This window comes from Pinus tabuliformis, chromosome 4_2 (assembly GCF_031772625.1).
Source record: "Pinus tabuliformis cultivar Carrire ecotype Pingquan chromosome 4_2, CPIR1, whole genome shotgun sequence".
NCBI classification, from domain to species: Eukaryota; Viridiplantae; Streptophyta; class Pinopsida; order Pinales; family Pinaceae; genus Pinus; species Pinus tabuliformis.
Genome location: NC_142304.1, coordinates 87,690,168 through 87,762,256, shown reverse-complemented (window position 1 = coordinate 87,762,256; position 72,089 = coordinate 87,690,168). Strand labels below are relative to the sequence as shown.

General features: G+C 44.6%; 2 non-coding genes and 1 pseudogene across 2 annotated transcripts; all 3 read left to right on the top strand.

Annotated features, from left to right (window-relative positions):
• Positions 1 to 35,659: 35,659 nt before the first annotated feature.
• LOC149168367 (18S ribosomal RNA) lies at positions 35,660 to 37,411 on the top strand (annotated as a pseudogene).
• A 2,703-nt stretch (positions 37,412 to 40,114) lies between these two features.
• LOC149168366 (5.8S ribosomal RNA) lies at positions 40,115 to 40,268 on the top strand. Its single transcript, XR_016260031.1, has one exon. It is a non-coding gene; the product is annotated as a 5.8S ribosomal RNA (ribosomal RNA).
• Positions 40,269 to 40,515: 247 nt separating this feature from the next.
• LOC149168365 (25S ribosomal RNA) lies at positions 40,516 to 43,930 on the top strand. Its single transcript, XR_016260005.1, has one exon. It is a non-coding gene; the product is annotated as a 25S ribosomal RNA (ribosomal RNA).
• Positions 43,931 to 72,089: the final 28,159 nt, after the last annotated feature.

Genomic DNA, 72,089 nt, shown 5'->3' with positions numbered 1-72,089 from the left:
CGGGAAGGTCATTTAGTGCGAGGGCACGCCCGGGCACATGAGCCCATATCAAAAATGGTAATTTGTGACCTAGGGTAGGCTTTGTGCATGTTCATGCAGCTTGTTTTCCCGGCTCTCCCTTATGCCTTCGTTTCTATCATGTGGGTGCTTATGTAAACTCATTCGGGTGGGTCATTTGAGGGCATCCATGTCAACTCTTTTGGGTGGGTCATTTTAGGGCATTCATGTAAACTCGTTCGGGTGGGTAGTTTAAGGGCGTCTGTGTAAAGTCCTTCGGGTTGGTCGGGAGAGGGCGTCCATGTAAACTCATTCAGGTGGGTCAGTTGAGGGCATCCATGTAAAATCATTCAGGCGGGTTGGGTGGGGGCATCTGCGTAAACTCATTCAGTTGAGTTGTTTAGTGTGAGGGCACACCCGGGCACATGAGCCCGTATAAAAAAATGCTAAATTGTGACTGGGGGTGAGCTTTGTGCACGTTCGTGCAGGTCATTTTCCCGGCTCTCCCTTGTGCCTTCGTTCCTGTAACACCCACGAGCTGCGGTTGGCAGATGAGTGAGGGCGCACCAGGTGAGGGTGCAGATGAGCGAGTCAAGCCACAAGTTGCACCAAGAAAAACAGAGGAAATGCGAAGTGTTTGGGCATTAGCATGGTTATACCGTGTGGGTGGTCCCGGGTGAGCCAACGAGTGGGCAAACTAATGGGCGAACCACCACATGGGTGGCAGCCCTGGGCGAGCCAACAGGTGGACCGATGGGTGAATTGGTGAACAGGCCAATGGACGAGTGATGTGGGTGGTAGGTTGGCCGAACACCCAAATGATGGTTGGGCAAGTATGTATAACCAACGACAAGTTCATGAGGAGGCATTCATTCGATCAACGAATTTGGACGAGTTAGAAGTGAGAGCTAAGTCTGCGGTGGAGGTGCAGTTCGGCATGCAGATGTGCCCGCACGACGGGTAGGTCAAACCACAATGTTTCGTGCAAGGCTGAATGACGGGCTAACCGGATAGGGTTTTTGTGCAGGGCTGAACGACGGGCGAATCGAATAGGGCGTTCGTGCAGGGCTAAATGACATGCGTGCCAGGCGACTCGATGAGGGTGTCTACTAGATGAAGGATGGTTGAACTGAAGGTTGTGAATGGGATTTTTGGTAGGCGGTACTATGTGTGGCCCACCAAATGAAGGAAGGTCAAAACTGTGAATGGGAGTTCAGGCGAGAGGCGACATAGGTGCGTATGCACCTACCGAACAAAGGAATAGTTGGGCTGAATGATAATGTTGGGCAGGGTAACATGGTGAGGGCTTTTGCTAAACGAACGGTGAATGAGCTGGGTCAAGAATTGCGACGGGTTGTGAATGAAGGCAACCAATGTGCAGACGTGCCAGGTAGGCGTGCATGGTGACTCAAGTGGGTGCCCAAGTTGGGAAAACAACATGACGAGCTAAAAAAATGCGTTCAAGGGTGAACTAAGAGTTGGGCATACAAGCGGCGATCGTTTAGAGGTGTCGACGATTTGGGAAACTGAGTTTTCCAAAAGTTGAAAATTTGGCTAAGTGTAAATTTGGGGTTTCCTCAAGATTTAACTTGTATATATATTGATTATTCAAGAAGACTCATTATATGGAGTTTCCCCTCCCTTTATATTGTTGTGCATTTGTGTGTTAATGTTGTTTATGGTGAATGTTAATGGTTTCACTATTTATAAAGGAAACATAATACTTGGTAAAGAAGAAAATAAACTAAGTATCGAAAGTTAGGCATGGTCCATGATCGCAAGTATTGGTGAAAAGAAAGTGGTTGTTGGTGCTGCACCTCGCTATTGTGCGGTTGGAAGATTACCGATAGTGTATGTGTGTGATAGTTTTGGTCATCTGGGTGCCCATGTAAATTCATTCGGGTGGGTTGTTTGAGGGCATCCGTATCAACTCGTTCGGGCGGGGTTTTTCAGGCGGGTCGTTTAAGGGCATCCATGTAAACTCATTTGGGCGGGTCGGGTGAGGGCATCTGGGTAAAATCGTTTGGGAAATTTGGGCGAGGGCTTCATGTAAACTCATTCGGTCGGATCGTTCAGTGTGAGGGTGCACTTTGGCACACGAGCACGTATCAAAAATGCTAAGTTGTGACCCGAGGTGGGCATTGTGCACGTTCATGCAGCTAGTTTTCCTGGCTCTCCCTTGTGCCTTCGTTTCGGCCATGTGGGCACCCATGTAAACACATTCAGTTGGGTCATTTGAGGGCCTCGTGTCAACTCATTCACGTGGGTTGTTTGAGGGTGTTCGTGTAAACTCGTTCAAGCAGGTCAGGTGAGGGCATCCATGTAAACTTGTTCAGTCGGGTCGTTCAGTGTGAGCACATGCCTAGGCACACGAGCCCATATCAAAAATTCTAAGTTGTGACCCAAGGTGGGCTTTGTGCATGTTCGTGCAACTTGTTTGCCCATCTGTCACTTGTGCCTTCATTTCAGTCGTGTGGGCGCCCATGTAAACTTGTTCGGGCGGGTCGTTTGAGGGCATCCATGTCAACTCATTTAGGTGGGTCATTGGAGGGCGTTCAGGTAAACCCATTCGGGTGGATTGTTTGAGGGTGTCCTTGTAAACTTGTTTGGGTGGGTCATTCGAGTGTGTCGAGCAAGGGCATCTGTGTAAACTTGTTCGGGCGGGCCAGGCGAGTCGGGTGAGGGCGCGCGTGTAAACTCATTTAGTTGGGTCGTTTAGTGTGAGGGCACACCTGGGCATACGAGCCCTTATAAAAAATGTTAAGTTGTGACCCGAGGTGGGATTTGTGCATGTTCGTGTAGCTCGTTTGCCCAGTTCTCCCCTGTGTGTTCATTTCGGTCGTGTGTGTGCCCATGTAAACTCATTCATGCGGGTCATTTGAGGGTGTCTGTGTAAACTCATTTGGGCGAGTCATTTGAGTGCATTCTTGTAAACTCGTTCGGGTGGGTTGTTTGAGGGTGCTCGTGTAAACTCGTTCAGGTGGGTCATTTGAGGGTGTTCGTTTAAACTCATTCGGTTGGGTCATTCATTGTGAGGGGGCACCCGGGCACATGAACCCGTATTAAAAATGCTAAGTTGTGACCTGGTGTGGTATTTGTGTACGTTCGTGTAGCTCATTTTCCTAGCTCTCCCTTGTGCCTTTGTTTCAGTCATGTGGGCACCCATGTAATCTCGTTCGGGCCAGTCATTTGAGGGCATCCATGTAAACTCATTTGGGCTAGTCGTTTGAGGGCATTGGTGTAAATTTGTTCGGGCAGGTCATTCAAGGGTGCCTGTGTAAACTCATTCGGGTGGGTCATTTGAGGGTGTTCATGTGAACTCGTTCAGTTGGGTCATTCAGTGTGAGGGAAAACACGAGCACACGAGCCTATATCAAAAATGCTAAGTTGTGACCCAGGGTGGTCTTTGTGCACATTCGGGAAGGTTGTTTGCCATGTAAACTCGTTCGGGTTGTTCATTTGAGGGTGGCCGTTTAAACTCATTTGGGTGGGTCATTTAACGGTGGCTATCTATACTCTTTTGGGTGGGTTGTTTGAGGGTGTTCGTGTAAACTAATTTAGGCGGGTCGTTTGAGGGTAGCCGTGTAAACGCGTTCGGGCTGGTTGTTTGAGGGCAACCATGTAAACTCATTGAGGCAAGGCATTTGCCATGTAAACTCATTCAGGCGAGTCATTTGCCATGTAAAATTGTACGGGTTGGTCATTTGAGGGCGCCTGCGGTAAACTCGTTTGGTTGTGCCATTCAGTGTGAGGGCACACTCGGGCACACGAGCCTGTATCAAAAATGCTAAGTTGTGACCTCGGGTGGGCTTTTGTGCATGTTCATGCATATCATTTGCCCAACTCTCCCTTATGCTTTCGTTTCGGTAGTGTGGGTGCCCATGTAAACTCATTCGGGCAGGTCATTTGAGGGTTTCCGTTTAAACTCATTTGGGTAGGTCATCGAGGGTGTCCGTGTAAACTCGTTTGGGTGGGTCGTTCAAGGGCATCCATGTAAACTCGTTCAGGCGGGTCATTTGAGGGCATCTGTGTAAACTCATTTGGACGTGTCATTCAAGTGGGTCATTTCACGACATCCGTGTAAACTCGTTTTGGTGGGTTGTTTGAGGGCGTCTGTGTAAACTCATTTGGGTGGGTCGTTTAAGGGCATCTGTGTAAACTCGTTCGGGCAGGTCGTTTGAGGGCGTTCATGTAAACTCGTTCGGTCGGGTTGTTTGAGGGTCTTCATGTAAACTCATCCAGTCGGGTCGTTCAGTGTGAGGGCATGCCTGGGCACATGAGCCCATATCAAAAGTGCTAAGTTATGACCTGTGGTGGGCTTTGTGCACGTTCATGTAGATCATTTGCCCGCTCTCCCTTGTGACTTCGTTTTGGTCGTGTGGGCACCCATGTAAACTTGTTCAGGCAAGTTGTTTGAGGGCGTCCGTGTAAACGTGTTCGAGTGGGTCATTTGAGGGCATCCATGTAAAATCATTCGGGTGGGGCATTTGAGGGTGTCAGTGTAAACTCATTCGGGCAAGTCGGGTGAGGGCGTCCATGTAAACTTGTTCGAGCGGGTCAGGCGAGGGCGCTCATGTAAACTCGTTTGTGCGGGTCGTTTAGTGTGAGGGCAAGCCCAGGCACATGAGCCCGTATCAAAAATGCTAAGCTGTTACCCAGAGTGGGCTTTGTGTACATTCATGTAGCTTGTTTGCCTGACTCTCCCTTGTGCCTTCATTTCGGTTTTGTGGGAACCCATGTAAACTTGTTCAGGCGGGTCATTTAAGTGCATTCATATAAACTCGTTGAGGCGGGTCGTTTGAGGGCGTCCGTCTAAACTCATTTAGGTGATTCGGGAGAGGGCATCCGTGTAAACTCATTTGGGCAAGTCGGGCGGGGGCATCCATGTAAACTCATTCAGGTGGGTCAAGTGAGGGCGTCTGTGTAAACACGTTCGGTTGGGTTGTTTAGTGTGAGGGCGCGCTAGAGCACACAAGCCCATATCAAAAATGCTAATTTGTGACCCGGGCTGAGCTTTGTGCATGTTCGTGTAGCTCATTTATCCGGATCTCCCTTGTGCCTTCATTTCCAGTCGTGTGGGTGCCCATGTAAACTCATTTGGGCAGGTCGTTTGAGGGCATCCATGTCAACTCGTTCGGGCAGGTCATTTGGGCAGGTCGTTTGAGAGCATCTATGTAAACTTGTTCAGGTGGGTCATTTGGGCTGGTCATTTGAGGGCGTCCATGTAAACTCATTTCGATGGGTCGAGAAAGGGGATCTGTGTAAACTCGTTCGGGAGGGTCAAGCGAGGGAATCCATGTAAACTCGATCAGGCGGGTTGGGTGTGGGCATCTGTGTAAACTCGTTCAGTCGGGTTGTTCAGTGTGAGGGTGTGCCTGAGCACACTAGCCTATATCAAAAATCCTAATTTGTGACCTGGGGTGGGATTTGTGCACGTTCGTGCAGCTCGTTTTCCCTTCTCTCCCTCGTGCCATCATTTTGGTCGTGTGGGGGCCCATGTAAACTTGTTCGGGTAGGTTGTTTGAGGGTGTCCATGTAAACTCGATCAGGCAGGTCATTCAGGCAAGTCATTTGATGACATCCATGTAAACTTGTTTGGGTGGGTCATTTGAGGGTTTTCGTGTAAACTTTTTCGAGCAGGTCGGGCGAGGGTGTCCATGTAAACTCGTTCGGGCGAGTTGGGTGAGGGCGTTCATGTAAACTCATTCAAGCAGGTCGTTTAGTGTGAGGGCATGCCCGGGAACACGAGCCCATATCAAAAATGCTAATTTGTGACCCAGGGTGGGCTTTGTGCACGTTCATGCAGCTCGTTTTCTCGGCTTTCCCTTGTGCCTTCATTTCTGTCATGTGGGTGCTTATGTAAACTCATTCGGGCGGTTCGTTTGAGGGCATCCGTATTAACTCTTTTGGCGGGTCATTTGAGGGAATCCATGTAAACTCGTTCAGGCAGGTCATTTAAGGGCATCTGTGTAAACTCGTTTGGGCAGGTTGGGCGAGGGCATCCATGTAAACTAATTCACGCGGGTCAGGTGAGGGCATCCGTGTAAAATCATTGAGGCGTGTTGGGTGAGGGCGTCTCTGTAAAATCGTTCGGTTGAGTTGTTTAGTGTGAGGGCGTACCCGGGCACACTAGCCCATATCAAAAATGCTAAGTTGTGACTGCGGGTGAGCTTTGTGCACGTTCATGAAACTCGTTTGCCCAGCTCTCCCTTGGGCCTTCATTTCTGTAACACCCACAAGATGCAGTTGGTAGATGAGCGAGGGCGCACCAAGTGAGTGCGCAGATGAGTGAGTCAAGCCACAGGTTGCACCAAGAAAAACATAGTAAATGCGAAGTGTTTGGGCATTGGCATGGTTATACTGTGTGGGTGGTCCCGGGTGACCCAACGAGTGGGTGACCCGATGGGTGAAACACCACATGGGTGGGCAGCCCCGGGCGAGCCAACGGGTGGGCCGATGGGTGAATTGGTGAATGGGATGACGGACGAGTCATGTTGGCGATAGGTTGGCTGAACACCCAAATGATGGTTGGGCGGGTATGTATAATCAATGACGAGTTGGTAAGGAGGCATTCATTCAATCAATGAACTTGGATGAGTTAGAAGTGCGAGCTAAGTCTGCGGTGGAGGTGCAGTTCGGAGTTGCAGATGTGCCCGCATGATGGGTAGGTCAAACCGCAGTGTTTCGTGTAGGGTTGAATGACGGGCAAACCAGATAGGGTGTTTGTGCAAGGCTGAACGACAGGCTAACCGAATAAGGCATTCATGCAGGGCTAAATGACGAGCATGCCAAGCGACTCGATGAGGGTGTCTACCGAATGAAGTGTGGTTGAACTGGAGGTTGTGAATGGGATTTTTTGTAGGCGGTACTATGTGTGGCCCACCGAACGAAGGGAGGTCAAAACTGTGAATGGGAGTTCGGGCGAGAGGCAACACATGTGCGTATGCACCTACCGAACAAAGGAATGGTTGGGTTGAATGATAATGTTGGGCAGGGTAAGATGGTGAGGGCGTTTGCTGAATGAACGGTGAACGAGCTGGGTGAAGAAGTGCGACGGGTTGTGAATGAAGGCAACTGATGTGTGGACATGCTGGGTAGGCATGCATGGTGACTCGAGTGGGTGCCCAAGTTTGGCAAATAACACAACGAGCTGAAAAAACACGTTCAAGGGTGAACTTAGAGTTGGGTAGAACATGTGGTGATCGTTCGGAGGTGTGGACGATCTGGGCAACTGAGTTTGCCAAAAGTTGAAAATTTGGCTAAGTGTAAATTTGGGGTTTCCTCAATATTTAACTTGTATATATATTGATTATTCAGGCAGACTCATTATAGGGAGTTGCCCCTCCCTTTATACTGTTGTGCATTTATGTGTTAATGTTGTTTATGGTGAATGTTAATGGTTTAACTGTGTATAAAGGAAACATAATACTTGGTAAAGAATAAAATAAACTAAGTATCGAAAGTTAGGCGTAGTCGACGATTGCGAGTATTGGTGAAAAGAAAGTTGTCAGTGGCGCTGCACCTCGCTATAGTGTGGTTGGAAGATTACTGATAGTGTAGGGGTGTGACAGTTTCGGTCATGTGGTCGCCCATGTAAATTCATTCGGGTGGGTTTTTTGAGGGCATCTGTGTCAACTCATTCGGGTGGGTTGTTCAGGCGGGTCGTTTAAGGGCATCCGCGTAAACTCATTTAGGCGGTGTTAACACCTAGGTTGTTCCCTATGACTCCCAAGGGAATACGGCCGGGGTAACCACTAACCAATCTTTGGATCACAGCTTCTAGCCAAACTGTAATCAGAGAGGGCTCTCTCTTTATGATTTGTCTCTGTTATGATGGTGTTTTAGGCTAGCTATTATGCTCAGGTTTTGGTTTATGTTTTGGTTGAAGGATTTCTTTCAGGCCTCAAGATGTAGTGTTTAGAGAGTAAAATATCATTGGGCAATGGAGTCTGGAGTTGTGAAATGCTTTGATATGCAGGATTGGTGGTGTTTCAAACTGCAGGGCCAATTTTGTATTTCAGACAAACAAATTTAGCTTGAATGGTGAGGCATGTCAGCCAACAGAAAGCAATTAAGAATTTTCTATTAAGCTGGTGAGGTGAAAGTGAAACACGTTGCACAGGAGCAAACTTGAATTCCTGTGACAAAGGCCACTGTGAAAGATGTATTCTGAAAGTGCAGCAATTAAGAATTACACTTATCAAGATTACAGCTGAAGAAAACATTCATTAACAACACAGATTGAACTCAGGGTATTCATTGAATAAATCCTGAAAGTTATTCTTTTTCCTTGTTGCTAAATATTCAAAGTTAGATAACATATGGATTTTAACAAAACAAAATACATAACAGAGAGAGTTACATAGACTTATTGTATGGTGAAATACACAGGAATCCAACAGTTTTCAACAGACACCAGAACGCATTCAACACTTCAGAAATCCGAGAAATTCCATCACTTTCTTTATTAAACTTCTGAAAGGATTACAGCATAAGAACTTCTTCAGGAGAAATCAACAACAACCCTTGCAAGCTCATGCGAAGGGGACTTTATAGGAATGCTTATACAAAATATCTCAGGCATTGAGTCATCTGAGAGAGAAAATATCTTCATAAATTCATACAGAAAGTTGAAAAGAAGTTATTACAACTTTGAATGCAGCATAAATGCTCTTTAAGTCTGTCAGAGGATAATTTGACCTTTGGAGGTCATTGAGTCGGTTGAACCGCTTTGCTTTAACGCTGAATAATGTGTCTTTACTTTTTGTTGCGCTGTATTTTCTCGGCTCTGCCAGCTGTGTTTTCCTATTCTTGCTGTGTTGGCCAAAATCTTTGCTGAGTTGGCTCAGCTTTAATCTTTGATGCATGCTAATTTTGTTTAAACTGTACTTTGCATCACAACTGATATTTTTAAAAAACAAAATTTGGTGAGTGGTTCACTGTCTATAAAATTTTCTGTATTGTATTTGCCCACCAGTCTTGCGTAGGGAGTTGATGCCTGAGAATTGCATCCATAGTCTCCTCTGCCTCTGTATACTTGTAAAAATTGGGTGCCACATCAAACAGGTGATTGATCTCATTCATTATAAAAAAAAGATTTTCTACCTTGTTGTAGACAGTCTGTCCTGTAGCTGGCCCTGTTTCTTCTGAGCTGCTGGGCTTCTCATTAATTTCATTTGTGGCAAATGCATTCACTCTTTTGGCATACTGCTCATGAATGAGCAGTCTCCCTGCGCTGTTCAGTAAGCTAGGGAGTCCTCTGTTTTGCAGCACCAGGAATTTATCCATGAATCTTTTTACTTCGGTCTGCATGTCTTGGGTTCTTCTCTCCAGTGTCTGCACCAAATTTCTTAATGTGAGAACCCTTTTGATCAGCTGAATGGCCTCAGTCCTATTGGGAATTCCCATGTTTGCCAGCTGAGTACTTGTTTTATTATTTAGCACATTGATCATTCTGGTGGCAATTTCAGGCATGTTGCCTAGAGCAGCCCTTGACTTGTGAATTTAAGCTTGTGCTTTTGGGATGAGCTCTACTTGCTCATGGATTGTCTCTATATACTGCCATTGGTCAGTAATAGACTGGCCAATGTTGGCCCATAGCATTGCCTTAAGCCCAGCTATAACCTTATCTAATTTGAGCTCATTTTCTAGCTCTTTTATACTGTCTTTGAGGGCTTTCACCTCCCTGCCCTTCTCTGCCACTGCTTGCTTGGATTTGTCATACCTGTCATTCACCTTGGCTAGTTTATCCCTGGTCTCATTTAACTCAGACATTTGAGCTTCCAGGATTTGAATTTCATTCTTCAGCTTTTGCATATCCAGGCTTTGGGCCTGCTCTGTGGTTGTTGGTGCTGCTGAAGTAGATGTTGCTGTCTGCTCAGTCTGTTGAGGAGGAGGAGCAGTGATAGGAGCAGTTTCCTCAAGATTGATGACCAGAGGGGGCTGAGAGGTCTGACCCTCTTCTCTTTGTTTCAGTGCTGTTTGCAATGCTGCTTGTGCGGCCTCTGATTCTCCCAACTTTTCTTGTGCTTGAATCAGCTGCTTATAAAGGGAAATCATCAAGGTTGTGGCATCCTGCTCATGTCTTTGCTGAGCTACTTCATCTGTTTGAGGGTGAATGGTAGCTGGGAGTTTGATCTTTTTCCTTAAGGCAGCCATGTCAGCATCCCTCAACTTTAATATCTCTTGTATTCCTTTGATGTCTTTGGGATCATGCCCAATCTCAATGATTATGTCTTCCAAGGACCTTATTCTGTTGTCCTTTGCCTGGGATGATGCCCTCTCCAACTCCAGTTGAGAGGCTGTATTATTGAGGCTGCTTTCTAGCTTATAATTTTCTAATGTTTTGTCTGCCAAGGCGGCATACACCATCTCACCAGTCTGTTTGTGCAGTTCAATTTTATCCATTGGGTGTATGTCCTTGGCCAGGACCTCCAGATTGGTTTTGAGGTAATCTGAGGTAGATTGGGGCTGCAGTGCTGTTGGCATAAAATGGCTCATGATCATTTTGCCTTCCTGTACATCAAATGCAGACATCAGTCTTTCTTGATTGGTAGGAGCCATTTTCAGTAAATGGTTGTACAACTGTATCTTGATAGGGTCACTCCTCCTTTTGATGTCTATAAACTGCTGCTTGATGCTCCTTTCTCCTTCTCTTTGCTGGCTGGAGGAGCTGACCTCTCCTCCCATAGTTCTGTCCTGTTCCTGCTGGAAGGAACTGGCTGAAGCTTCTCTGCTGGGTGGGCCCATGCCCATTGCTTGCCTTATTGCTATGTCATCCTCAGAAAAGTCATTCAACCTTTGCCTTTTCTCACCCTGGTTTATAGATGATGTCAGGGGAGTTTCTCTATCCCTTTTTCTGTTTATGTCCTCTTTCTGTGGAGTTTGGAGGACCGAGGCATCTAAGGTAGTTTCTGGCCTAGGAGGCACTATGTTTTGAGCCTGTTGCTCAGTGGAAGTTGGAGTATCAACTACTCTTTCTTGCTGTAAGGGCTGTTGTCCCTCATGTGTCCCTTCTCCTTGATGCAGTTCATGTTTTTGTTGTTGTTGCTCTGCCTGCTGCTGCATTTCTTTATCTACCTGCTGCTGAGTCACTGGAGGTGGCTGCTCCTTGCCATGGAGAGATTGTTCTATCTCCATTTCCTTTTCTTTGCCTTTGCTGGATATATTTTCAGTGGCCTTGGTAGTTTGCTGTTTGGCAGTTGAGGAGGATGCAGCTGCTCCCACTTGCGTGCTCGGAAGTGTGAATACCTGTGAACAAAGTTCAAGGTCAGCCATCTTCCTTAGATTCCTTATCGCCCTCTGATTTAGCTCTTCTTGTGACATGGGCTCTTCTAAGGTCCCTCTCCTCCATTTGTCTTGGTTAGCATATTTTTCAATGTGAGGGATACTATAATGATCATAGGCAGACAACTTATATTTGAGCCTCCTCATAGTTATAAAATGATTAGGGTCATAGGGTGTCCATAGGAAACTGGTTTGAAGGCCAAGGGACTCAAGCATTCTATCTGCTTCCTTCCATCCTTGCTCCCTCTCATTATAGACCAAATGGCCAAGTTGGTTTTTCACCTTCAACTGTGCTTTTTTGCCTTTTCCTGAAAAGTGAAGCACATCAACCCTGCCAAATTGCCTAAAGTACTCTAGGGAAAATAGCCTCATAGGCACATACTTAGGTAATCTGAATGGAGGCAAATCACACCCATATATCCTGATGACGGTGTGGTTTTGGTAGAAGTACCAATCCCCAATGCTGTAAGCTTTGGATAGCTGAAGAATTCTCTGCATGTCATCAGTGAGTCTCGGAGGAGGTGAGCTCATCAGCATTGCCATAGCTGGATGGATGAACAGATCTATGAATTCACAGTAAGTGTATGGAGACTCAGGTGTAGTGTGGAAGACAGAAGACCAATAGACCACTGATCTGGGATTGCCTTGGGCATCCACTCTTTTGATTGGAAAATGAAATCTCTCATGTTGATGGTATAAGATCATATGGTAAATGTAGGAGGTGTATCTGAACATCTTTTCTCTGGATAAATTCATTAGCAGCTCATGCATTTTGTCGGAGATGTAGGTGGCATAATCATAGCAAACTGGAAGTCTGCCCGGAGCGAACATCAGCATCATTACCAGCACAGTTTGGTCTACCAATTCTATTGAGCTATAGCCCAAAATCGGACTAATCATATCTACCAAGTCCCTGCCCAACTGGTTAAGGTATACTTGATTCAGAGGAGGATATTGCACAGAATCAGAGTCAATGTATAACTGATTTAGCTTGGTGATTTGGGCATCTGTCAATCTATTCCCTTGTTTTATCAAGTCTACTAGTGACAAGGGGACCAATTTTTCCTGAGTTTTGAAGCAGAGCATGTTCCTGATGGCTTCAGGAGTGATGTAAAAGAGGGCAGAACCAGAAGGATCCAACACAGACCTATGGGTAGGGTCATAGTATTCAGCACAAAGATGGATCAAATCAGGGAATTGATTGACTTGAGGCAACTTAAAAATAGGAAGAAAAGAATCCCATATACCCAACACATCTGCTCCAGTTTCATGTTTGGCCTTAAGTTCATTGAGCAGGTGGATATGGAACTTGGTTCTCATCAACATCTCTTCTGAAATCTGATAATCCATATCTGCCAAGGCTTGCCATTCCAAGTTCCTTTGAGGGGCATTCAGAGGCTGAAAATTTAGTACTACAGGTGTCTCCATTGCCAAATAGGATTCTGAATTAGGTGTAAAGTGGTTTCAATTAAGCAGGACAGTATAGAGGAGTGTCTCTTTACCAGGGAGGTGAATTTATAAGGAGCAGAGAGTAGTTCTGATAAACAGCAATTGAAATACTGTTTGAGGTTTAAATAAGACCAATGCCTGGCCTCACTCTGTCTTTCTCAGCAGGTAAATTCAGTTTAAATGAGTCTTTCGCGAATGCGCGAACAGAGTATGGTTTTTGGTGAAAATGCGGGCAAACAAGGCTCAGCTAGTGTTTTTCGAGTTCACAATTGTAAATGGGGCCAGGCGCAAGTGTTTCTGCCGGTCAATTATATGTTTTTTCACAATTTTAATTGTCCATGGCAATTTACAGACAAAACCAGGTGAAGGAAGGATTTTCAAGGATAAATACCTGGCTTTCAGAGAGCAATGGAGAGGAATGCAGGTGAAAATGGTGCGCGGCGGTCTCCTGGTCGAGTTCTGCAGGTTGGTACACTGTTGGACGTGGAAAAAACATGCAGGAGCAACAAACGTATTTGCAGAAAAGAACCAAAAAACGTGAATTTTGGCTATAATATTGATTTTTTCGGACTTTTGGCGCGCTTTTCTGGTGACGTCAGCATGACGTCATCAAGTGAGGTGGCAGGCTCTGAGTGGTCCACAGGGATGATGAAATGGCAAGACATATTGGCAGAAGGTCGGGCGCAGTGGTTGACGCGATGGCCGGGTGGCGGTGACGTGGGATGACGTGGGAGTGACGATGGACAAGCGGGGTGACCAAAACCGGAAGCGGTTAGCGGTTTTATATCGCACCGCTTATGATACGGACGAGGTATTTGTCAGGCGTACCTCCGATGCGCTGTGGGGAAGACGCGTGGCGACCGCATGACGTAACCCTTCTGACAGATATCGGGAGGTATCTGTCCGCCATCAAAGCCGCTCCGATATCAACGAGGGTCGTCGGATCTCGTGGGCCCGATCCGACGGTTGACGGGGGGGGAAAAAGTGCTCGACCGGTACGGGGTAACTGGCGGACGTTGGAGCCGCTCCGACATGGATGAGAGCCGTTGGATTAGAGGTTCTCAATCGGACGGCTGTCGGATCAATGAAATGATCGGCCGATACGGAAGGGGCGGGGTTATTTTAATATTTATTTCGGGATCTGTGCTTGGCGGAAAACCTTAGGGTATGGCTTTTGTAAGGTTTTGCGGTGTATTTGGAAAATCCTATTTATGCGCCCGAACCATTGGATAATCACAAAAATGGGTTTTTGTGTATTTTTTGGCAATTTAGAGCGGGTAAGGGTAAAGCAAGGTCTTTTACAAGATTTATGTTTGCAAATGGGGTGCAATGGGTTAAAAAATGGATTCAGAAAGGGGGAGGAGGGTTAGAGTTAGGTTTATCAACATGACCAGGTGTCATTTGATCCCTGATATGGAACTTATTGGCTATAATGCCAAGGGGAGGGGATATTTATACAAAATTTGGGGTTTATACACCATGGTGTTTATACTAGTAGGGGAAAGGTGATATAGGGAATTTATATAGTAAAGTTAGAGTTAATATGGATGAGGGGGGTGAATGAAGAGAGAAAATACTGAGCTTATTTGTGAAACACTTAGCTTAAAGAGTAGATCAAAATGAAAAGATTTTTACACAAGAAATGTGGCTTTTGAAGGAACAAGAACCACCATGAAACCATAATCTTCTTCCATGAATCTCAGCTGATGAGGGAGTGTTAGTAATGAAATGGAAAGGGGAAGAAGGGAGGTTTGTCATGCTTTCTGTTTGCTGCAACTTGATGAAGAAGAACACCTTCTCAATTGATTGACTTTGCTTTGGTAAACAAAGTTAACACACCTGCAATGGTAAAGATAACCTTTCTGCAACCCCAACTACTTACCCAGCTACTTGCCTAGCATTTTTTATTTCTTCTTGAAGGGTGCACTTGGACTTGCAGACCCTTACCTGCCTTTTCTTTTCTTTGGCTTTTCTTTTGTTTTTTCTATCTACTTCTACCCTTATTTCTTCCAAGGTCCCAGATTAAGCTGTTGGGAGCCTTTTCTTCTCTACCTGAACTACTTGTCTGCCAAGATTAAACAGTTTGGACAGACTTCCTTCTCTAATCTACAACTGCAAATTTAAACGATGGAATGATCCAGATTAGACTGTTGGACCTTCCATCAAAATTTTAAGTACATACCAAGCTATAAGCACAGATTGGATTCTCTTGGAAATATGTGATCTTTGAATCATCAAAGCAGAGCATATTTGGACCTTTCATAGCCAATCATGAAATATGAAACCTATTGGTATAGGTAGCTAACAGTGGCTCCACATGGGGATGGTGTTTCATTTGAAAGGCCAAGAACAGCAGGTCAGATTGCCTTGCTCCTTGATTGCTCTTGCCCATCTTGTGGTTTGCTGCTTTGAAGTGCCCAAATTGTGTGCTTTTCTTCTTGGTAGACCTCTGATTCTATTTACCTTTTGCTGGCAATCAATAAACTTGAAGAAACTGCATTTTTACAATCTAAACAGAAAATAATATATACATCTGCATATATACAAGGGAACCCCGAACTGCACTCATGTGTAATATTCAAAGTAGTGCTTGAGCATCCTGCCATTCACAGGACCTTCATCCAAGTCAGTTTCAGTTAGACTTTTAAGGAAATAGGTATTGTTACCTTGTACTGCTTGGACAGCAAATGGTCCTCTCCAAAGGGAGTCAAATTTTCCATGCTTTCCTTTGTCTTCTCTTCTTGCATCCCACTTGAGGACTTTGTCTCCCATACTGAAATCTTCTGCCTTAGTTCTTCTATCAAAGGCCTTCTTTAATTTCTCTTGTAGAACTTGCACTCTGCTGAAAACTTGATCTCTGGTTTGCTGCAGACATATGATTTGATTGATTCTTCTTTGCATATCATTTGGTTCAGCTTGGCTTTCTTGAAGAAGCTTCATCACAGGCACTCCTAATGATGAGGGGAACTTGGCCTCTAATCCATAAACCAACTCATATGGGCTGGTCCCAATTGATCTTTTGGTTGTTAGTCTATCTGCCCATAGGGCATTCACAAGCTTCTTATGCCAATTCTTTTTGTTCTCTTCCAGTACTTTCTTTATAATGTTTACAAGGCTTTTGTTTGATGATTCAGCAAGGCCATTTCCTTGGGGATAGTATGCAGTAGAATGGCCCAAAGTAATGTGAAATTTATGGCAGAAGTTCACCATTTTCTTGGATCTGAAAGCAGCAGCATTGTCTGTTATTATTTTGTCAGGACAGCCAAATCTAGCCAATATATTGTTCTCCAAGAACTGAATAATTATTGAGTCATTTGCTTGTCTGCATGGGGCAGCTTCAATCCACTTAGTGAAGTAGTCTGTTTTTGTTAAAATCCATCTATGTTGGCCTGAAGATGAGGGATGAATTTCCCCAATGAAGTCCAATCCCCATTGTTGAAAAGGTCTCTCTGTTGCAATGGGCCTTAAAGGAAGTGGCAGCAACTGTCTCTTTCCCTCAAACACTTGACATTTATGACATGAGGTGATGAATTTCTTGACATCAGAGAACATGGTGGGCCAGTAGTATCCAGCCCTTAGTATCTTGTCCACAGTGGACTTCCAGTACAAGTGTCCACCACAGTCACCTGCATGAAATTCTTTTATGATATTGTCAGTTTCATTTTCAATTAAACAGTGCAGCAATATACCTTCATGGTTTTTCCAAAGCAGATTGCCATCCATCACACAAAATCTTGAGGTTTTCATTTTTAAGAATCTACACTTAGTTCTGGACAGTCCTGGGGGAGCACACAGGTTTTGTAACACATAACAGATATCAGAATACCAGGGGGATTGTTCAAAGGCTACATTGATCTTTGGAGTCGCCAGCTCCGATTCACTGTCCAGCTGGTTAATGTCTAAGGCTTGAAAATTTGTATCTGTCATTAATTTAGCCAAGCCTTGCCCTTTTATTAGTTTTGTAGGTTTTATCTCAATGTCAAACTCCAAGATGCTGGCAATCCATTTTCCTCTTCTGCCCTCTAAATTCTCTTGGGTGAGAATGTCTTTGACAATAGGACTTGGCACATATGCTTTAACATGGGAATAAAGGATATAAATCCTAAAGTCTTTAATTGCTTTGACTAAAGCATAAGCTTGCTTTTCCATGATTTGATACTTTAAAGGTGCATCTCTAAGAGCTTTGCTAAAGAAAGCAATTGGCTTCTCATTTCCTTGGTCATCTTTTTGTAATAGAACAGCAGCAATAGTATGCTGGGAGGCAAAAGAGAAAATGATAAATTCTCTGTCAAACTGAGGATTGGTCAACACTGGGGTTTGGGTAAGGGCCATTTTTATACCTTCAAAGGCTTGATTGGCTTCAACAGTCCATTTTACTTTTGAATCTTTCTTCAGCATGTTATTTAATAATCTGATTAGCTCTGCTAAGTTTGGGATAAACCTTCTCAAGAAATTGATTTTTCCCAAGAATCCTTGCAATTCTTTGACATTCCGTGGGTGGGGCATTTGTAGGATAGCCTGTATCCTATCTGGGTCAATTCTTATGCCATCTTTAGAAATGATGTGGCCCAATAGATTGCCTTCCTCTAAACCAAAGAGGGATTTCTTGGGATTCAAGGAGATTCCATATTTTCTGCATTTTAGGAAGATCTGTCTCAAATGTTTTATATGTTCTTGGTCTGATTTTGAGAAAGGTTTAAGGTCATCTAGGTAAATGACTAGAAAGTCATGAATCTCCTTGGCAAAGGCAATATCCATGGCTCTTTGAAAAGTTGCCCCTGCGTTTTTCAATCCAAAAGGCATCTTTACATATTTGAAAGTTCCCCATGGGGTTGTAAATGCTGTTTTGTCCTGATCATCAGGGTGAACTAAGATCTGGTTGAAACCTGAGAATCCATCAAGTAGAGAAATTCTGGAAGCCCCCACTACTCTTTGCAAAATGTGATCCATCTTGGGTAAGGGGTAATTGTCTTTAAGGGATACTTGGTTCAGATTCCTCAAATCCACACACAGCCTAATTTCACCAGTCTTCTTTCTTGTAGGGACTAAGTTGGAGATCCATTCAGAGAATCTGATTGGTGCTATGATGCCTGCCTTGAACATTTTTTGTACCTCTTGTTCCATTGCTGGGAGAAGCATAGGATTGATTCTCCTCAGTTTTTGTTTAAAGGGCTTTTGATCAGGTTTGAGAGGGATAGTGTGCTGGATTACAGAGGTGTCATAGGACTTTAGGTCCTCATAACTCCATGCAAAGACATCCTGGAACTCTTTAAAGAGGTCAATGTATTTAGGCTTTTGGTCAGGAGGTAAAGAAGCAGACAATTTGATTATTTTGGGTTTATCAATTGTACCTATGTTGCATTCTTCAATGGCTGTATTTAAGGGTTGCATTTTTGGTTTTCTGAGGATATCATTTGAGTCAAAAATGTCTTCTAATGGGGTTAGACCTGTTGGTAGAAAATTGTCTTTCAGCTCAATGATTTCAGTTTCAGCATTGGCCACCTCTTCATAGTTAGGTTGTTGAATTTGCTGAATGTTTTCCTTGTTGAAAATGGTTGGACTCAGCATTAGTTTTGCAGTTCTAGGTGATATTGGGTGAGCAATATGTTGAAACTGTATTTGTGATGGACTTGCTCCATCAAATATTTGTGATTGACTTGCTGTCTCAAGTATTTGTGATTGACTTGCTGTCTCAAGTATTTTTGATTGACTTGCTGTCTCAGTGTCAATATTTAGTCCTGCAAATTCTTGCTGCATAGTTAAAAAATGATTTAATTGCTTGTCATCCTCAAATACTTGCCAATCATTGATATTGTTTGGAATGGAGGGTCTGTGTTTTACCTCAGCTGTAAAACAATGGTGGGGCTCAAAGGGCAGCTTGCAGGTACTTGCAAAAGTGGCTAAACTATGAGCATGTAGATTGTGGGTTCTGGGAATTTTAGTAATTTGGAATTCAGAGAAATAGTTTAGCACCTCAGCAACAGCAGACCTATAAGTCCTTAGTCTTTTGTCATTGGTGACAAAGTTTCCCTTCACTTGTTGGATAACTAAATCTGAATCACCCATGATTGAAACCCTGGCAGCTTGTAAGAATTTTACTAACTTGAGGCCTAGTAATAGAGCTTCATATTCTGCCATGTTGTTAGTACATCTGAAATTCAATCTATAGGCTCTGCCTTCTGCATGACTATTTTCTTTATTGTGTACCCAAACTCCAGCTCCTGCCCCTAATTTGTTGACTGAGCCATCAAATTCAAGGAACCATAGAATATCCTGTTGGGAAGGAGATTTGATGATCTGTTCATGGGCTGGCCATGTGAGCAACAGTTGTGGTTTTTTCTCTAGCTTGTCTTCTAGGGCAGTCTCATCGTTTGATTGGATGTTCTTGACAACTAGGGCAGCAGCAACATCTAGTGTTTGATTGACTGTTGTTTCATGGGTGGTAATACTTTCATTTGAATCTTCCTCTTGTATGAATATCTTGGTTTCAACCTCACCTTTTGAGGGAATTGCGGTGTCATTGAAGAGAATGTATGAGTCTATGTCTGAATGGATAGCATATATGGGAAAATTTTGAGGCTTTTCTTCACTGCTGACCATGTATTTCATTAGTGTTTCTCTGTACAGTCTTTTTGGTTGCCCAAAAACAGAGATGGTGGCATATGACATGTCTAATTGTAGGGAACCTTGGAGTTTAGCTCCCCATGATCTTGATAACAGCATCCCATACTTAGGTGGGATATCAGTAACTACCACATCCATTAGGATTGTCTTGTTTGGGTATTGAACCAAAGACACGCATAAATCTTTTATGAGACCTAGACACTTGACTTGGCTGGAGTCAAAGGAAAACAGATCCTTATATGGTCTTGTTATGTCTAAATTCAATCTCTCCATGACTGCTTTTGGCATGAGATTGTGAGAGGCACCTGAGTCAAACATTGCATTATGTAATATTTTATCATGAATATGTAAACTGACATAGAAAGGCAGTACCCCTGTGACTACTGTTTTTCCATCCACTTCTGGGCCAAACAGGAGTTCTGGGGTGTCATCCATCACATTGACATCATCTTTGTTACTAGTGAGTTGAAGGGACCTTTTGATCTGTAGTTTATAGATGTCATGCTTGGCTAGTTCCAAGAGAGGAATAGCTATCTTTAATTTGCCAATTTCTGTTTCTAGATCAAAAGGTTTTTTAGATTGGGTCTTGGGGTTATAGGTGACAGTTCTTTCCTTGTTCATTACATCTTCTTCTTGATTTTTGTCTTGACTTTGGGACTTATCCTTTTTACTCATCTCTTGAGGAGAAAGAGTTGAATAAGGATGAGCAGGGGGAGTGACCATAGGCTGCTGTTTTGAGGACAGTGGTTCAGTGATCTCTTCAACAATCACTTCTTCTGTATGTGAAGTCATTTTGTCATTAGGTTCTATGACTATAACTCTTTCAGGCTGCTGATTATCCTTTTTCTTTTCAGGCTGGTTAACATTCACAGTCCTGCTCCTCAGCTTGTATTGCTTATGGACTTCATAGACAGCAGTGTCGTAGCCTTGTTTGAAGTCAAAGGATTCACCTGACTTGGTTTGGAACAGTTTGATTTCATCATCCTCATGATCTTCTTGTGTTAGGAAAACTTGGCTTTCCCCATCTAGACCCATTAAATTAATCTCAGGACCTTCATTGAGCTCTGCTGATGTGGAAGTTTCTGCATAATTTTCTTGGAAAGGGGGTCTTATATCCTGATCAGCACTGGTTTTGCCAATACCTGGGTTTTGAGTTCTCCTAAAATTTGGATTCCTAGGAGGGTTGTTTTGTGGTGCTTCCCATGATGATTTTCTTTCAACCGATTCCACTCTATCACCTAATCTTTTCATTCCATTTAGTATGGCATCAAGCTTTTGATCAAAGGCAGAGGGTTCCTCTTTGAAAACAGTCCTCTTTTCCAACCTTGCCCTGTTTCTTTTGGCAATCAGGTTGGCTTCCACTGTGACAGCAATCCTTTGGGCCTCTTCAAGGGATTGACAGTCTCTTTCCTTCAACTGATAGGCCATGTCAGGGTCAAAACCATCAGGGAATTTGTACAAGGCTAAATCAGGCGGAGGCCTTAAATTTTGTGGAATTGAGTTATATACATTGTTAAATCTTGCACAATACTCCAAAACAGTCTCCTGGGGACCTCTTTTGATAGTGTCATATTCCCCAAGTATGTGCAGAGGATCTTTCTTCTTCTCCCATCTACTAGTAAAGGCTTGATACAGTTCAGCAGGAGTTGTAATGGAGTTTGCATTCAGGGATCTAAACCAAGTTCTTACATCCCCAGTTAGGCTTTGAACAAACATCCTCATTCTGACACTGTCATCATCTATTTCATAGGTCTCAAAATGGTCTTGCATCCTCTTGGCATGCTGGGCAGCTGTCAGAGGGCCATTGGAGTCAAAATATGAAATTTTGGTTTGGTAATCTTTGGGTAGAGCTGCAGCATTGGCTGGTATCTGTAAGGGTGCATATCTGTTAGCCATATTTACAGGATTTAGAGGATTAACAGGGGCAGCTGGGATAATAGGAACAGTGGGTATCACAGGGGTAACAAGTAGGGGTGAACCTAGAATGTTGGTCAAGGGGATATGTGCAGTGGATGAAGATGTGAGAGGAGGACTTTGAGAAGTGGAAGGAGAACTAGGGGAACTAGGGGTAGACCGGAAAAGGACCTTGCATGGGGTAGATATAAGGCTAAGATGATCTGAATCTGAGGTTAAATCAGCAGGCTGCTGCTGCTTTTGCTGCCTCCTAATGTTTCTTGGGATGGTATTTGGATTATCAACAATGATAGGTGGATTAGGGTCAGGATTTGCCCTAGTATGCCGTGGATTTTTCTTAGGAGCCAGTTTCTAACTGTTTTTTAGGATTTTGTAGGAAATATTTATATCTGAAAGGACTGGATGAAGATTTTGGAATGGATATATATTCTCAGAGCTAAGATGAAGATTCCCTAAACAAGCTCCTCCCTAGAGCTGTTAATGTGATGCAGAAACAGATTAAAGGCCTCTTGACTTATTTCAGGCTTGATAGTAGCTATGGAAGATATATAGCAATAAAAAAAAACCTCAAGCATTCCCCAGTGGAGTCGCCAATTATGTTAACACCCAGGTTGTTCCCTATGACTCCCAAGGGAATACGGCCGGGGTAACCACTAACCAATCTTTGGATCACAGCTTCTAGCCAAACTGTAATCAGAGAGGGCTCTCTCTTTATGATTTGTCTCTGTTATGATGGTGTTTTAGGCTAGCTATTATGCTCAGGTTTTGGTTTATGTTTTGGTTGAAGGATTTCTTTCAGGCCTCAAGATGTAGTGTTTAGAGAGTAAAATATCATTGGGCAATGGAGTCTGGAGTTGTGAAATGCTTTGATATGCAGGATTGGTGGTGTTTCAAACTGCAGGGCCAATTTTGTATTTCAGACAAACAAATTTAGCTTGAATGGTGAGGCATGTCAGCCAACAGAAAGCAATTAAGAATTTTCTATTAAGCTGGTGAGGTGAAAGTGAAACACGTTGCACAGGAGCAAACTTGAATTCCTGTGACAAAGGTCACTGTGAAAGATGTATTCTGAAAGTGCAGCAATTAAGAATTACACTTATCAAGATTACAGCTGAAGAAAACATTCATTAACAACACAGATTGAACTCAGGGTATTCATTGAATAAATCCTGAAAGTTATTCTTTTTCCTTGTTGCTAAATATTCAAAGTTAGATAACATATGGATTTTAACAAAACAAAATACATAACAGAGAGAGTTATAGAGACTTATTGTATGGTGAAATACACAGGAATCCAGCAGTTTTCAACAGACACCAGAACGCATTCAACACTTCAGAAATCCGAGAAATTCCATCACTTTCTTTATTAAACTTCTGAAAGGATTACAACATAAGAACTTCTTCAGGAGAAATCAATAACAACCCTTGCAAGATCATGCGAAGGGGACTTTATGGGAATGCTTATACAAAATATCTCAGGCATTGAGTCATCTGAGAGAGAAAATATCTTCATAAATTCGTACAGAAAGTAGAAAAGAAGTTATTACAACTTTGAATGCAGCATAAATGCTCTTTAAGTCTGTCAGAGGATAATTTGACCTTTGGAGGTCATTGATTCAGTTGAACCGCTTTGCTTTAACGCTGAATAATGTGTCTTTACTTTTTGTTGCGCTGTATTTTCTCGGCTCTGCCAGCTGTGTTTTCCTATTCTTGCTGTGTTGGCCAAAATCTTTGCTGAGTTGGCTCAGCTTTAATCTTTGATGCATGCTGATTTTGTTTAAACTGTACTTTGCATCACAACTGATATTTTTAAAAAACAAAATTTGGTGAGTGGTTCACTGTCTATAAAATTTTCTGTATTGTATTTGCCCACCAGTCTTGCGTAGGGAGTTGATGCCTGAGAATTGCATCCATAGTCTCCTCTGCCTCTGTATACTTGTAAAAATTGGGTGCCACATAAAACAGGTGATTGATCTCATTCATTATAAAATACAGATTTTCTACCTTGTTGTAGACAGTCTGTCCTGTAGCTGGCCATGTTTCTTCTGAGTTGCTGGGCTTCTCATTGATTTCATTTGTGGCAAATGCATTCACTCTTTTGGCATACTGCTCATGAATGAGCAGTCTCCCTGCACTGTTCAGTAAGCTAAGGAGTCCTCTGTTTTGCAGCACCAGGAATTTATCCATGAATCTTTTTACTTCGGTCTGCATGTCTTGGGTTCTTCTCTCTAGTGTCTGCACCAAATTTCTTAACGTGAGAACCCTTTTGATCAGCTGAATGGCCTCAGTCCTATTGGGAATTCCCATGTTTGCCAGCTGAGTACTTGTTTTATTATTTAGCACATTGATTATTCTGGTGGCAATTTCAGGCATGTTGCCTAGAGCAGCCCTTGACTTGTGAATTTCAGCTTGTGCTTTTGGGATGAGCTCTACCTGCTCATGGATTGTCTCTATATACTGCCATTGGTCAGTAATAGACTGGCCAATGTTGGCCCATAGCATTGCCTTAAGCCCAGCTATAACCTTATCTAATTTGAGCTCATTTTCTAGCTCTTTTATATTGTCTTTGAGGGCTTTCACCTCCCTGCCCTTCTCTGCCACTGCTTGCTTGGATTTGTCATACCTGTCATTCACCTTGGCTAGTTTATCCCTGGTCTCATTTAACTCAGACATTTGAGCTTCCAGGATTTGAATTTCATTCTTCAGCTTTTGCATATCCAGGCTTTGGGCCTGCTCTGTGGTTGTTGGTGTTGCTGAAGTAGATGTTGCTGTCTTCTCAGTTTGTTGAGGAGGAGGAGCAGTGATAGGAGCAGTTTCCTCAAGATTGATGACCAGAGGGGGCTGAGAGGTCTGACCCTCTTCTCTTTGTTTCAGTGCTGTTTGCAATGCTGCTTGTGCGGCCTCTGATTCTCCCAACTTTTCTTGTGCTTGAATCAGCTGCTTATAAAGGGAAAACATCAAGGCTGTGGCATCCTGCTCATGTCTTTGCTGAGCTACTTCATCTGTTTGAGGGTGAATTGTAGCTGGGAGTTTGATCTTTTTCCTTAAGGCAGCCATGTCAGCATCCCTCAACTTTAATATCTCTTGTATTCCTTTGATGTCTTTGGGATCATGCCCAATCTCAATGATTATGTCTTCCAAGGACCTTATTCTGTTGTCCTTTGCCTGGGATGATGCCCTCTCCAACTCCAGTTGAGAGGCTGTATTATTGAGGTTGCTTTCTAGCTTATAATTTTCTAATGTTTTGTCTGCCAAGGCGGCATACACCATCTCACCAGTCTTTTTGTGCAGTTCAATTTTATCCATTGGGTGTATGTCCTTGGCCAGGACCTCCAGATTGGTTTTGAGGTAATCTGAGGTAGATTGGGGCTGCAGTGCTGTTGGCATAAAATGGCTCATGATCATTTTGCCTTCCTGTACATCAAATGCAGACATCAGTCTTTGTTGATTGGTAGGAGCCATTTTCAATAAATGGTTGTACAACTGTATCTTGATAGGGTCACTCCTCCTTTTGATGTCTATAAACTGCTGCTTGATGCTCCTTTCTCCTTCTCTTTGCTGGCTGGAGGAGCTGACCTCTCCTCCCATAGTTCTGTCCTGTTCCTGCTGGAAGGAACTGGCTGAAGCTTCTCTGCTGGGTGGGCCCATGCCCATTGCTTGCCTTATTGCTATGTCATCCTCAGAAAAGTCATTCAACCTTTGCCTTTTCTCACCCTGGTTTATAGATGATGTCAGGGGAGTTTCTCTATCCCTTTTTCTGTTTATGTCCTCTTTCTGTGGAGTTTGGAGGACCGAGGCATCTAAGGTAGTTTCTGGCCTAGGAGGCACTATGTTTTGAGCCTGTTGCTCAGTGGAAGTTGGAGTATCAACTATTCTTTCTTGCTGTAAGGGCTGCTGTCCCTCATGTGGCCCTTCTTCTTGATGCAGTTCCTGTTGTTGTTGTTGTTGCTCTGCCTGCTGCTGCATTTCTTTATCTACCTGCTGCTGAGTCACTGGAGGTGGCTGCTCCTTGCCATGGAGAGATTGTTCTATCTCCATTTCCTTTTCTTTGCCTTTGTTGGATATATTTTCAGTGGCCTTGGTAGTTTGTTGTTTGGCAGTTGAGGAGGATGCAGCTGCTCCCACTTGTGTGCTCGGAAGTGTGAATACCTGTGAACAAAGTTCAAGGTCAGCCATCTTCCTTAGATTCCTTATCGCCCTCTGATTTAGCTCTTCTTGTGACATGGGCTCTTCTAAGGTCCCTCTCCTCCATTTGTCTTGGTTAGCATATTTTTCAATGTGAGGGATACTATAATGATCATAGGCAGACAACTTATATTTGAGCCTCCTCATAGTTATAAAATGATTAGGGTCATAGGGTGTCCATAGGAAACTGGTTTGAAGGCCAAGGGACTCAAGCATTCTATCTGCTTCCTTCCATCCTTGCTCCCTCTCGTTATAGACCAAATGGCCAAGTTGGTTTTTCACCTTCAACTGTGCTTTTTTGCCTTTTCCTGAAAATTGAAGCACATCAACCCTACCAAATTGCCTAAAATACTCTAGGGCAAATAGCCTCATAGGCACATACTTAGGTAATCTGAATGGAGGCAAATCACACCCATATATCCTGATGACGATGTGGTTTTGGTAGAAGTACCAATCCCCAATGCTGTAAGCTTTGGATAGCTGAAGAATTCTCTGCATGTCATCAGTGAGTCTCGGAGGAGGTGAGCTCATCAGCATTGCCATAGCTGGATGGATGAACAGATCTATGAATTCACAGTAAGTGTATGGAGACTCAGGTGTAGTGTGGAAGACAGAAGACCAATAGACCACTGATCTGGGATTGCCTTGGGCATCCACTCTTTTGATTGGAAAATGAAATCTCTCATGTTGATGGTATAAGATCAGATGGTAAATGTAGGAGGTGTATCTGAACATCTTTTCTCTGGATAAATTCATTAGCTGCTCATGCATTTTGTCGGAGGTGTAGGTGGCATAATCATAGCAAACTGGAAGTCTGCCCGGAGCGAACATCAGCATCATTACCAGCACAGTTTGGTCTACCAATTCTATTGAGCTATAGCCCAAAATCGGACTAATCATATCTACCAAGTCCCTGCCCAACTGGTTAAGGTATACTTGATTCAGAGGAGGATATTGCACAGAATCATAGTCAATGTATAACTGATTTAGCTTGGTGATTTGGGCATCTGTCAATCTATTCCCTTGTTTTATCAAGTCTACTAGTGACAAGGGGACCAATTTTTCCTGAGTTTTGAAGCAGAGCATGTTCCTGATGGCTTCAGGAGTGATGTAAAAGAGAGCAGAACCAGAAGGATCCAACACAGACCTCTGGGTAGGGTCATAGTATTCAGCACAAAGATGGATCAAATCAGGGAATTGATTGACTTGAGGCAACTTAAAAATAGGAAGAAAAGAATCCCATATACCCAACACATCTGCTCCAGTTTCATGTTTGGCCTTAAGTTCATTGAGCAGGTTGATATGGAACTTGGTTCTCATCAACATCTCTTCTGAAATCTGATAATCCATATCTGCCAAGGCTTGCCATTCCAAGTTCTTTTGAGGTGCATTCAGAGGCTGAACATTTAGTACTACAGGTGTCTCCATTGCCAAAGAGGATTCTGAATTAGGTGTAAAGTGGTTTCAATTAAGCAGGACAGTATAGAGGAGTGTCTCTTTACCAGGGAGGTGAATTTATAAGGAGCAGAGAGTAGTTCTGATAAACAGCAATTGAAATACTATTTGAGGTTTTAAATAAGACCAATGCCTGGCCTCACTCTGTCTTTCTCAGCAGGTAAATTCAGTTTAAATGAGTCTTTCGCGAATGCGCGAAGAGAGTATGGTTTTTGGTGAAAATGCGGGCAAACAAGGCTTAGCTAGTGTTTTTCGAGTTCACAATTGTAAATGGGGCCAGGCGCAAGTGTTTCTGCCGGTCAATTATATGTTTTTTCACAATTTTAATTGTCCATGGCAATTTACAGACAAAACCAGGTGAAGGAAGGATTTTCAAGGATAAATACCTGGCTTTCAGAGAGCAATGGAGAGGAATGCAGGTGAAAATGGTGCGCGGCGGTCTCCTGGTCGAGTTCTGCAGGTTGGTACACTGTTGGACGTGGAAAAAACATGCAGGAGCAACAAACGTATTTGCAGAAAAGAACCAAAAAACGTGAATTTTGGCTATAATATTGATTTTTTCGGACTTTTGGCGCGCTTTTCTGGTGACGTCAGCATGACGTCATCGGTGGGGTCAGGGCCGGGTGACGTCAGCATGACGTCATCAAGTGAGGTGGCAGGCTCTGAGTGGTCCACGGGGATGATGAAGTGGCAAGACACATTGGCAGAAGGTCGGGCGCAGTGGTTGACGCGATGGCCGGGTGGCGGTGACGTGGGATGACGTGGGAGTGACGATGGACAAGCGGGGTGACCGAAACCGGAAGCGGTTAGCGGTTTTATATCGCACCGCTTATGATACGGACGAGGTATTTGTCAGGCGTACCTTCGATGCGCTGTGGGGAAGATGCGTGGCGACCTCATGACGTAACCCTTCTGACAGATATCGGGAGGTATCTGTCCGCCATCAAAGCCGCTCCGATATCAACGAGGGCCGTCGGATCTCGTGGGCCCGATCCGACGGTTGACGGGGGGGGAAAAAGTGCTCGACCGGTACGGGGTAACTGGCGGACATCGGAGCCGCTCCGACATGGATGAGAGCCGTTGGATTAGAGGTTCTCAATCGGACGGCTGTCGGATCAATGAAATGATCGGCCGATACGGAAGGGGCGGGGTTATTTTAATATTCATTTCGGGATCTGTGCTCGGCGGAAAACCTTAGGGTATGGCTTTTGTAAGGTTTTGCGGTGTATTTGGAAAATCCTATTTATGCGCCCGAACCATTGGATAATCACAAAAATGGGTTTTTGTGTATTATTTGGCAATTTAGAGCGGGTAAGGGTAAAGCAAGGTCTTTTACAAGGTTTATGTTTGCAAATGGGGTGCAATGGGTTAAAAATGGATTCAGAAAGGGGGAGGAGGGTTAGAGTTAGGTTTATCAACATGACCAGGTGTCATTTGATCCCTGATATAGAACTTATTGGCTATAATGCCAAGGGGAGGGGATATTTATACAAAATTTGGGGTTTATACACCATGGTGTTTATACTAGTAGGGGAAAGGTGATATAGGGGATTTATATAGTAAAGTTAGAGTTAATATGGATGAGGGGGGTGAATGAAGAGAGAAAATACTGAGCTTATTTGTGAAACACCTAGCTTAAAAAGTAGATCAAAATGAAAAGATTTTTACACAAGAAATGTGGCTTTTGAAGGAACAAGAACCACCATGAAACCATAATCTTCTTCCATGAATCTCAGCTGATGAGGGAGTGTTAGTAATGAAATGGAAAGGGGAAGAAGGGAGGTTTGTCATGCTTTCTGTTTGCTGCAACTTGATGAAGAAGAACACCTTCTCAATTGATTGACTTTGCTTTGGTAAACAAAGTTAACACACCTGCAATGGTAAAGATAACCTTTCTGCAACCCCAACTACTTACCCAGCTACTTGCCTAGCATTTTTTATTTCTTCTTGAAGGGTGCACTTGGACTTGCAGACCCTTACCTGCCTTTTCTTTTCTTTGGCTTTTCTTTTGTTTTTTCTATCTACTTCTACCCTTATTTCTTCCAAGGTCCCAGATTAAGCTGTTGGGAGCCTTTTCTTCTCTACCTGAACTACTTTTCTGCCAAGATTAAACAGTTTGGACAGACTTCCTTCTCTAATCTACAACTGCAAATTTAAACCATGGAATGATCCAGATTAGACTGTTGGACCTTCCATCAAAATTTTAAGTACATACCAAGCTATAAGCACAGATTGGATTCTCTTGGAAATATGTGATCTTTGAATCATCAAAGCAGAGCATATTTGGACCTTTCATAGCCAATCATGAAATATGAAACCTATTGGTATAGGTAGCTAACAGGCGGGTCAGGTGAGTGCATCTGGGTAAACTCATTCGGGCAATTTGGGAAAGGGATTCATGTAAACTCATTCGGTCAGGTCGTTTAGTGTGAGTGTGCACCTGGGCACACGAGCCCGTATCAAAAATGCTAAGTTGTGACCCGGGGTGGGCTTTGTGCACGTTCGTGTAGCTAGTTTTCCTAGCTCTCCCTTGTGCCTTCGTTTCGTTCACATGGACGCCCATGTAAACACATTCAGTTGTGTTGTTTGAGGGTGTCTGTGTCAACTCATTTGGGCAGGTCGTTTGAGGGCATTCGTGTAAACTCGTTCAGGCAGGTTGCGCGAGGGTGTCCATGTAAACTTGTTAAGTCGGGTCATTCAGTGTGAGCGTGTGCCCAGGCACACGAGCCCGTATCAAAAATGCTAAGTTGTGACCCGAGGTGGGCTTTGTGCATGTTCGTGCAGCTTGTTTGCTCGACTATCCCTTGTGCCTTCATTTCGGTCGTGTGGGTGCCCATGTAAACTTGTTCGTGCAGGTCATTTGAGGGCATCCATGTCAACTTGTTCAGTTGGGTCATTTGAGGGCATCCGGGTAAACTTGTTTGGGCGAGTTGTTTGAGGGAATCCGTGTAAACTTGTTTGGGCGGGTCATTTGAGTGGGTCGAGTGAGGGCGTCTATGTAAACTTGTTCGGGTGGGCCAGGTGATTCGGGCGAGGGCACGCGTGTAAACTCATTTAGTCGGGTCATTTAGTGTGAGGGAACACCTGGGCACACGAGCCCATATCAAAAATGCTAAGTTGTGACTCGGGGTGGGCTTTGTCCACGTTCGTGTAGCTCATTTGCCCGGTTCTCCCTTGTGTGTTCATTTTGGTCGTGTATGTGCCCATGTAACCTCATTCGTGTGGGTCGTTTAAGAGTGTCCATGTAAACTCATTTGGGCGGGTCATTTGAGTCCATTCTTGTAAACTCGTTCAGGCGGGTCGTTTGAGGGTGCTCGTGTAAACTCGTTCGGGCAGGTCATTTGAGAGTGTTCATGTAAACTCATTCAGTTGGGTCATTCATTGTGAGGGGTCACCCAGGCACATGAACCCGTATTAAAAATTCTATGTTGTGACCTGGTGTGGTCTTTGTGTACATTCATTCAGCTCATTTTCCCATCTCTCCCTTGTGCCTTTGTTTCGGTCGTGTGCGCGCCCATGTAATCTCGTTCGGGCGGGTCATTTGAGGGCATCCATGTAAACTCATTTGGACGGGTCATTTGAGAGTGTTCGTGTAAATTTGTTCAGGCATGTCATTCGAGGGTGCTTGTGTAAACTCATTCAGGTGGGTCGTTTGAGGGTGTTCTTTTAAAATCGTTCAGTTGGGTCATTCAGTGTGAGGGCAAACTCGGGCACATGAGCCCGTATAAAAAATGCTAAGTTGTGACCTAGGGTGGTATTTGTGCACGTTTGTGTAGCTCATTTTCTTGGCTCTATTTGTGTCTTCATTTCGGTTGTGTGGGTGCCCACGTAAACTCGTTCGGGCAGTCGTTTGAGGGCATCCATGTAAACTCGTTCGGGCGGGTCGTTTGAGGGCACTCGTGTAAACACGTTCGGGCGAGTCTTTTGAGTGTGCCCGTGTAAACTCGTTCGGTCGGGTTGTGCAGTGTGAGGGCGCACCCGGGCACATGAGCTTTTATCAAAAATTCTAAGTTGTGACCCAGGATGAGCTTTGTGCATGTTTGTGCAGCTCGTTTTCCCGAATCTACCTTGTGCCTTCATTTAGGTCGTGTGTGGGTGTCCATGTAAAATCATTCGGGTCGGTTATTTGAGGGTGCCCATGTAAACTCATTTGGGCAGGTCATTTGAGGGTGTTCATGTAAACTCGTTTGGGTGGGTTATTTGTGGGCGTCCATGTAAACTCGTTCAGGCGAGTCGTTTGAGGGCGCCTGTGTTAACTTGTACGGGCGGGTTATTTGAGGGTGCCTGTGTAAACTTGCTCGGGTGGGTTGTTTGAGGGCATCTGTGTAAACTCGTTCGAGCGGGTTGTTTGTGGGTGCCTGTGTAAACTCGTTTCATTAGGTCGTTTAGTGTGAGGGCACCGCCGGGCACATGATCCCATATCAAAACTGCTATGTTGTGACCCTGGGTGGGCTATTCGTGTAGCTTGTTTTCTCGTCTCTCCCTTATGCCTTCGTTTTTGTCGTGTGTGGGCGCCCATGTAAACTCGGTCGGGTTAGGTTGGGTCATGTCATGTCGTGTTGTGTGAGGGTGCCCATGTAAACTCGTTTGAGTGCAGTCTTGCTTTTTGTGTGAAAAGTGGGATGGTAATTGAGATGTTTGTTCAATTCTACCAGAAGGATGGCCTTGGGTCATTTGTAGGGTGGATGATTTTCATCTACTCTACATCCCCACTTGATAGCACACGAGTGGTAATGTTGGCCATGCTCATCTTGGTCCCTTAGACGGCTTTTCGTGTGAAGGGTGCATTGGTAATTGATTTGTCTTTTCAAGTTTGCCTGAAGAATGGCCTTGGGTCATTTGTAGGGTGGTCGATTTTCATCTTCTCTCCATCCCCACTCAGTATCACATGAGTGGTAATGTTGGCCATGCTCATCTCGGGAGGCATATGTGAACAATTCCCCTTCTGCTCTCTAAGTTCTTGGAGTTGTATGGGTTGTTGTGGTGTGGCTCCTGGGCTTGTCCTGGTCCCTCGTGCCCATCCAAATGATACAAGTGATAGGTTTTCTTTTCATGTGAAAGGTGGTTTGGTAATTGAGTTTTTTTTTCAGGTTTTCCTGAAGGACGACCTTGGCTCATTTGTAGGGTGGCTGATTTTCATCTTCTGTCCATCCCCACTCGGTAGCACATGAGCAGTAATGTTGGCCATGATCATCCCGGGAGGCATATGTGAAAAATTCCTCTTCTTCTCTCCAAGTTCTTAGAGTTGTATAGGCATTGTGGTGTGGCTCCCGGGCTCGTCCTAGTCCCTCGTGCCCATCCAAATGATACAAGTGATAGGTTTTCTTTTCGCGTGAAAGGTGGGTTGGTAATTTAGTTTTTTTCTTAGGTTTTCCTGAAGAATGGCCTTGGGTCTTTTGTAGGGTGGCCGATTTTCATCTTCTCTCCATCCCCACTCGGTATCACATGAGCGGTAATGTTGTCCATGCTTGTCTCGGGAGGCATATGTAAACAATTCCCCTTCTGTTCTCCAAGTTCTTGGAGTTGTATGGGTTGTTGTGGTGTGGCTCCCAGGCTCATCTTGGTCCCTCATGCCCATCCAAATGATACAAGTGACAATTTTGCTTTCCTTGTGAAAGTTGGGTTGGTAATTGAGTTGTTTTTTTGGTCTTGATTGAACGATGGCCTTGGGTCATTTGTAGGGTGGCCGATTTTCATCTTCTCTCCATCCCCACTCGATAGCACATGAGCAATAATGTTGGATATGCTCATCATGGGAGGCATATGTGAACAATTCCCCTTCTACTCCCTAATTTTTTGGAGCTCTATGGGTTTTTGTGGTGTGGCTCCCTGGCTTGTCCTGGTCCCCTCGTGCCCATCCAAATGATACAAGTGACAGGTTTTCTTTTTGTGTGAAAGGTGGGTTGGTAATTGAGTTGTCTTTTTGGGTTTTCCTGAACGATGGCCATGGGTAGTTTGTAGAGTGGAGATTTTCATCTTCTATCCATTCCCACTCGATAGCACATGAGCAGTAATGTTGGCCATGCTCATCCTGGGAGGCATATGTGAACAATTCCCATTCTTATCTCTAAGTTCTTGGAGTTGTATGGGTTGTTGTGGTGTGGCTCCCTGGCTCATCCTAGTCCCCTCGTGCCCATCCAAATGATACAAGTGACATGTTTTCTTTTCGTGTAAAAGGTGGATTGGTAATTGAGTTGTTTTTTTGGGTTTGCCTGAATGATGGCATTGGCTCGTTTGTAGGGTGGCCGATTTTCATCTTCTCTCCATCCCCACTCGGTAGCACATGAGTAGTAATGTTGGTCATGCTCATCCCGGGAGGTATATGTGAACAATTCCCCTTTTTCTCTCTAATTTCTTGGATTTGTATGGGTTGTTGTGGTGTGGCTCCCTGGCTCATCCTGGTCCCTCATTCCCATCCAAATGATACAAGTGATAGGTTTTCTTTCCGTGTGAAGGTGGGTTGGTAATTGAGTTTTTTTTTCGGGTTTTCTTGAACGATTTTCTTGTGTCATTTGTAAGGTGGCTGATTTTCATCTTCTCTCCATCCCCACTAGGTAGCACATGATCATTAATGTTGGCCATGCTCGTCCTCGTCCCTCTTGCCCATCCGAATGATAAAAATGTTAAAGTTTTCTTGGCGCTCCTTTGAGCCTTCATTGTTGTGGTCCCAAATGGAAACCCTAAAACTCCATCGTGCTTATGTTGCTATCGTGCCCCTCGGTTGTTGCGAATAGAAAATTTTGATTGGGTTGGGTAGCCATGTGTGGCTCCATTGAAATTGGCTCCTCATTATATTGTTCACCTCCTCCCTATTTGGTGGGGAGGGTTTTTCTTTTTGTGTGAAAGGTGGGTTGGTAATTGAGTTGGTTTTCGGGTTTGCCTCAAGAATGGCCTTGGGTCATTTGTAGGGTGGCTGATTTTCATCTTCTCTCCATACCCACTCGGTAGCACATGAGCGGTAATGTTGGCCATGCTTGTCCTAGGAGGCATATGTGAACAATTCCCCTTCTGCTCTAAGTTCTCAGAGTTGTATGGGTTGTTGTGGTGTGGCTCCCTGTGATGGCTAGCCTCTTCATTGTTCAACTGTTTATGGTGTCGGTTTCTTGTGCTTGTACTCTTTCTGTGTTGGCATTGTCGGTTGAGATGCATACATTTAAGAGGAACATGGAAGGGTTTTGGTTGTAAACTACCTACCCTCCTCTTGCTTGCTTTTTCCGTCGGGCGATGTGAGGCGTTGTTCTCCTTATTGTAAAGTTAAGGGTTGGCATTCCTTTCAAAGTGCACATCGTCCATGGTTGCATTGGCTTTGAGGTTTTTATAGATGTGTTGGGCCATATTTTTGATCGAGTGGTCCGATTTTTCCTTGCATCTCATGTGCATGGCAGGCTTTTGCGGTTGGAAATGTTAAGTCACAACGTTTATGGGCATTTGTTGTTTCAATTGTGTATGCGCTCATGGTCCAATGGGGAGGAGGCTTGCTACATCAATGGTGGGGGCTATCTGGAAGAAGGATTTTGAGGTGGAACACTTTGACCTCCCTCCTCTGCATGGAGGTGGCCGTAGGTGAAAATTATTCATTGTCCAGTTGGTAAAGTTGTGGGAAATCTCCTAGGTTGCCTGTATGTAGGGTGCGTGGGGTGCGGAGCTGCCCGATCCCTCCTCCTATTTGGATATGTTCTTGTATTGTGTAGCGAGCCTCTTGATTTTCATTTATTTCCTTCCTTTACCTTCACATCGTGGTTGTTGCAGGTGGTCAAGTGATCGAGGTCCACCATTGCTGCTATCTAGGTGGACTCCTAGGTGGCCTTGGTGTGGGGTGGGGAGGGTTGGGGGCCATTTCTAGGGGAGGTTGTGGGTTTGGTTGGTCTTGTTTTATTTCCTTCTGTTTCCTTTGCATTGAGGCTACCACAGGCGATCATGCGATCAAGGTCCATCGTTGTTGCTGTCTGGGTGGACTTCTAGGTGGCCTCTATGCGGGGAGGGGAGGGTTGGGGGGAATTTCTAAGGGAGGTTACGAGCTTGGTTCGTCTTGTATTATTTCCTTCCCTTGCCTTTGTGTTGAGGCTTTTGCAGGAAATCACCTGATCAAGGTCCACTGTTGCTGCTATCTGGGTGGACTCCTAGGTGGCATCAATGTGGGGTGCGGAGGTTTGTATGGCCTCTCTATGATAGGATTTGCAGTCAGTCGTCCTCTTTTTATTTTCTTCCTTTTCCTTTGCATCGAGGCTGCCATAGGTGATCAGGAGATCGAGATCCATCGTTGCTGCTGTCCAGGTGGATTCCTTAGTGGCCTCGGTGTGGGCAGGGAGGGTTGGGGCTCATTTATAATATAGAGATTTCATGGTTGGTTGTTCTCCATTTATTTCGTTTGCATCGAGGCTGCCACAAGAGATCGGGAGATCGAGGTTCACCATTGCTGCTGTCTGAGTGGACTCCTAGGTGGCCTCCGTGCAGGGAGTGGAGGCTTTTGGAGGCATTTCTAAGGGAGTGGGTGAGTGATCACTCGTTTTCTTGTTGGTTGGGGCATGGTTGCAAACTACAAAGTGGCCTTGGTGCATTGTGGCTCGATAAGTCTACCCATTTTTTCGCCATGTCCTTGGCATGTTGCGTGTGCTTCCCTCTTGGGATGCAAGAGGTGCAATGCATAAAAGTTTTGCATGCTATTTTGTTATCTCTTTGACTTGATGGGTGTTCAGGTTGGCTCTTGGTAAGAGAGTGCCCCAGAATTCCCTTTGAAGTGGGAGGGTGCTACCTGGTTGATCCTGCCAGTAGTCATATTCTTGTCTCAAAGATTAAGCCATGCATGTCTAAGTACGAACTAATTCAGACTGTGAAACTTTGGATGGCTCATTAAATCAATTATAGTTTTTTTGATGGTACCATACTACTTGGATAACCATAATAACTCTAGAGCTAATATGTGCACCAAGTCCTAACTTTTTGGAATGGATGCATTTTTTAGATAAAAGGCCAGTGCAGGCTTGCCCGCCTCTTTGGTGAATCATGATAACTTGACGGATCACATAGCCCTTGTGCTAGCGATGCTTCATTCAAATTTCTGCCCTATCAACTTTCGATGGTAGGATAGAGGCCTACCATGGGGGTGATGGGTGATGAAGAATTAGGGTTTGATTCCGGAGAGGGAGCTTGAGAAACGACTACCACATCCAAGGAAGGTAGCAGGTGCGCAAATTACCCAATCCTGACATGGGGAGGTAGTGAAAATAAATAAAAATACTGGGCTCAGCAAGTCTAGTGCCAGCAGTCGCGGTAATTCCAGCTCCAATAGCGTATATTTAAGTTTTGCAATTAAAAAGCTCATAGTTGGATCTTGGGTCGTAAAGGTCGATCCACCTACTCGGTGTGCACCTTCCCTTCCATCCCTTTTGTCGATGGTGTGCTCTTGGCCTTAATTGGCTGGGTTGTGGCTCCAGTGTTGTTACTTTTAAAAAATTAGAGTGCTCAAAGCAAGCTTATGATCTGAATACATTAGCATGGAATAACGTGATAGGAGTCTGGTCCTATTGTGTTGGCCTTTGGGACCAGAGTAATGATTAATAGGGACTGTCGAGGGCATTCATATTTCATTGTCAGAGGTGAAATTCTTGGATTTATGAAAAATAGACCACTACAAAAGCATTTGCCAAGGATGTTTTCATTAATCAAAAAAAAAAGTTGGGGGCTCGAAGACGATCAGATACCATCCTAGTCTCAACCATAAAGGATGTTGACCAAGGATCGACGGATGTTTCTCTAAGGACTCTGCCAACGCCTTCTAATAAATCAGAGTGTTTGGGTTCTCAGGGGAGTATGGTCACAAGGCTGAAACTTAAAGGATTGATAGAAGGGCACCACTAGGAGTGGAGCCTACGACTTAATTTGACTCAACATGGGGAAACTTACCAGGTCCAGACATAGTAAGGATTGATAGATTGAGAGCTCTTTCTTGATTCTATTGGTGGTGGTGCATGGCCAGTCTTAGTTGGTGGAGCGATTTGTCTGGTTAATTACAATAATGAATGAGACCTCAGCCTACTAACTAGCTACGTGGAGGTTCCCCTTCGCGGCCAACTTCTTAGAGGGAATATGGCCGTTTAGGCCATGGAAGTTTGAGGCAATAATAGGTCTGTGATGCCCTTAGATGTTCTAGGCCACATGCATGCTACACTGATGCAGCCAACGAGTTTTTCTTCCTGGTTCAAGAGGATTAGGAAATTTTCTCAAATTGCATCGTGATGGGGATAGACCATTGCAATTATTGGTCTTCAACGAGGAATTCCTAGTAAGTGCGTGTCATCAACTCATGTTGACTATGTCCCTGCCCTTTGTACACACTGCCCATCGCTCCTGTTGATTGAATGATCCGATGAAGTGTTTGGATTGTGTCGATGATGGTGGTTCGCCACCATCGACATCGTGAGAAGTTCATTAAACCTTATCATTTATAGGAAGGAGAAGTCGTAACAAGGTTACCATAGGTGAACCTATGATAGGATCATTGATAGTTGGGTTTTCTTTTTTGATTTGGGTTGGTTTGGTTTCGATTGCAATGTGGGACTGTGTGGTGTGTCTCTAGGGGAGTGGGTTTGGTGTTTGGCGGGAACATTGTTGGTTACTTGTCTTTAGGTAACGCTTGTTTTCTCGTGTGTGTGCTTGAAAGCCATTCTTGTGCTTGTCCCACCCATCCTTGGCTTTTCTTTCCCCCAATGTATTTTTGTAGGGGGTTTGGAAGCTTGTTTCTTAGGAGCCCTTCTGACGATCTGTTTGGTCGGGCATGGTTGTTGCAGTTGAGCTGCTTGGGAAATACGACGGATAAATTTAGACTCATTTGTAGCAATGATGCTCAGTATTTTGTTCGTTGGAAGGCATGGGACAAGGGTGCAGGCTTCCATAGTTGCTTCTCTCAAAAAGGTGGTGGTGGTTGATGTGTTTCTTGGGTGAGCATTTTTGCTAGTGGTTAGGTTGAGGGAGTGGTTGCGCGTGCGCTTGGTAGCTAAAACCTTCCGTGAGGGGAAATCGTCAGGGTGGGGTCAGTATGGGATGGATGAGGAGTGGTTCAACCCATTAGGCTAGCCACCCTAGTCCTCTCGACCATTCCTCGATATGCCCTTGCAAAAGGGTTGGGTGTCCAGGTAATGAAAACCCCTCCCTCGATCTGAGCTCCATCAAGATCACAATTTTCCCCGCCAATGGGCATGAGGGTGGCAATCTTATCTCGTACCTTTTCCATTGAGGGAATTCCTCATCCTCTCGTGATCCACTAACCTTCTAATCTAAAAATAAGTAGCGGGTTGTGTCTTTGTTACTCCCTTTGAAATTGTGGGTTTTTTGTGGGACTTGGTCATTTCTTTGTTTCATGGTGTGCGCTTTGTGGATGTCCCTCTCTTTAGTGGCTTTATGCAATCGATGTATTTGTGGCCCGTGGCTTTCTCTAGCATTGAGTGTCTGCCCATGACAACTCCTCTTTGGAATTTGATTCTTCACCCCCATTGAATTTCTCACTGGAAAGGTTGTTGGGTGTTTTGTACACGGAAGGGTGCAAAAGCTGGGTGGGTTTGTTATTAGTAGTCTATTTGTCGTTTGAAGCCTTGTGCAGGGTTAGGGGGTTGTTTACCTCTCAGTAACATGCTCCAGACATTCATCTCATTGCGGCCCTTGTCTTTGGTCAAGTTTAGGTTGTGATTTATTTGCTTGGTTGTTTGATTGTTGTTTATTATGTTGTAAGCTAGAAAGGGTGTTGTGCCATAATGTATGTGGGAGGGTGTGAAGAGGTGGGATACTTTTTGATTGGGTGCCTTGTTTGATTTCTTTTTGGTTAGCGGACATCTACTCGGCGTGTTGTTGAGCTTCTCTCTTTTCTTAGGATCTTTGTTTCTTTGATGTTGTTTTCTTCCCTTCTTCCTTTTGCCCCTAGCTTTATGGAGAAGAGGTGGGATTGTTGTGGATTGGTGTTCGGGAAGGATGAAAAATAGTGCAAGTTCCCGTGGTGGCCACCCTAGTCCTTCTCGATTGTCGTCCCCTACAGTTCCCCCCTTTTTGTGAATGCACAAGGTTTGGGAATCTTGTTTTCTGTTTGAGCCTCCCCTTGTGAACGGTAGCCACACTTGATATCAATTTCTTTCATGTTGTTTTCTTCCCTTCTTGCTTCTGACCCCTAGCTTTACGAAGAAAATGTGGGATTGTTGTGGATTGGTGTTCAGGAAGGACGAAGAGCACTGCAAGTTCTGGGGGTGGCCACCCTAGTCCTTCTTGATCGTCGTTCCCCACAGTTCCCCCCTTTTTTTGAAGGCACAGGTTTGGGGAAGCTTTTTCTCTGCTTGAGCCTCCCCTTGTGAGCCGGTAGACATGTTTGATATCTCTCTTTCTTTCATGTTGTTTCTTCCCTTCTTCCTTTTGGCCCCTAGCTTTACGAAGAAAAGGTGGGATTGTTGTGGATTGGTGTTCAGGAAGGACGAAACATAGTGCAAGCTCCCAAGGTGGCCGCCCTAGTCCTTCTCGGCATCCCCTGTAGTTCCCCCCTTTTTTCCAAGGCACAGGGTTGGGGAAGCTTGTTCTCTGTTTGAAGCCTCCCCTTGTGAGCTAGTAGCCACGATTGATATCCCTTTCTTTCATGTTTTTTTCTTCCCTTCTTCCTTCTAGCCCCTAGATTTATGGAGAAAATGTGGGATTGTTGTGGATTGGTGTTTCGAAAGCATGAAACATAGTGTGAGCTCCCGGGGTGGCCACCCTAGTCCTTCTCGATCGTCATCCCCTTCAATTCCCCCCTTTTTGCGAAGGCACAAGGCTTGGGAGGCTTGTGCTTTGTTTGAGCCTCCCCTTGTGAGCTGGTAGCCACGTTTGATCTCTATTTCTTTCACCTTGTTTTCTTCCCTTATTCCTTTCAGTCCCTAGCTTTACGGAGAAAAGGGGGAATTGTTGTGGACTGGTGTTTGGGAAGGATTAAAAGAAGTGCAAGCTCCCAGGGTGGCCACCCTAGTCCTTCTCAATTTTTGCTCCATGCATTTCCCCCCTTTTGGTGAGGGTGTGGGGCTCGAGGAGATTGTTCTCTGTTTGGGCTTCCTCCTGTGAGGGGGGTAGACACCTTTGTTTCCATTTCTTTCATGTGTTTTTCTTCCTTTCCTCCTTTTGGCCCTTAGCCCTACATTTGTTGTGTGGGGTGCCCCTATTCAGTGTTGTGGCGGATTTTTCGGTAATAGGTGGAAACGACTCTCAGAAACAGATATCTGATCTCTTATTACGATGAAGAACATAGTGAAATGTGATACTTAGTGTGAATTGCAGAATCCCATGAATCATCGAATTTTTGAATGAAATTTTTTCCTGAGGCCTCGATCGAGGGCATGTTTGTTTGGGCATCGCATCCCATTCCAACACACTCCCTGCAATATGTTAGGGAGTAGCGGAGCTGGTCATCTGTGCCCAATGCGGTGTAGTTGGCTGAAATACCTCAAGCGATGTTTCATGGCATGCATCGACGACTGGTGATCTTGTCCCCTTGGATAGGCAGTCTGCGTTAGCTGATGTGGGCTTTGTGTGGCATCACTCAAACTTTCTTAGCTCTCTCTTTTCCTCCCATCGGGTAGGGAAGATTTAGCTCCAACTTTGTGACCTCAGCTCAGGTGAGAATACCCGCTGAGTTTAAGCATATAATTAAGCAGAGGAAAATAAACTTACAAGGATTCCACTAGTAGTGGCGAGCGAACTAGGAAGAGCCTGGCATGAAAAGCGTCGCCTGAGTTGTAGTCTGTAGAAGCATCCTCAGCAGTGAACCTTGGCCAAGTCCCTTGGAAGGGGGTGCCTGAGAGGGTGAGAGCCCCATTAGGCCGGGACCCTACCACATCACAAGTTGTTGTCGATGAGTCGGATTGTTTTGGAATGCAACCCTAATTGGGTGGTAAATTCCGTCCAAGGCTAAATACGGGTGAGAGACCGATAGCAAACAAGTACTGTGAGGGAAGATGAAAAGGACATTGAAAAGAGAGTTAAAGAGTGCTTGAAATTGCCGAGAGGGAAGCAGATGGAAGCTTTGGATGCATCTTAGTCGAATTCGGAATAGCTCAGGCTAGTCTGCCGCTCAACTTGAGGTGCAAACCAACACGACCTACTACATCATCACAAGCGCAGGTGGATTACTGCACGTCGGTTTTCCATTGCAGTGGTAGAGGAACAAAGCGTGTGCCCTTGTCTCGGGCTGTGTGCACCTGCATGCTCATGGTGTTGGTTGGTGGGCTTTCCATTCGACCCGTCTTGAAACACGAACCAAGGAGTCTAACATGTGTGTGAGTTGGTGGGTTTGAAAACCTACGAGGCACAAGTAAGCTGACGGGCAAGATCCCCTCTCTAGGGGGTGCATCATCAACTAACCTTGAGCTTATGAAGGGTTCGAGTGTGAGTAGACCTGTTGGGACCCAAAAGATGGTGAATTATGCCTGAGCAGGGTGAAGCGAGAGGAAACTCTAGTGGAGGCTTGTAGCGATATTGATATGAAAATCATTCGTCTAACTTTGGTATAGGGGTGAAAGACTAATTGAGAGCTCTAAGTGGACCATTTTTGGTAAGCAGAACTGGTGATGCGGGATGAACTGAAAGTTGAGTTACGGTGTCGAATTGCGTACTAACCTACATCCCACAGAGGGTGTTGGTTGATTAAGACAATAGGATGGTGTCCATGGAAGTTGAAATCCGCAAAGGAGTGTGTAACAACTTACCTGTCGAATCAACTAGCACCGAAAATCGATGGCACTGAAGCGCGCAACCTATACTCGATCGTCGAAGAAATTTCTTAGCTCCGATGACTAGGAGGATGCGGGGGTCATTGAGAAACCTCGGGCATGAGCTTGGGTGTATCAGCCCTCGGTGTAGATCTTCGTGGTATTAGAAAATATTCAAATGAGAACTTTGAAGATTGAAGTGGGGAAAGGTTCCATGTGAACAACACTTGGACATGGGTTAGTCGATCCTAAGAGATGAGAAAGCCTTGTATCAAGGGTGCACTCTACATGAGCATCAAAAGGGAATCGGGTTAATATTCTCGAACCAGGACATGGTGGTAGGCGACAACGTTAGGAAATCCAGAGACATCATCGGGGGCCTCAGGAAGAGTTATCTATTCTTTTTAACAGCTTGCCCACCCTGGAATCAGTTCACTCCGAGATAGGGTCAAGATCTAGAAGAGCACCGCACATCTTGCAGTGTCCAGTGTGTCCTTAGCGGCCCTTGAAAATATAGAGGACTGAGTACTGTTCAGGCCCGATCGTACTCATAACCGCATCAGATCTCCAAGGTGAACAACCTCTGGTCAATAGAACAATGTAGGTAAGGGAAGGCGTCAAAACGAATCTGTAACTTCGGGAAAAGGATTGGCTCTAAGGGCTGGGCCTAGGGGTCTGTTTCCTCAACTCGTGGGCTGTTGGTAGTCTGCCCGAGATGCTCTCGCGCTGAGGGCAGGGAGTCGCATGCTGATTGGGCTATTGGCGTAGAATGCCCCTTGCTGAGGGATTTTCCTTAGGCAGAAAACGGCCGACTCAGAATTGGTACGGATAAGGGGAATCCAACTATTTAATTAAAACAAATCATTGTGATGGTCCCGGTGGATGTTGACTCAATGTGATTTCTACCCAGTTCTCTAAATGTCAAAGTGAAGAAATTCAACCAAGTGCAGGTAAATGGCGAGAGTAACTATGACTCTCTTAAGGTAGCCAAATGCCTCGTCATCTAATTAGTGATGTGCATGAATGGATTAACGAGATTCCCACTATCCCTATCTACTATGTAGCGAAACCACAGTGAAGGGAATGGGCTTGGGAGAATTGGTGGGGAAAGAAGACCCGGTTGAGCTTGACTCTAGTCCAACTTTGTGGAATGACTTGAGAGGTGTAGAATAAGTGGGAGCTATTTTCGGTGCAAGTGAAATACCACTACTTTTAATGTTATTTTACTTATTCCTTGGGGTGGAGGCGGGGCATTGCCCTTATTTTTGGACTTAAGGCACGTTTCGGCGGGTCAATCTTGGCAGAAGACATCATCAAGTGGGGAGTTTGGCTGGGGCAACACATCTGTTAAAAGATAACGCAGGTGTCCTAAGATGAGCTCAACAAGAACATCAATCTCATGTGGAACAAAAGGGTAAAAGCTAATTTTATTTTGATTTTTAGTATGAATAAAAACCATGAAACCGTGGCCTATTGATCCTTTAGATTTTCGAAATTTGAAGTTAGAGGTGTCAGAAAAGTTACCACAGGGATAACTAGCTTGTGGCAGCCAAGTTTTCATAGCGACATCGCTTTTTGATCCTTCGATGTCAGCTCTTCCTAGCATTTTTACAAAAGATTCTTCAGCGAAGATCACATGAAACATCATTTTTCGATGCGTTTCAAACCAACCAGTGTGGTTCAGCGTTAGGACAAGTTGAAGAAATAGATCCAGCTTAGCAAGTTAAATAGACAGAGCAGAGCCTCCACCGTCTAAAAATACCAACAACTACTTTTGACTAGGTACCGGGGTCAAAACCCACATTGTGAAGCAGAATTCACCAAGTGTTGGATTGTTCACCCACCAATAGGGAATGTGAGCTGGATTTAGAATGTCGTGAGACAGGTTAGTTTTACCCTACTAATGAACCGCACTGCAATAGTAATTCAACTTAGCATGAGAGGAACTGTTGATTCACATAATTGGTCATCGTGCTTGGTTGAAAAGCCAGTGGTTTGAAGCTATCGTGTGTTAGATTATGATTGAATGCCTCTAAGTTAGAATCCACACTAGAAGCAGTGCATGTCACTCTTCTACTGTATCTCGACCCATAGTAGGGGTGTTGCTTTGTCGCCCCCAGGGGCCCGTGTCATTTTCAAGTTGCAACCGTGAAGCATCTCGGTCAGGACAGCTTTGAAGTTCAATTCCAAATGGTCATTGAGAAGAATCCTTTGCAGATGACTTAAATACGCAACAAGGTATTGTAAGTGGTAAAGTGGCCTTGCTTCCATAATCCACTGAAATTTAGCCCTTGGTCACCTCGATTCAAAGCTTCGCTCTTGTCGCAAACAAATTCGAACAACCCTCCCGCTCTTACACATTTGCCTCTTCCTCCATATGACACTTTTTTATTGCTTTTGGGCAGGGAATTTTTGGTTTCCATGCCGCGATGGAAAAGGCGTCGAAGCCCGAGAAAATTGGGGTTTCGATGTCGCGCTCTGGTGCCCAAAATTTTGGGGTTTCCATGTCACACCCTAGTGACCAAAATTTGGGGTTTCCATGTTGCAACGAAAAAGGTGCCCAAGCATGGGAAAAATTGTTGTTTCCATGCTGCACCCCGGTGCCCAAAATTTGGGGTTTCCACCCAGTGCCTAAAATTTGGGGCTTCCACCCGGCACCTAAAATTTGGGGTTTCCATGTCCTGCCCAAAATTTGGGGTTTTCGTGTTGTGCCCAAAATTTGGGGTTTCCACCCAGTGCCTAAAATTTGGGGCTTCCACTTGACACCTAAAATTTGGGGCTTCCACGTCGCGCCCAAAATTTGGGGTTTCCAAGTCGTGCCCCAGTACCCAAACGTGGGGAAACTTGGGGTTTCCATGTTGTGCCATGATAGAAACCAGTGGCACCCAAGCCTGGTGAAACTTGGGGTTTCCATGTCGCGCCACGACTGAAACTAACAGCACCCAAGCCTGGGGAAACTTGGGGTTTCCATGTTGTGCCCTGGCGCCCGAGCTTGGGAAACTTGGGGTTTCCATGTTGTGCCATGGTCGAAACCAGCGGTGCCCAGCTTTGGGGAAACTTGGGGTTTCCATGTCCCACCCTTGATGGAACCGCGGGTTTCCACATTTTACAACACAATGGAAATGCGAGGTTTTTCAACAATGCCCCAACGCGGGGAACTTTGGGTTTCCATGACAATGCAAACTAGCTCGCAAGTCTGGGGAACTTGGGGTTTCTATGACAATGCAAACTAGCTCGCAAGTCTAGGGAACTTGGGGTGTTTCAAAACCATTGTCCAAGTCTAGGGAACTCGTGGTTTCTATGTTGCGACGCGGCCGGAACCACCGACAAAAACCACCCAAGTCTGGGAAGCCTGGGGTTTCCATGTCGTGGCACATCCTGACTCACTCAAGAATCTGTGGAACTTTGGATTTCCATGTCATAGGGTGACAGAAAGCCGCCAATGTCTATGGAACTTGGGGTGTCCATTTCACGGCGTGATGGAAACTGCTACCCAAGTCAGTTGACACCCGGGGTTTCCATTTCGCGTCACGACAAAAATTTCTACCCAAGTCTGGGAAACGCGGGGTTCCCATGTCGCTCGCAATGTGGCTAAAACTACCACCCAAGTCTGGGGAGCTTCAGGTTTCCATGTCATCGCACGACAGGGAATGGCCACCCAAGTTTTGGGAGCTTCAGGTTTCCATGTCATCGTGCGACAGGGAACGACTGCCCAAGTCTACCAAACATGGGGCTTTCCATTCTGTGGCATGACGGAAACTGCCCAATTATGGGAAACTCAGGGTCTTCCATGTCCTGCCATGACAGAAACCATGACCTCGGTGCAGGGAACTCGGGTTTCCATGCCGTGAAATGACAGAGAACCGGCCAATTCTGCAAAACTTGGGGGCTTTTGTTTCATGGCATGAGGGAAACTGCCTAATTCCGGAAACCTCTGGGGTCTCCATCTCCTGCCCAAGTGAAAACAGTGGCCCCAGTGTGGCGAACTTGGGTTTCCATGTCGCAACACGACTGAAATCCCCCAAGTTTATGGAACTCATGTTTTCCATGTTGTTGGATGATGAAGAACCGCCCAAGTCTTGCGAACTTGGGGTTTCTATTTCGCAGTGGGGTGGAAACTACTTGCCTAGTCTGTCTTTAGAACTTGGGGTTTCCATGCCTCGTAGTGACGAGGGCCATCCAAGTGTAGGGATAGCAGGGTTTCCCTTCCCCGCCATGACGACAGCTAACCAAGTGCACGAAATCTAAGGTTTCCACGTCACATTGTGCCGAAAACCTCTACCATGTATGGGGGGCACCCTGGGGTGTCAGGTATTTAAGTCGGGAGTGCTTGAGAGAGTTGAAAGACTGAACCCGTAGTACAGGCGCCCGATTTTCGTTATATGCGACTTGGGTGAGCATTCAGTTATATGCGAAGACTTGGCACAGCATTCACTTATGCACGACGGTGATGGGCGCACTCATAGCGAGTGCACCGAGTTGGGCAGGGTGCACGCCCCTTGATAAGTGCACGATGGGCGAGTCATTGGCGAAAGGCACGCGGACGACCCTTGTTGGGTGCCCGAATGAAAGAGGTGACCATGTGCGGACGAGTTAGGACACGGGCAGGTGTGCAATGTGTGGCGACAGGTGTAATCGAGTAAGTGTTGGAGCCGACCCATGGGTGCGACGATGCACACGAAGGGACACAGCGGTTCGTTGGAATGGGATGTGTCGAGGTTATGTGGTAGGTCGTAAGGAGGATGGCATTTGAAAAAGGGACATTGAACTCAGACTTCCACATCGCAGAACAAGTTCGAAGGAAGGAGTTGGGCGAAAACAGAAGGAAGAGAAGGACGCAAGTAAGAGGGCCACACCATAGGTGGATTACAGCGGGCGAGTTGAACTTGGTAGTATGGACAGGTAGAGTAGGATGGGATACCAAATGGGAAGGTAGGCCGCACTGCATGCGGGCCATGCGCCCTCACTATGGACCGCATTGACGAGCAGAGTTTGGCCACTATGGAACGAAAATTCAGGCAAATAGGTTCGTAGTTCAAGTGTGGAGTTCTGTCGTGCAGGCCATGGGCAGTGTAGTAGAACCACACGACATGACGGGTTGAAAGAATAATTGAAGAAGATAAATTGATGGTAAGTTATTTTTGCTGCATTTTTAAGAACACTTATTGGAAAATGGACTGAGTGTTGAAGTAGGCGTAGACCGTGTACTCAAGTATTGGTAAAAGGAAAAAGTATGACGGTGCCACACCTACTTATTTGTGGTTGAAATAATAGCACTAGGATAGGAGCATGACATGGGATCTCCCAGTCTCTCCTCGACAAAAGTCTCCAAATTGCTGGGAACCCAGAGATTCCATGTCCCACCTTGTCAAAAGCCTCCCAAGTGAGGGAAATTTGGGTTTTCCATGTCTTTTCATGATGGAAATCACCCCAGGTACAGTAAACTTGGTGTACATGGTTTCTGCAACCTCACATCAAGAAAAAAGCTCATTTGGTCAAGAGAATGATGGTTTCTTCATTGGTAAAGGATCTTGTTAAGGATCAAAGGTTGTAGTCTCTTATAGAGCTAGTCCACCAAGGACTATCAAAAGTTGAAAGAAGGACATAGTTCTGGGGAATGAAGTGCCGAAGAAACAAAGTGCAGAGAGGAGGAAGGACTTGACTTGTGCTTGGAGGATATTCTTGTCCAGGGTCTAGGGCTTCACAATGACCAATAAGAAGCTTTAATAAGAGAAATTTACGAAAGGGTTTTCCTCTCTGAGAGAGAGAGGTTTTTCCCTAGAAGAGATCCAACATCTTGTGTTCTTGTTCTTATGCTTTTGGCACTAGTTTGATGAAGTAAACACACATGCATTAATAAGAAGAGAAGAAGATTAAGATAAAAAGATAAATTGTAAAAGAGCTTCACAAATTGTTACCAAGTCTAAAAGAATCCCACTATACCCCATTGCCCCAAATTATTCAACGCGGTATCAGAGCCATGGTGACACATCAAGGAAAGGGAATCTCAAGAACATTCGCAAGGTTGAAGCATCAAGCCAAGAAGTCTCAATCACATCAAGGACAAGAAGGTATACCATCTATCATTCATCATGGAAGACTACGAAGCAAGAAGAAACTCCTTGTATAAAGAAATCTACAAGAAGAACAAATCAAAGAGGGACCTACATCAAGCTACACCATCTTGAAAAATGAAAGGCACTACGAGTCAAGTCATCAAGAAAGTCCATTTGAAGAAAGTGACTTGAAGAACATCAAGATCTAAGGAAGGCAAGCCATTAAGTCTTCAAGAATAAAGCGAGTTCACTACAACTCAAACTCTATCAAGCAAGTATATGTCCCCTTTTGAGTATATCTCAATGTCTTTTTGCAAGGAAAGTAACAAATTGGTTGGGAACACTACATGTCCAAAGTCCAATGATTTGGATGCCAAGAATATGGATGCTACAAAAGGGATTTTCCTAAAATTAAGAAGGACAACAACAACGAGAAAAAGGGAAGAAGCTCATGTAACTCAAGAAGTGAAAGAAGACAACAAGAAGCAAAAGAAGGAAGATCCTCCTATTGTTATAGACATTTTTGTGCCTTACAGCATTTAGCATGAAATGTCCATAATATAAGGGATCCAAAGTCCCTAAACATGTTGTTCCTACCCCTAGAGGAACAAGGCCAACTAACCACAGCAATTCACAGAAGTTGTCCACCTGAAACCACTCAAAAAAAAGTCAATTCAGGATCATGTCAACTGCTCCACTGAGCATCTGCGCTGAATGTCAACTGCTACACTGGCTACCTGCGTTGAATGTCAACTCCAACACTAGCTACCTGCGCTGAGCGAGTTTGGACAAGTGGCAGGCTCATTCCTCAATGTGTCAATGCTCAGGAAGCTTCCAAAATGACACTTGCCTCAGGGAATTCGACTGGTGATGAGTAAGAGGTTCCAAATCTCCAAGTGGAAGCAATAACCTCCAAGTGGACTCAAGAACTGAGAGAGGGAGAGGACACTAGTCAGATCTCAAGCTGACTCATCCTCTCTCCAAAATAACTATATATAGATCTCTCCTCCATGAGATCTAGAGGCTGGAATTTTGTTATTGCAAAGAATTTTTGTTGGTTTGAGACTGGAAACATTGGGTGCTTAATGCTTTGAAGGGAGCTGAAGAAGGAATTCCATTCTGCTGGGAAGGAGATGCTGGATTGGAGCCCTCTGGGTTGTATCTCTTCCTGAACCTTGTTATCAATCAATAAAGCTATCTTTGTTTTCTCCTATATACTGGTGTATTTGTATGATTGCATTAGTGTATTTGATTTACTTCTAATCCTGAATCATTTATGAATATGAATATATGCCTTTGTGTTGTGTTCTTCTCTTGTCGCAAGTAGATGTTCTCTTCTCACAGGTAGTTGTTCTCCTGTGATCTCGTGGGAATCAAGTAGCTGTTCTCTTGAGCAAGCGAGGAGGCAAGTAGCTGTGAACACCCAAAGAGAAGAGGATCTAGATCGAGGGACAAACGGAAGACAACGATAAGTCTATAAATCTCCCCTCTTTCACATTTCATAAAGGAAGAAACCAGAATAGCTGTATCTATTTGTTGCTAAGGCACTGTCACACCTTAGGTGGATAGGATCATCCTACATAGGCATTTTTCCCCACAACACCTATGACTAAGTCAACCTCTTTTCTTAGAGTCTTCTTTCAAAGTTTTGAGTAGTATAGGAGCATATAGAAATAGAACAAATTGCATGGTTAAATATATCTTCTATAATATAGGACCATGGTGTAGATATAGCTCAAGATATTCACATAGAAGGAGCATACCTATTATAGGGTCTCATCCACAATGAAAAAATGATTGATCATGATCAAAATTCTTAGAAGGTCTCCATCATCAAAGGAAGAAAAAATTTCAAGGTAAGGGTCTTCAAGATCCTCTGATAGAATCTTCAAAATAATGTTCATACGTAAGGGGGTAGATGTCTCATTGGAAGTCCCATTTATGGGATTAAAGAAAGGATGATATACAGGTGAGAGCAGATGAAGCAAGAAAGGCTACACCAATCGAGGAGAACTATCAAATAAAGCTGAGATGATAAAAGCATAATCAAGATGAGGTATGTATGCATCAAAGTTTAAGTCATGTCATCATATATATTGGGCCATGGGAAAAGTTCTAGAATCATGATCAATAATAAAAGGATCCCTTTCACCAACGATATGCTCGGAGGCATGTACTACAATGGAGTAAAGGTCAACATGAAGAAGTTCTCCCATAAGGAGTATAAGGTGGTTGACTAATCAATCCAAGAAGAAGCAAATCAAGAAAGAGATCAACCATGTGAAGGAGATCATGGTCACAAAGAATAACTATTTGACATGATTCCTCAACATCTCTCGAAAGAAGGCATGGTAACTCTGAAAAAGGAAGAAAAGGATGAAAGGAACCTTGACACCTACAAAGGCCTTGGAGATAGTAAGGTGTAGATAACCAATTCAACTCTACAAATATGTCATGATGAAGAGGCCATCCAACAAAAGCACCATTTGATGTTGAAGCAATATCACGATGAAGTCATGAAGGGCCACTAAATCAAAGTATGGGAACAAGAAACTACAACTAAGCATCCACGTGATAAGTATTATGAAGGATAGACAAGATGACAAAGGAGTAGCTAGATGACAAAAAGGACTTGATATATATCAAGAAGGCCACTTTCCGCGAAGGGAGAAATGACATGACAAACCAGGAGGGAAAATGATTGATGGCCGACACCCTCCCAAGAAGAAGTTCAAACAAAGGCTTCATGACATTGAAGGAAAGAAGGAGATCAAGTAGCTAAAGGACCCATGAAGAAGACTTTGTTGATGAATGGACAAGTCCCTAGCTAAGAGGGAGTTCTAACAAGTTCCCAACTACAAAGGAGCTTGGGCAAGTTCCTTGTCAGAGGAAAATTCGGCATGTCTTCCTCAATCAAGGGGAAGAGATATGCAGAACATTCTTGTCTTCACTTGGCACGAAAGAATGGGAGGATTGGGTAATCATCTGGCATCTGATGCTCTTTGAGGATGTGTAGGGAATCCAAGACAAGAGTAGGCAATAGGAGTGATATTATTTGAGGGTTGGGAATCTAAGACAAGAATTTTCCTAGAAGGTCATACTCAGGGAACACCTGGGTGGGTATGTACATTGAGAGACAATGAATAAGGTGTTTATAAGCCATTGGCCTTGCCAACATTGTGCTCTGATCTTATGAGAGATAAATCTGTTAGTCAAGGCCTTGCTATGAACAATGTTGGCTACTATGATGCTATAACAAATGGGTTTCCATTCTGGTTTCTCTTATGTGAATTATTCAAGATTCAAAAATAGCCAAACACCTTGTAATGATTTATGAATACCTCCCTAGTTAAGAGGGGGTGTTGAAGAAAGTGTAACTGGGTTCGATCTTCATAAATGTACTTTTGATATTTGTATTTATTCAAGAAAAGATATATATATATATATATATATATATATATATATATATTATATTATATTTATCATTGAGTTTCTTGGTCATTGAAATAGGCCTAGCACATGTTAAAGTGTTATAGGTGAGTCGAAGAGTCAAAAGAAAATGTTGAAGACCTTAAGGGCATATTACACCAGGTATATTTATGTATTAGAGTCAAAGATATTCCTACCCTCGTGCCTTCATTCAGGTCGTGTGCCCATTCAAACCCCAAATTTCGTTTGGGTGGGCCGGGTCGTGCCATGTGTGGGTACCCCAGCACACATGGTCGTGCCGAAAATGCTAAGTCGTGACTACCCGTGTGTCTTCTGTACGTTTATGTGACCCATTTTCTGGATGCTCCCTCATGCCTTTGTTCAGGCCGTGCACCCATGGAAACCCCAAATTTCGTTTGGGCGAGTCGGCTCAGCTCGCCCAGGGTGGGTTGGGTTGTGACGTGCCGTGCCGTGTGTGGGTGCCTGGGCACATGTGGCCGTGCCAAAAATTCTAAGTCGTCACCGCCCATGTGTCTTCTACACGTTCATGCAGGCTGTTTTCCCAATGCTCCCTCGTGCCTTCGTTTGGGTCGTGCACCCATGGAAACCCAAAATTTCATTCGGGTCGTGCACCCATGGAAACCCAAAATTTCATTCGGGCAGGTCAGGTCATGTCATGTGTGGGTGCCCGTCCAAACACGTTCAGGCGAGTCGGGTCAGGTTGTGCCGTGTTGTGTGTGGGTTCTTGGGAACATGCGGTCATGCAAAAAATGCTAAGACGTGATTGCTCGTGTGCTTTCTGCACGTTCATGTGATCTGTTTTCCCGACGCTCCCTCATGCCTTCGTTCCATTTGTGCACCCATGGAAACCCCAAATTTTGTTCAGGACGGTTGGCTCGTGTCGTACATGGGTGCTCAAGCACACATGGCAGTGCCAAAAATGTTAATTCATGACCCCCCGTGTGCCTTCTACATGTTCATGCGTTCCATTTGCCCGACGCTCCCTTGTGCCCTCGTTTGGGTCGTGCACCCATGGAAATCCCAATTTTTGTTTGGGTTGTGCACCCATGGAAACCCAAAATTTTGTTCAGGTCGGGTCGTGGTGTGTCATGTGTGGGTGCCCATGCAAACGCGTTTGGGTAGGTTGGGTCAACTCGCTCAGGGCTGGTTGGATCATTTCATGCCATGTTTGGGTGCCCGGGCACACATGACCACGCAAAAAATGCTAAGTCGTGACTACTCATGTGTCTTCTACACATTTGTGTAGCCCATTTGCCTAACACTCCATCGTGCCTTTGTTCGAGTCATGCACCCACGGAAACCCCAAATTTCATTCAGGTCGTGCATCCATGGAAACCCCAAATTTCATTCGGGCAGGTTAGGATGTGTTGTGTGTGGGTGCTCATGCAAACGCGTTAGGGCGGGTTGGGTCAAGTCTGGTCGTGTCGTGTCATGTGAGGGCGCCTAGTGCACATGTGGCTATATCAAAAATGATAATTTGTGATAGGGGGGACTTTGTGCATGTTCGTATGGCCCGTTTGCCCAACTCTCCCATGTACCTTCATTTCAGTCGTGTGTCAAAGCCCATGTAAACTCATTTGGGTGGGTCGTTTGCCGTGTAAACTCATTCGAGCAGGTTGTTTGCCCATGTAAACTCATTCAAGTGGGTCATTTACAAGTGTAAACTCGTTCAGGTAGGTCATTTGCAGTGTAAACTCATTTAGGATGGTCGTTTGAGGGTGTCCATGAAAACTCATTTGGGCAAGTCATTTGCCATGTAAAATAGTTCGGGCGAGTCATTAGAGGGCACCCGTGTAAACTTGTTCAGGAGGGTCATTTTCCATGTTGAATCATTCGGGGTGGTCATTTGAGGATCGCTTGCTGTGTAAATGCATTTTGGCAGGTTATTTGCCATGTCAACTCATTCGGGCAGGTCGTTTGAGGGCGCCCATGTAAACTCGTTTAGGAAGTTCATTTGCCATGTAAACTCATTTGGGCCGGTCGTTTGAGGGCAGCTATGTAAAATGGTTTGGGCGGGTCATGTGAGGGTGGTTGTGTAAACTCGTTCTGGTGGGTTGTTTGAGGGCACCTATGTAAACTCGTTCGGGCGGGTCGTTTGAGCGTGGCCGTGTAAAATCGTTCGGGTGGATCATTTTAGGGCACCCGTGTAAACTCGTTTAGGCGGGTCGTTTGAGTGCGGCCATGTAAACTCATTGGGGCAAGTCGTTTTCCATGTAAACTCATTCAGACGAGTCATTTTCCATGTAAAATCGTTCGGGCAAGTCGTTTTAGGGTGCCTGTGTAAACTCATTTATTCGTGTTGTTCAGTGTGAGGGCATGCCTAGGCACATGAGACCATATAAAAAATACTAAGTTGTGACCCGTGGTGGGCTTTGTGCACGTTCATGCAGCTCGTTTTCCTGGCTCTCCCTTATGCCTTCGTTTCGGTAGTTTGGGCGCCCATGTTAACTCATTCGGGTGGGTCATTTGAGGGTATCCGTGTAAACTCGTTTGGGCGGGTCATTTGAGGGAATTCGTGTAAACTCGTTCGGGCGGGTCATTCGAGGGCATCCATGTAAACTTGTTTGGGCAAGTCATTTGAGGGCGTCTGTGTAAACTCATTCGGGCAAGTCTTTCATGCGTGTCATTTGAGGGCGTCTTTGTAAACTCGTTTGGCCAGGTCATTCGGGCGGGTCATTTAAGGGCGTTCCTGTAAACTCGTTTGGGTGGTCGTTCAGGTGTGTCATTTGAGGGTGCTCGTGTAGATGTATTTGGGCGGGTCGTTTGAGGGTGTTCATGTAAACTCCTTCGGTTAGGTCATTCAGTGTGAGGGTGCACCCAGGCACATGAGCTCGTATCAAAAATTCTATGTTGTCACCCATGGTGGGCTTTATGCACATTCGTGTAACTCGTTTTCCTAGCTCTCCCTTGTGCCTTCATTTCGGTCGTGTGGGCACCCATGTAAACTCGTTTAGGTGGGTCATTTTAGGGTGTCCGTGTAAACTCGTTCGGGCAGGTCGTTTGGGCGGGTTGTTTGAGGGGGTCCCTATAAACTCGTTCAGGTAGGTCGTTTTAGGGCATCCGTGTAAACATGTTTGGGTAGGTTGTTCAGGCGAGTTAGGGGAGGGAGTCTGTGTAAACTCGTTCGGGCAGGTCGGGTGAGGGCGTTCATGTAAACTCGTACGGGTGGGTCATTCACTGTGAGGGTCCACTTGGGCACACAAGCTCGTATCAAAAATTTTAAGTTATGACCTAGGGTGCACTTTGTGCACCTTCGTGCAGCTCGTTTTCCTGGCTCTCCCTTGTGCCTTCGTTTCAGTCGTGTGGGCACCCATGAAAACTCATTCAAGTGGGTCATTTGAGGGCGTCCATGTCAACTCATTTGGGTAGGTATTTCGGGTGTGTCTTTTGAGGGTGTTCATGTAAACTTGTTCGGGCAGGTCGTTTGGGGGCGTCCATGTAAACTCATTTAGGCGGGTTGGGCGAGGGTGTCCGTCTAAACTTGTTCGAGTGAGTCAGGTGAGGGAGTCTGTGTAAACTCGTTCAGACAGGTCGTTCAGTGTGAGGGCATGCCCGGGCACACGAGCCCGTATAAATGCTAAGTTGTGACCTGGGGTGAGCTTTGTGCACATTTGTGTAGCTCGTTTGCCCAGATCTCCCTTGTGCCTTTGTTTCGTTCACGTGGGCACCCATGTAAACTTGTTTGGGCGGGTCGTTTGAGGGCATTCGTGTCAACTCATTTGGGCAGGTCATTTGATGGTGTCTGTGTAAACTCATTCGGGCGAGTCATTTGGGTGGGTCATTTGAGGGCATCCATGTAAACTTGTTCGGGTGGGTCACGCGACGGCATCCATGTAATCTCGTTTGGGCGGGTTGGGCGAGGGTATCCATGTAAACTCATTTGGTCAGGTCGTTCAGTGTGAGGGCAAGCCTGGGCACACGAGCCTGTATCAAAAATGCTAAGTTGTGACCTGGGCTGGGCTTTCTGCACGTTCGTTAAGCTCATTTTCTCAGCTCTCCCTTGTGCCTTCATTTCATTCATGTGGGCACCCATGTAAACTTGTTCGGGCGGGTCATTTGAGGGTGTCTGTGTAAACTCATTCGAACGGGTCATTTGAGGGCATCCATGTAAACTCGTTTGGGTGGGTTATTTGAGGGTGTCCGTGTAAACTCATTTGGGAAGGTTGGGCGAGGGCATCCGTGCAAACACGATCGGGTGGGTCAGGCGAGGGCATTCGTGTAAACTCGTTCGGGCGGGTCATTTAGTTTGAGGGTGCACCTGGGTGGGCACACAAGCCCGTGTTAAAAATGCTACGTTGTGACCTGGGGTGGGCTTTATGCATGTTCGTGTAGCTCGTTTTCCCTGATCTCCCTTGTGCCTTTGTTTCAGCCGTGTGGGCGCCCATGCAAGCTCATTCAGGCGTGTCGTTTGAGGGCGTCCGTGTCAACTCGTTCGGGCGGGTCATTTCATGGCGTCCACGTAAACTCATTAGGGCGGATCATTTGAGGGCATCCGTGTAAACACGTTTGGGTGTGTAATGCCCTGTTGTTGTCACGACGGACGGGTAGCATGGGTGACCTATTGGGGGAGTTGCACGACATGCAGACGAGTTGCGTTGATGGAGAGCGAGGGTGCATGGGCGATGTGCATACGAGTTGAGTGAGCTGCAAGTCACGCAAGGAGTTTCGGAAGATATGCGATGGAGTTTAAGTGGTGAAACACTTATATCTATGAGGGTGGTCTCAGGTGCCCAAACCAATGGGTGGGCAGATGGGTGAACCAATGAGTGGGTGGGTGGCCACACATTATATAGGTGGGTTGACAGTGATAAAACTTGGTTGAGCCGACAGAGTTGCATTTGGTGGAAAGTCGGCTAGGCATTCGAATGATGGAGTGGATGCATATAAGTAAATGGATGAGTTCTAGTGGATATCATCAACTTGCAAATAACTTGGAGCAAAAAACACAAGTGTGAAAGGTGTGAAGGTTCTGCAATTTAAATAGTGCAGATGTGCCCGCAAGATGGGTAGAACAGGCGAAGGTAACTAGGCAGACAGAGCATGCACAGAGGGTGACCGAGGTTGGGCGCTAGGTGAACGATGGGTGGCTGGGTGAGAAGTGTAACCGAGTAGAGGCAGGCATGAACAAAGGGTGACCAAGTATGGCATCGGGTGAATGTTGGCAGCTAGGTGAAACGCACCAAGCACATGTGGTTGGACGAGTTTGGGTAGGGTTGCATGACGAGTGCCCACCGAATGATCGCGTGACTGGGTGAACGGGTGACCCGTAGGTGGGCATGCCCTGTTTGGGTGAAAAATCATGCGAAGCGACACGGAGGTGTGCCCACAGACCGGTTGGATGAAATAGTGAAGTGTTGGGTTGGTGAATGAAGGTGCGATGAACACATGCGGTGGGCACCCAAGGTGGGTGACACGAACACAGTAGCGCACCCGAGTTGGGCAAACGACATGGTTCTTTCGACGAGCTGAACAAAGATGTTCGGGAGTAAATGAAGAGTTGGGAAGATTGTGCGGTGACTGTTCGGAGGTGTTGACGAGCTGGGAAATCGAGTTTGCTGATGAATGTGAAAACTGGCTAAGTGTAAATTTGGGGTTTCCTCCAAGATTTAACTTGTACTTTGAAATTTGAATATTATATATATTGATATATGGGTAGACTCACATCAGGGAGTTTCCCCTCCTTTTATATTGTTGTGCATTTCTATATGTTAATGTTGTTATGATGAATGTTCATGGTTTTCATCTTGTATAAGGGATAACTTAATACTTGGTAATGAAAAATAAAATAAGTACAAATGTTTGGCATAGTTCATGACCGTGAGTATTGGTGAAAAGAAAAAGGTCGTTGGTGCCGCACCTCACTATAGTGCAGTTGGAAGATTACCGCCAGTGTAGGGGCGTGATAGTTGGTATCAAATCTGATGATCAGGAAGTTGATCAGGTTGACGATGAAGTGTTGATCCCACTACACTATCGTGACAAGTGGTATCAGAGTTGATTCAAGTGAAGTGCAGGTGAAAGAAGCTGATCTCACTGTTACTTCGTAACAAGTGGTATCAAGAGCTAATTTAGTTTTCCAGGGGAACCCAATGAATGGTGAATGGTCTATACTAGATCACAAAGAAGGAAAGTGAATGGAAAGGGTACGATGGAAGTTGATGAGCTCAAGGAACATGATAAGGAGATCCAATGGAATGGTCTTAGGCTTCAAGAACTCCTGGATGAGAGAGTTCGACTAAGGGAGAAAAGTGCCATGGCAAAGATCAAAGTCAAGCAACTTTAGGATGTGATAAAGAGGGACTCTCTTAGTAAGAAGGGCATTGTAATTGAGTAGGATGAACTTGACTACATTGACAGACTAGTGGACTACTACCGAAACAATTATGTAGATGTTCGGAAGCTTAGTTCTATGGAAGCAATCAATGGGCACTTGGTTGGTGCACTTGAATAGAATGGAATAGAGGACAAGCTTGAAGGAAGTCAAGTTGATCTAGGATCAAGTTTCTTAGGAGAGCCAAGAAATGAAGTGAAGTACCTTAAGAGAGATGGGTTGGAACATAAACCAATGGACACTTTTGAGGTCAAATTATTGAGGAAGGTTGCTGAGGTGAGACACAAGATAAAGTCGATAGAAGGAGGTGATGCTGTGAAGCTGAGTTTTGTGCAGGTGACCATGAAAGGCAAGAGATTTGCAGCTTTGGTGGATACGGGGGATACTCATAGATTCCTAAGCAAGAAAGCAGAAAAGTCTTTTAGGAAGAAAGCTGAGATGGGGAAAGAGTGGAGTGCTTTCAAAGCAGTCAACTTTACCATCAAGGTTGTTACTTGTGTAATGGAGAACACTCAAGTGAGAGTGCGCTCATGGTTTGGGAAGTTGGACTTGAGGATCATGGACATGGATGATCATTCTATGGTGCTGGGGCAAGATTTCATGAAACTTGCACAAGCCATACCAATGGTGTACCAGGACATTCTCTTGATCACAGGTGAAGGAAGAACTATGTTGGTTCCGATGAATAGGAGGAGTTGCTTGGGGTATAAACCAAGGATGAATTCTATGACTTTGTATCCCAAAGATCCAAACGTGAAGCATGAGGATGTGGAGCAAAGAGGACTTGGGAATATGAATCAAACAATGAAGGAAGAGAAGTTGATTGAATTTGTTGTGAGAGTGAGAAAGAATGAAGGAAGTGGGAGATCAATCTCATGAATCTTGAAGCACTTGGCAGAGACATCTTCTACTGAAGATCTTCGTAATGAAGTTGCAGATGAAGGGAGTCTGAGTACTTCTTCAGAGCCAGTGGTTGGAGAGGATTATGCAGGTAGAGATCTAGATAGCATAGTGGAGTTTTGTAGGTATGCTATGGGCATATTGTTACACTAAAAAATGTCACCTTGACTACTTACAGTTAGTATGGCTCAAATCAACAGTCATGCTACCCTCTTAGGCAAGTCTCATGCCTCTGTTATCCATCTCAAACTCAAAGAAGAGAGAAAGTCTTGTAAAAACTATGTTTATCTCTGGGGTCGCAGGTTCTCTCTAGCCTTACCTGCGGGGACGCTGACCTTGTTCACAAAATCTGCGTCCATGGACGCTCTGTATGTTAAGGGACAGGTGCGTCCCTCTGTAAAAGGCAAAATGCGCGAGTTTTATCTTGAAAAAGTTACTTGTGGTTACTTCTAGAACATTCTAGAGGTCGGTTTGATGAAATGGATGCGCCTCCAGTTGGTTCATGTATCTCTATTAAGGGGGAACTTATCCCATCAATAAGGGAGCTATCCCACCCAAAGAGGGGGATGATCCCATTGATAGTGGACCTGAATAACCTCTTTACAGCACTATAAATAAAGGCATTGAGCCAGAAGGAGAGGAGGTTGGAGCTATACATTTTCTTTGGGTAAATGCTGCAGGATTTAGGTCTTCCATTAGAGCCTTTGTGAGGAGAGATTGTCTTCACTTGATTCTACTTGGGAGAGGGTGAGCTTTGTCAAAGTAGAGGAAAACCCTTGATGGACCCTGGGAGGAACTTGCACAACACCAAGGCCAGGTTGTAAGAGTTTCTTTGTTTCGTTATTAATACAAACTGGTTTATTTTTCTCAATAGCTTGTGTTAATGAGTTATTTCATGTGTTCCTTGGTCTGCATGTTGAATATATGTTTTATTATATGAAATACAAGTGCTTGGTAATTGTTTGATTGTTTGTGGTTGCAGGAATTGACTTGAAGGAGGAGCTCATCCGGATCGTCAAGAACGGACTTCAACAACAGCGTTTTGGAATAAGGTAAGCCTAAACACTTGTAGTTTTCATGTTGTAAAAGGTGTATTTAGAGAAAGATCACTCCATTTTGTCTTGTTTGTCATTAGAACGTCTTAGACTTCTAGGAAGGTCAGTCGTGTCCGCACCCTTGACCAATTTCGTGTGACAAATTGGCGACTCTGCTGGGGAATCCATTAATGAGAGAGTCTTTTCCTTTATATGAACTTTGCTTTGAGAAAATCATTTTTATTTTCTGGTTTTTGACTGTGAGAATTAGTATTTGGGTGGCTTAGCTTCAGATTTAGTTAGATTTGGTTTTTCTTCATTTTTTCAGAAGGACGCACCCTCTGAGTACTGCACAGTGCGTCTTTGGACGCGATGTTGCCATCTGCACAGAGCGGGGCCGCACCTGTGACAACGGGTTACCTGCGTCTTCCTGTAAACTTTAAGAAAATTCCATTTTTGCTTTAAATTGCTTTTAGATTTTGTTTTTCCTTAGTGTTTTCTGCCCAGATCCTTTAGTACCCTGTCAAGAATTTTCACCTGAACTTGTTTTGTGAGCTTTGAGTGTTTTAGTGGTTTTCAACGAAGTTTAGACCTAGGGTTTGATTTTTGGATAGGCTTTGTAGTGACTTTGATAGTAGAAAGTTGTCCAGCCTTAGATCTCTCTGGTTAGTCAACCTTCTTAGAAGTCAGGCCTGTCGTAAAGTCTCCTTTTGTGAGCAACTTGCCATTTGAGTTGTTTTGGGTCAAATTTCGATTTGCTTGTTTATAAAGTATTGATTTCCATTTTACAAAAAGAACAAAAAGATTAGAATTTTGTTTTGACTAGTTTTTGGTTCTGCAATAAGCTAGTCCTTGATTTGATTGTGATCAAGTAAAACACCTTAGAAATAATCATTGTTAGTTTTGGCCTCGTTAAGATTGCTTAGAATAAATTTGCCTTTAGTTTGCTTATGAGTGCATTTTCATAGATTTTAAGAGTTGTTAAGATTGATTTTTGGTTATATTAGATTTATTTGCTTTATTAAAAGAAAAATACAAAAACATCTTCTTTAAAAGTCTTGTTTCAAGTAGCTTTTTGTTTTTGAAAGAAGAAAAGAGTTTTTTCGTGCATGTAAAGAGAAGTTATGTTTTTATGCTTGGAAAAGAAAAACGAATTGTTTCTTTGATTGTCTTCAATTAAGAAGTTGCTTTTATAAAGATTGCATTCTCTCAACTTTTTAGTTAAGCAATTCATCGAAAAAGTAAAGTAGTGGATAAATCATTCTAGGTGCATTTTGTAGTGGTTTCGAGTCGAGTCAACACACCACTGGTTTCACTTCCATCACCTTTTGACTTAAGAAACAACCTTAAAAGTAACGCTTAAATTAAAATCAATCTAGTAATCTTTATTTTTCTAGGGCTCTGAAGCACCAACATAGCTTAGGCTAGGGTCTTGGAGTAGGTGAGTACTTAACTCTCCAAGACTACAAAACCAAACAGATAGTCTATCTTGAGTAGAACAAATCCAATTGTTTCAGTTACATTCTGGGAAAGCTCCTCTTAAAGGAGAAGCACGAGCTCGTGTCCGAACCAGTGAGGGGATCATTCCTCCCTCGTTGGGAACGACGCCAGGCAGTACGTATTACAAACGGTAAACCTCGGATTAACCATTGTCGAGGAGCCAGGGGTCACTTATCGGTAAACCTTGGATTGTTGTCAAGGAGCCGGTAAGGGGATTGGAGCTTGCTACTCTGCCCTTGCGTGCTGTCGGAGTTTAGACTGTTCCCCCAGGTGTAATTGTTGTGATTGGTAACCTTAGTGGCCATAATATCTAGGATTCTACCCAAGGTGACGGTGGAGGGAAGGTCCCACTGTACCTGGAGCAGACGTCGGTTATACTCACTTGGATTTTCTGGGGGGTTCGCTTCACTTCGAGACGGTTAAAGTGGAGGAACTTGGTCCAGTCTATTCATTAAGCAGGTTGCCGGGGTAACTGTTCCACCCACCATTTCTGTACTGAATCCTGCGAGGTTGGGCCTAATCACCAACTAGCGCTTTTGGTCCGGAAGACTACTGTTTGTGTGTGGTTTGACGCTCTAGATTATTTAGGCGTGTGCTTCAAATTTGTTTGGTTCTTTAGAAGACTTTAGGTGGTTTGATTTGAAATTTTTTACTTTGTTTTCGTGTGTTGTAGTTAAAATCTTTAATTGTGGCGGAATTACCGAGACAGTCCCGTAGACTTCGGGGCAAGTCTCCTGAGATTGTTACCGGAATAGATTTGTTAAGAAAACTCCGTAAATCGCGGGGTGAATCTCCTGAAGACATTCCGGGTCATTTAGAAGGGTTAAAGGTCCTTGTAACTCCTCCTAGTGGCAGTAGAGTAGGATCACCTGAAGAAGGAGAATCTTCCTTGGTAGTCCATCCAGATTACCAAAGTTTAGAAACAGGTTACAATCCCGAAGCTGTTACAGTTTCCGAGCTTGCTGGTAGTTTTTCATCTGCCAGTGAAACAGGCGAAGAACCTGAAATTTCAGAACCTGTTACTCCAACTCCTAGTGTTCCTGATTCACCAAGAATAGAAAGAATTATCACCGAAAATCTTCCTGTTGGATTAATTGCTATAGAAGAACTTGTTCCAGAGGAAGAAATAGGCGTTTCTGATTCTGAAGATCTAATTACCCTTGATCTAAGGGAGCGTGAATCCATCTTTTACAGTCCTCCTAGAAGTGAATCTTGGTACCTTGCATTAACCAATTTTTTAGACAACTCAGTAGGTTTTTCTACACCTCGTACTCCGGTTCCACCTAGAGGAATTCATTCTCCTGTAAATATGTCTGGTCAGTCATCTGTGTTTTCACAAAGTCCTGAATCATTTTTACATGGCGGTCCTTCTGTTCCTACTGGGTATCAATCACTTTCTGGTACCTTTGCGGGAGCATCTCCTCAACCCGTTGATCATGGGTTATTAGTTGGAAACAGTGGTAATGTACCATTGAGTATAGGTGACATTTATATGATGTCAGGTTCAACTCCCATTAACCAACCTCAAGGTGGCCAATTACCGCCTGGGGGGCAACCTCAAGGTACTTCATTCGTGACTGGGGGGCAACCTCAAGGGTATCAACCCCAAGGGTATCAACCCCAGCCTCAATATGTACCCCAAAGTCAACCTCAGTATCAATATCAACCTCAAGGATGGCAACCTCAAGGATGGCAACCCCAAGGGTATCAACCCCAAGGGTATCAACCTCAAGGATACCAACCTCAAGGTCAAGGTCAACCCCAGTATTCGTATTTACCTCAAGGTTATCAACCTACGGGTCAATACCCTGGTCAAGGTTATCAACCACCTCAAGGGCAATCATATGGGACTACACCTTACAGTTATCAACCCTATCCTCAATACGGCTATGGATCTCAGTATCCTCAACCTGTTACGAGTCAATACCCTGGAATGTTAACATGGGATCCGTCACAGGGTCAACAGATGTCGCAACCAAGTATACAGTCGGTACCTCAAGCAGGACAACCTGCAGTTCCTGGTCCACCCCAGCAACCGCAACCTGTCCAGTCAAGTGTTCAGACCCCTGTAACTTCCGTAGTTACTCAGCCGCCAATTGCACCTGGTACTCCACCTCACACGGCTGCAGCAACTACCGCTTCATCTACCATGCTTACTTCTGGAGTATCGGCAGCTCCGGTTTCTACTGTCCCTGTAACCACTCCTCAGACATCTGTACCGTTGTCTGGACCCACGGTTCAAACCACAGTCCAGATGCCTGCAGGCCAACCTGGTACAAGTACGGTTGTTACTACTCAACCTCAATTTGTTCAACCTCCGTACCAGGGACAGTATCAACCTGGGCAAGCTGCCCAACAACCGGTTTACCAGTATCAACCGTATCCTGGGTACACTTATCAACAACCTCAGCAACCCCAGTACGGTCCGGTTAATCCTGGTTTTCCAGGAGGATATAATATCCCAAATGCGACTCCTGTTCCTAGTTATCCTGGATATCCTCCTCCTGGGGCTGGTATTGTGACTCAGAGTTTTAGAGATCCTAACCGGCAGTTACCATTTATTGCAACTTTAGATTTACCCGACTTGACGCGCCTAACGAACGATCCAATTCAATATCTTCAGTTCTGGCCGCCAATGCCAAATAAGTTGCCCAGCGATATACCCAAGTTCGAAGGTAAGTCTGGAGAGGATCCGTCTAATCACGTGATGACTTACCACCTCTGGTGTGCATCAAATTCCATCTCAGATGATTCCATCCGCTTACGTCTTTTCCAGCGTACACTCATTGGTCTCGCAGCCAAGTGGTACATTGAGTTACCACGGGCCTCTTTTTACAACTTTAGCCAGTTAGCTACCTCGTTCTTAACTCATTTTCAGTTACCAGTCAGATACGATAATGGTACAGAATTATTAACTTCGCTAAAACAATCGACATCCACGTACATTTCTGATCACATCCATGAGTGGAGACGTCGAAGAAGATTAGTGAAAGTTTTTATCCCGGACCAAATCTTAGCTGAATGGTTTGTCAAATCATTATTACCAAGAATTACTGAAGATGTAGCTAAGGCCGGAGTAGTTACTGAGGAGCAAGTCATTGCTCAGGCACAATACCTTGACTTAGTTTACACTCAGTCGGGTACGTTACACGAGAAAATTCCGGATCTTCCAAAGTCAAACCAAATCGCTGCTGCTCCTTCGGGATCTCATGCCGCTGATGGTATGATTGGTATCGTGACTACGAAGAGTAAGAAGAAGTCTTCCAAGGCCTCCAATACTCCAATTATCACTTTGCCTGATTCTCCGACAGGAGAGTCTTCTCCTCCTGAACTTACCGCCGACATTCACGCTGTAGAGTCATCTACGGCCAAATCCAAAAACGGTGGAAAGAAGAAAGGAAAGAAGAAGGCTAAAGCAGACAAGGCTCCAAAGGAGAAAACGGAAAAGTCGGAAACCAATGACGAAAAGCGCAAACCTCGATATCCTTGTCTTATTTGTGAAGAAGATCATTTTACGAGAGACTGCCCTCATCGGGCCGAGGTAGTGAAAATAGTCAAAGGTTCTCCCACTCCTGCTGTGTTAAAAAATCCATTTCCAGAGCAGGAGAATAAGATGATAGGTTCTTCTTCGAATGCCAGTGAAGAACCCATTTTGATGATGTCTCATGTCAGGATTGCGACTCGATCGCAAGATTATGGTAGTAAGGCTCCTGTTGATGGTAAGGAAGCAGAATCTTCTCACTCTAACCCATCAACCTCAGCTCCTGGTTCCGATCCACTACAGATCGAAAAACCTAACCCAGACTTAGTGATTAAGCCGCCCGCCAAGGGTGTACTTCGAAGGTCTGCTTTCAATCCACATGCGAGAGCAGCCCAGAATTACAACATTGTTGAAGACTTAGCTGTTTCACCTTCAGCAATGTCGGCACTCGAAGTGCTGCAATCATGTCCAGCGCAACGAAAATTGCTTTTGTCGGCTATTGGAGCTGTCGATGTTCAGGACCCGAACCTAATGATCTTTGATCTAGAAAATAGTACACCGCGTCTCCCCCATCAAATGGCTTTCCAAATTCCAGTGATAGTCAAAAACAGGCCTATTCATCGGACTGTGATTGATGAGGGAGCTTCTACGTGTATTATGTCGATTCAATGTTGGAGATCGCTTGGTTCTCCTTCGTTGAACCAATCCCCCACCATCCTTAAGGCCTTTGATGGCCGTGGGTTCCGTCCGTTTGGTATTCTACAAGAATTGCCTATAGGGGTCGAAGGTAAAACCGTTAGTCTGGATGTGGAAGTGGTTGATGCCCCTCTAGACTACAACCTTCTTTTGGGTCGAAGTTGGTCATATGCTATGACAGCGGTCGTTTCATCGGTCTTCAGAGTCATTAAGTTTCCACATAACGGTAAGATCGTGACTATTGATCAGCTGACATACTTTTCATCCGACCCAACCTCTTCAGAAACTATCCAGCATGTTGGTAAAACGACAATCCCTTATAGGGACATTGGTGTAGGTTTAGTTAAGGATTCCGGTTTACTGGGAACTTTTCCTCTCCCTCCACTCAATGCAGACCCTTCGTTTGCAACAATTCATATGATCACGTCAGAAAACATTATTTATGATGATCCTTGGTATGTTCCCTCTGACTCTGAGCTAGACTCACTCGGTGATGTTATGCCGTTGAGTCCGTATGAGATTGCTTATGAAGCTCTTATGTCTTTTACCGACTTTCATTCAACCGACCAAATGAATGTGGTCAGTGAAGAGTCACTTTTCACCTCACCCTTAGAACGGATAACGTTTCCCGAAGAAGTGTCATCTGACGAACAACTTCGCGAAATCCTAAGTGTAGATGATCTACCATGGGAAGATCTCCATCACAGATCTTCGTTTTTACCTAAGGATGATGCATTTGAAAATGATTTTTCATCTATCTTTACCGCTGAATATGTCAAAGACGCTCAGGATCCAACGAAACATTCTGATTCAGAGCTGAATTTAGGGAATATTTCTCGTACTATTCCCATTGATATTTCAGTGAAGCCCGGAATCGAGGAGAACATTCATATAGGTGCCGCATGTACTGAAGAAGAAATCCAAACTTACAAGGCCCTATTCCAAGAATTCCGCGACGTGTTTGCCTGGTCTTACGAGGAAATGCCGGGAATTGATCCTGCCATTGTTGTTCATGAAATCAAAACCTACCCGGATGCTAAACCCATTCGGCAACGGTTGCGTCAGATTCACCCTCGAAAAGCGGCTGCGATTAAAGCAGAAGTCGAAAAGCTGTTGAAAGCAGGTTTCATTTATCCGATCCCGTTAACGGATTGGGTATCGAATATTGTTCCCGTCAATAAAAAACAAGGAACAATAAGAATCTGTATCGACTATAGGGATATCAATCGAGCTTGTCCAAAAGACAACTATCCTACGCCTTATATCGATCAAATTATTGATGATTGTGCCGGAAGTGAGATGTTTTCCTTCATGGATGGTTTCTCAGGCTATAATCAAATCAATATTCTACCTGCCGATCAACCAAAAACGGCATTCATTTGTCCATGGGGGACATTTGCTTATTGCAAATTACCTTTTGGGCTTAAGAATGCCGGCGCTACTTTTCAACGGGCGATGTCTTATGCATTTCATGACATCAAGCACATTGTGCAACCCTATCTCGATGATTTGCCTGCTCATTCTTTACATCGAGCTGATCACCTTGTCCACCTACGAGCAATCTTTATGAGGTGTAGGCATTATCGAATTCGGTTGAATCCCCACAAGTGTGTTTTCTGTATAGAAACAGGTCGATTGCTGGGATTTGTTGTTTCAAAAGCCGGCATTCGCGTCGATCCCTCGAAAGTCGAGGCTATCATCAAATTGCCTCCTCCTTCGAGTTTGCGCCAACTCCAAAGTTTGCAAGGGAAAGCGAACTTTTTACGCCGATTCATCCCAAACTACGCCGAGGTCACTAAAGGTTTTACACGGTTGTTGAAACAGAACGCACAATTCTTTTGGGACGAGATTGCCCAACAATCTTTTGATGCACTTAAACACGCGTTGACCCATGCACCGTTATTGCATCCTCCCAACTACAACCAGGACTACTTCTTATACCTCGCAGCTTCGCATTCCACCATTGGAATGGTGTTAGTTCAAGAAGATGAATTCAAAGCAGAGCATGTGATATATTATCTTAGTAGAACCTTAAATCCCACTGAGTTAAAATATTCGCATGTGGAGAAATTGGCCCTGGCAGCCGTTCAAGCTGTCCAGCGTTTTCGTCACTACATTCTTCTCCGCAAAACTACAGTTATTTCGGATTGCAACCCTATGATTTATATTTTGACAAAACAACTGCTAGGGGGCAAGTACTCTAAATGGATTGTTATCCTGCAAGAGTTCGACTTGGAGTTCGAGAAGTCCAAGTCTAAGAAATCTTTAGTTTTTGCGGAATTGATGTGTGATTTCCCGAGTGCTGACACAGAGACTGTGGCAGAGGAGTCCATTGCGGACGAATCTTTGTTTCTTATTAGCACTTTAGATCCGTGGTATGGGGATATAATCATCTATCTCCAAACCCAAACCTTTCGGCCTGAAGCTTCCAAGGAAGACCGTCGAAAAATTCGGTTTCGATCCCAGCAATACAGAATTATTGGAGATACACTTTATCGCCGGGGGGCAGACTTAGTTTTTCGACGTTGTTTAACTCACGAAGAGGCTGAGAGAGTTTTGAATGATTGTCACTCTGGAGCATGTGGCGGTCATATGTCTGGGTATGCCACAGCTCAGAAGGTGTTGCGCGCTGGCTATTTCTGGCCGTCTATGTTTAAAGATTGTATCCTTGCCGTCAGAACATGCCACAACTGTCAAGTGTTTGATCGAAAGATGCGCGCTCCACCTGCTCCTCTCCACCCTATAATTGCCGCTGGTCCATTCGCCAAATGGGGCATTGACTTTATTACTTGTAACCCTCACTCGGCCGGGGGGCATGCGTATATCATCCTCGCGGTTGATTATTTTACAAAATGGGCCGAGGCGATGCCTACATTCGACGCAAGCGGCAAGACAGCTGCAGTTTTCGTATTCAATCATATCATAACTAGGTTTGGTGTCCCACAAGCAATCATTACTGACCATGGGAGCCATTTTCGAAACGTCATGATGACTGAGCTTACAAGCCAGCTTGGTTTGCGCCACGATAGCTCTACTCCTTATTATCCGCAAGCCAACGGTTTGGTTGAGTCAATCAACAAAGTTCTAGTCATCATGATTCGACGGATCATTGGTATCCATCGAACGAATTGGCATAACATGTTATTTTCGGCGCTATGGGCATATCGAACTTCAGTGAAAAATTCAACAGGTTTCACCCCTTTCCAGCTAGTTTATGGCTTAGAAGCTGTGTTACCTATTGAATGCGAAATCCCATCACTTCAAATGGCTGTCGAATTACTTCCAGCTACTTCCGAAGAGGAGAAACGGTTATTATACTTGGCTAAATTAGATGAGACTCGACGTGACGCTACTTTAGCTATCGAGACTCACGCGAAACGAATGAAAGCTCAGTACGATAAAAATGTAACCCCTCGAAGTTTTTCGGAAGGAGACCTAGTACTATTATATGATCAAGCTAACGATAAGCTAGGTGCCGGAAAATTCGTTCCCATGTGGCATGGGCCCTACATTGTAAAGCGAAAGCTAGCAAAAGGGGCTTATGAGTTAGTTGATTTTGATGGGGACTCTTTGGGTAAACCCAGAAATGGACTTTACCTAAAGAGGTATTATGCTTAAAATGATGGGTATGGAGAAATTTTTAGATAGGTTAGATTTCCTTTCTAGCTAGCAAGTGTGTTAGTTTAGTCAGTGTGCTTAGCTTAGCGAGTGTGGTTTTTCGTCATTATTCTGGCTTATCTTGGTTTTACTCTTGATATTGTAGATGTCGACGCCTCTCCAAACATACATTGGATTTGCTGATGGTGCTTGTCGTAATACACGGAATATCTCTTCCGCAGCTTGGGTTATCTATTCGCCCTCTGACGAGTTAGTTTCTATGCATGGGGTAAGCCTCGGTCAAACAACGAATAACATTGCAGAATACAGTGCAGTGGTTGAATTATTATCCGAATCTATTTCATTTGGAATTCGACGTTTGATAGTGAGGTTAGATTCTGAACTTGTTGTATTACAGCTTAATAGAGTTTATGCCATTAGAAATCCTGTGTTATTAAGGTTGTTTTTGAGAGTGCGTCTCTTGGAACGTGAATTTGATTACATTGAATATCAACATATTCCAAGGTCTTTGAATACATTAGCAGATGCAATTGCTTCTCGAATGTTGGACAGACATTTACGATAATCATGCAAGTAAATTTAAAAACATTTCATCACATATGTTAAACAAGATAAGCCGGTAATAGTGATATATATAGATAGAAGTGTGTCAAAAAATATATACATCGTCTTCGATCATAGGTTTAAAACACCTTATGATCGGCAAAATGATAGTACAAAAAGTCAAAAATGTCACATGTGACTACAAAAGTGACTAGTCAATCACTGGTGGTGCTCTCTGTACGACACCACTGCGCGGGCTACCTTACGCAAAAATCTCCTAAACGGTCCAGGGACCGCGACTACGAAGCGCTGAAGCCTGATAGGAATGTCGTCCATAGTAGTCTCAGGTATATCTGCCGTGAGACGCTCTAGATCATGCTCCAACTCAGCTAGTACTTCTGCTGTCGCGTCCTGTGGGGCCGGTACCGGTGCAGCTGGATGTAGTCTATCATAAGGCCGGAGGTTGGCTGGACGCTGTGGACCAACATCTGCATTTTGAAAGATTTACTATTAGTTTTGAGACGATATATATAAAAATACAAAAAATACATAATTAGAAAACTTGTGAAAATAAAAGTACCTCTGTCGTCCCATTGTTCTCCCTGTGGAAGAACCATGTCCGGATCACCTCTGAAATCCATTCCGGCATACGGAAAGTCCTGTATCACAAAAAGCTGGCCCTCTAACCAGTCAAAATAACTATCTGAGAATCGAACTACTGTCGCGCCCTCGTCAGGATGCCGGGCCATCACCGCAACCCATCGTATCAGCTTTGGCTGCCGAGGACCCAAGATATCAACAGTGAGTTGCTGAGGGATCAGCATTGGAATTCTCTCCAAGGCAAAGCTCACGACTATAGGCCCATATCCAAAAGTCTTTAGTCGTCCGTTCTTTGCCTTGGTCAGTTGGCTCTTCATATGAGCCGACACAGCTTCACACCAGTTGAAAATGGTGCCTTGGTAACAGTCAATTGCCATCCGCATTTGGGATCCGGAAGCAATGTGTAAAGCGGCCGCGCCGCAAATTCTGGTAACCGTGAACGCTATGACTTTGAGTTCCGGTAGAGTGATGTGTTTTATCTCTATGCCTTTTGAATGGTGAGCCCCACGTGTGCACCAATCCTCGCGGAGACTATCAAGGGATTGGCCACCCGGCCTAGTCCCCGCAAGACTGAGTTGCTCACCTCTGTTTGGCAAGCCAGTGAGAAAGTATACATCCGAGGGCTCTATCTCGAGCTGGTGCCCTCCTATGTAAAAGCATTGTTCTTGTACGTTCCATCGCTCAACCAGCCATTCCAAGAATCTTACCTGGCCCCTCATGCCCGGTATGGTCCAATATTTGTATAATCCGCATGCTCTTAGGGCATCCAGGGAAGGTTGATGATTTATTGCAGCTTCATCTTCCTCTACATGCTCTCTTTCTCTCCAGTCTAACATGATTAATGCCCTGCATATCAAAAATAGCAATTAGAAATTGATTTGGGAATTTTTGGTGGTTTTTTGAGAGAGTTGGGGTTTTGAAATGCGCGTTTCTCGGAGGACGCACCCCGGCTTTGTAGCACAGGGCGCCCGGACGCAGCTGGCCTGAAGGCGGGCTGCGTCTTCCGACCGTTTTCCCGTATGAGAAAAAGTCGGGGGACGCAGGTCACCCGAAGGGCACCTGCGTCCGCCGAGAGGCGCATTCCAAAACCAAAACCCCCCCAAAAAATGAAACTAAAACCTAAAAATTGATTCTAAACGGATAGAAATGCAGAGTAGGATGTGTAAAATACCTGGATGAGACGGCGTTCGATTCCAACGGTCAGATTTTCCGCAGCGACCACGGGAAGTTTCTTGTCAAAAGCTCCTTTTTCAACCTCAACAGTGAAACGGTAAAAATGACATGGTAAAAGGTCTTTTTATAGGTTTTTTGGATGAATTAGTTCATTTTTTACCATGAAAAGATGTTTTTGAATGTATTTTTGCCTATTTTAAACAGGTATGAGTAATGTGTCGCTTTTGTGCAGGACAAAGGGATTTCGAGGGAAATTGTAATTTTTCACAAACAAAAATATCAGAGTCATCTTTTAAGCCCTTTTCTGACTCCTAAAACATGAAAAGATCGCCGAGTGTTTCTTTTACACTCGTTAAAACGGAATTAAAAGACGGTCCCCTTTTAGCTCTTTTCTGACCGCAAAATCAGGAAAAGATTGCCGGGTTTTTGTCGTTTCAAACTCGATAAGGAAATAAAACGACGTGTCCTTGATCGCTTTTTACTTTTCAGGTTGACGACACTATTATGAAAGTACTCCTTGGTCGCAAGATCAAGCGGTTCCCCCAGGTATTATTTTATACTTTTTCGGGCTTGAGGGACACAAATATACGAAAAAGTTCAACGTGGAGTCTCCTTTAGTTTTTTCAGACTCTCTAAAATTGAAAAACGCCGAGTTTCTCCTATACTGGGCTCGTTAAACTTTTACAGTAGAGGACCTGTTCAATTACAAACAGGAACGAACCACTCCTTCCTAGGGTTCGAATTTAAACTAGGTTGGACTCGTCCGAAGGATGAGCTTATAATCAAGCATATGTTATCCTCCTCAAGCTTGTTAAAAATAAAGAGGTACTTGCCAGAAATGGTGGGGGAAAAGAGAGAAGAATGAACCTGTTTGTCACCTTTTGTCTCAGAAGAAACTTTATTACCACTCTTGAACACGACACTTTTTATTCACCTGGGTTGGGAAATCTTTTACCTCACAGTTGACCAAACCACTTTGAAAGTCTTTAACCGGGTTCTGGGAATTAACTTTGAGTTATTCGTCACCAAGCCATCTGTTGTGTCGTTATGTGTTCAAGAGGTCTGCAAGCAAAAACTTTCATCTGC